Genomic DNA, 69,791 nt, shown 5'->3' on the forward strand with positions numbered 1-69,791 from the left:
TTTATTTATTGAGAGAGTGCACACAAGTGAAGGAGAGGGACAGAGGGAGAGAGAAAGAATCTTAAGAAGGCTGCATGCTGGGGCGCTTACGTGGCACAGTTGGTTGAGCATCCAACTTCAGCTCAGGTCATGATCTCACAGTTTGTGAGTTCTAGCCCCACATTGGGCTCTGTGCTGACAGCTCAGAGTTTGGAGCCTGCTTCAGTTTCTGTGTCTCCCTCTCTCTGCTCCTCCCCTGCTTGCTCTGTGTCTCTCAAAAATAAATAAACCTTAAAAAAAAAATAAGGCTCCATGCTGAGCGGGGCTTGGTCCCATGATCCTGGGATCATGACCTGAGCCAAAATCAAGAGTTGGATACTCAACAGATTGAACCATTCAGGTGCCCTACGTTCTATTTGTTTCTAAGAGTTTGACTACTTTAGATACTTCATATTAGTGGAGTATTTGTCTTTTTAAGACCGGTTACTTAGTATAGTGTCCTCAAGTTACATCCACGTTGTAACATATGACAGGATTTCCTTCCTTTTTAGGGTTAAATGATATTCCATTGTATGTATCTATCACATTTTTTTTAACTTAAAATTTTTTTAATATTTATTTTATTTTTGAGAGAGAGAGAGAGAGAGTGCGAGTGGGGGAGGTGCAGACAGGGAGGGAGACACAGGATCTGAAGCAGGCTCCACACTCTGAGCTTTCAGCATGGAGCCCCACGTGGGGCTCAAACTCACAGACCGTGAGATTATGACTCGAGCCGAAGTTGGTGCTCAACTGACTGAACCACCCAGGCACTCCTTCCTTTTTTTTTTTTTTTAAGTTTTGTTTATTTATTTTGAGAGAGACAGAGAGAGTATGAGTGGGGGAGAGGCAGAGAGAGAGGGAGACAGAGGATCTGAAGCAGGCTCTATGCTGACAGCAGAGAGCCCTATGTGGAACTTGAATTCATGAACCGTGAGATCATGACCTGATCCGAAGTCTGACGCTTAACCTACTGAGCCACCCAGGTGCCCCATAACTTGTATCTTTCATTTAAAATTATGTTTGTGGGATTTGTTCATGTGTCATTGTTTCTGTTGTATGAATACATCATAATTTATATATCCATTTTACAGGTGATGGACACCTTTTTTTTTCTAGTTTTTGATTATTAGGGATAATGCCAGTGAAAACATTCTTAAACACATACCCAGTGCACATTTGCACGAATTTCTTTATGGCTGTAACTAGGAATGTAATCATTAGGTCAAAGCATATGCATTCCTTTAACTCTGATAGGAAATGCCAAACTGTTTCCAGAATCATTTTGCAAATTTGTGCTTTCATCAGCAACTTACAAGACTCCTTTTTGCTCCATATTTGCACTAGCATATAGTATTTTCAGATTTTTTAAAAGTCTGTTTTTATTTATTTTGAGAGAGTGGTAAAGAGCAAGAGGGGAAAGGGGCAGACAGAGAGGGAGACAGAATCCCGAGCAGGTTCCGCACTGTCAGCGCAGAGCCTGATGCAGGGCTTGAACTCGTGAACTGTGAGATCATGACCTGATCTGAAGTCAAGAATCAGCCACCTAGGCACCCCTCAGATATTTTTATTTGAGAGAGAGAGAGAGAGAGAGCGCGAGAGGACGTGGGCCAGCGGGGGAGGGGCAGAAGGAGGCAGGGATAGAGAGAATTGTAAGCAGGCTTCATGCTCAATGTAGAGCCTGACTTGGGGTCCATCCCATGACCCTGGAATCATGATCTGAGCCAAAATCAAGAGTAGGAAAAATCAACCAAAATCAACCAACTGAGCCATCCAGGCACTCCTTCAGATATTTTTTAAGTAAATTTTTTTTTGAAGAATTACACATATCAAAGTATACAAATCTTGTGCTGGAAGTCCTTGCTAGATTAATTTGACAAGAGAAAGACACAAAAGGCATCCAAATTAGAAAGGAAGAAGCACAATTGATATTTGCAGGTGATATGACCTTATATGTAGAAAACCCTAAAGTCTCAATCAAAACTCTATTGGAACTAATCAAGGAATTCAGTAAATTTGTAGGATATAAAATCAACATACATAAATCAGTGACATTTCTAAATACTAACAATAAAATACCTGAAAAAGAAATGAGGAAAGCTATTCTATTCACCAGGAGATCATGGTGCTGTGAATCTGGGTGTTTTCTAACAGTATGATAAAGAAGACTTGCTCGCCTCTCCTGTCAAAGAAAGAATAGTTTTGGCAGGGGAGAAGTGGGGGAAAAAAAAAAGCAATTTGCATTTTTCTTTTTTTTTTTAAAAATTTTTTTTTTTTCAACATTTATTTATTTTGGGGACAGAGAGAGACAGAGCATGAGCGGGGGAGGGGCAGAGAGAGAGGGAGACACAGAATCGGAAACAGGCTCCAGGCTCTGAGCCATCAGCCCAGAGCCTGACGCGGGGCTCGAACTCACGGGCCGCGAGATCGTGACCTGGCTGAAGTCGGACACTTAACCGACTGCGCCACCCAGATGCCCCTGCATTTTTCATTTGTATTGTGAAATGTGAAAATAAAATTGTCAACTGTTTTAGTTAAAAACAACAACAACAACAACAACATCCTCCTGGGGCACCTGAGTGACTCAGTTGGTTAAGTGTCCTACTCTTGATTTCAGCTCAGGTCATGATCTCATGCGGTTCATGGGACTGAGCCCCGTGTCGGGCTCTGGGCTGACAGCGTGGAGCCTGTTTGGGATTCTCTCTCTCTCTCTCTCTCTCTCTCTCTCTGCTCCCTGCCCCCAAAATAAATCAATAAACTTAAAATATATATATATATAGGGGCGCCTGGGTGGCACAGTCGGTTAAGTGTCCGACTTCAGCCAGGTCACGATCTCACGGTCCGTGAGTTCGAGCCCCGCGTAGGGCTCTGGGCTGATGGCTCGGAGCCTGGAGCCTGTTTCCGATTCTGTGTCTCCCTCTCTCTCTGCCCCTCCCCCGTTCATGCTCTGTCTCTCTCTGTCCCAAAAATAAATAAACGTTGAAAAAAAAAATTAAAAAAAAATATATATATGTATCTACATATATATATATAGATACATATATATATATATACATATGTATATATATACACACATGCATATATACTCCCGATAAACTATCATAAAGTGGCACACTCATGAAACTATAGCCTAGATCAGAAAATAGACTATTGCCAGCACCCCAGAAGCTCCTCTCTGCCCTTGCCAGTCAATCTCTTTCTTTTCCCTAAATGTGACCTCTATCCTGACTTTCATCACCATAGATTAATTTTGCCTATTTATTTTTAAACTTTATACATTTAGAATCAATCAGTATGTATTCTTTTGTGTGTGGCTTCTTTTATTCAACATTGTTTTTATTATTTTTTTTAATTTTTTTTTTTAATGTTTACTTATTTTTGAGAGAGAGAGAGACAGAGTGTGAGCAGGGGAGGGGCAGAGAGAGAGGGAGACACAGAATCGGAAGCAGGCTCCAGGCTCTGAGCTGTCAGCACGGAGCCCGATGTGGGGCTCGAACTCACAGTCTGTGAGGTCATGACCTGAGCTGAAGTCGGACGCTTAACCGACTGAGCCACCCAGGCGCCCCAACATTGTTTTTATTTTTTATTACTTTTTTCAACATCATGTTTTTGAAGACTCATCTTTGTGGGTTTGGAATGGTTTTTCTTTCATTCTCATTGATGATTCATGTTCTATTATGATTATTCTACAATTTATATGCCCATTTTACTGGATATTGGAATTTCCAGAGTTTTTGCTATTGGCAATAGAGCTGCTGTGAACACCATGTATCAGTATCTTATTGCAGTTTTTATCTTTTTTGTCTTTAGCCATCTCTGAAGACTAATACTGTTGCAAAATTTTTTACATACTTATGGGCCATTTTGGTATTATTTTGCAAAATGTGTGAGATTTTGCTCATTTAAAATATTACGTTGCTGAGGAGCGCCAGGGTGGCTCAGTCAGTGGAGCGTGTGACTCTCGATCTCGGGGTTGTGAATTTTGAGCCCTGTGTTGGGTGTAAACATCACTTAAAAATAAAATCTTAAAAAAATTACATTGCCTATATTTATCTCAGTGATTTGTGGAAGTTGTGTGGCTTTATATATCCTGGATGTAAGTCCTTTGTCAAATATATGCCTTGCAAAGGTTTTCTCCCACTTTACGGTTTGCCTTTTCACTCTCTCATCTTTTCATAAACAAAAATGCTTTTTAAAAATATTTTTCCTTATGATTAGTGTTTTTTTGTGCCTTATTTAAGAAAATTCTTACCCACCTGGAGGTCATGAAGATAGTCTTCTATATTAACTTCTGAAGTTTTCTTTGGGAGAATATTTTATTTTTATTTTTATTTAGTTTTTATTTTTAAAAGAGATTTTATTCATTTATTTATTTTAAGAGGTCTCCACACCCAGCCTGGGGCTCAGACTCACAACCCAAAGATCAAGAGTTGTGTGCTCTATGGACTGAGCCAGCCAGGCACCCCCTCTGGGGGAAGATTTAAAATCAGATTCTATCTCTTCAACAGACATTGGGCTAGTCATATTTTCAAAGTTTCTTGTGTCAGTTTCGATGAGTTATGTTTTTCTAAGAATCCATGAATTTTCTAATCTAGAATTTCAAATTAGTTATCATCAAGTTTTATTATGTACAATTATAATATCATTTAAAAATATGTTTATTGTCTGCAAAATGTGGAATGATGCCAAACTTAGGAGATAGGAAGAAACTGAAACAACATTAGGGTGGGAAAGTCAGGGTAAGGCAGTAGGGGCATAGCAAGGATTCAGAAACCAGGCCACGGTATTCCAAAAGAGTGCCCAGAATCTGCTGGGGAAGGTGGACAGATGACGACACATGTAAGAAATAGGCAGAGGTCTTACCCTTCAGGGACTCTGAGCATACCAGGGCTCAGGAAAAAGGTCTGCTCAGCCCAAGTTGAGTTGGGATGGGGAGTAACTTCTTTCTTCCTTCTCTCTCTCTCTCTCTCTCTCTCTCTCTCTCTCTCTCTTTTTCTTTTGAGCCCCCAGCAGGAAAATGAAATGCCCCTTAAGCATTTTCTCCTGGGCAGAGTAGCTGGGGGTGGGGTGGGGGTGGGAATGTGAGGTCTGGACATTTTTTAGTGTGAAATTTTAGTGCTGGTCCTGGTGGGGACTGGGGAAGTCCTAAATATGTAATGATTTGCATTTAACAAATTGCAGGGTGGGAGTGACCATCTTTCTCCAGACTGCTTCTTGAATTGGGGGAAATCCTGGGAGTAACAAAATGAAATGAAAACCAGATAAGGATGTTGGTTTTCTTGAGTTCATCACTTTCTCATCACGAGTCTCATCAAGATCATGGCAAGTTCTCACTTGCATGGTGGCATTCTTTTCTCTATCCTGTCCATCACTTTTCAGAAAGCTGATAAATGAAGTCACATTTTTTTTCCCCCAAAGGAAACATAAAAAAGTCTTAAGGGTGTAACCCTAAGCCTGTGCTCCTCATCTACTCTTTCTTCAAAGGTCACTGCCTAAGGAGCTTTACAAAGATGGGTCCCTTGGCTCACTCTTGGACCTGAGGCTTACGGAAGCTTCCCTCTGGGCTTCTTCTCCCATTGAATTTCTTTGCTTTTCCTGTCAGATTGTCTCAGTATTAGCTAGACACAATTCAGGAGAACTTGGTCCTAGGAACATCCCAGCCCTGGGCTCTGAGAGAGTTTTCAGGGAGGGTCTTGTGTGGTGAATGGGCTCCCTGCTATCTCACAGAGCAAATGAAGAACTGAGAGTGAGGGTGTTTAACTCAGAACACAGTGGAATTGCCTGGGTTGGGATGGGGCAGGTGTGTGTGGCAGCTGACTGGAAGCATTATATGGACTGTCATATGGTTTGTGTTTTGTTTGGACCTATGCTTTCATATGTATGGTGGAAAAGGGAAGAGGTTGAATTCCATGTACTTTCTGTCCAGGTTGTTGTCTGAGTAGCCAGATGGGGGAGGTTGGGATGCAGGCTGGTGAGGAAGGAGGTGGCTACGCGAACTGAAGCTCTCTTGCTGCTGAAGTGGTTGCGTCTTGGAGAGTACTGGCCTGGAAGTTGGGATACCAAGGTTCCCATCTGGGGACAGCTCTCTGAATGGCCCCATGTGGTTACTTCCCTTTCTGTGCCTCAGTTTCTTCATATTTCAAAGGAGGAAGTTGTTATACATCAATGGATTTCAAAATTATTAATTTTATAATGCCAGGTATATCTTTTATCAAAGAAAATTTTATACCTATGCCTCTACCTGAAAGAGCTAGAGATAGGCTCTTCTGATAGAATCAGAAGTGAGGGACTGGGACCTGAGATTATTTCATTCATTACCATTCTCTTCCTGTTTAAAAGCCATGGAACAAGATGATAAATTACACAAACAACCTTCTGTTCTAGTGCCAATAGAATGTATGTTTAGGACTAATGAGCAAAGGAACTGAAACCTTGACAATTTTGAGTCTTTCTATCCATGATCATGGAATACCTCTTCATTTATTTAGTTTTTCTGTGACATCACTCATCAGAGTTTTGTTGTTTTCCTTATATAGATCTTGCACACATTTTGTTAAGTTTATACTTAAGTATTCCATTTTTTTTGTGCCAATAATGTAAATAATATTGTGTTTTTAATTTTGAATTCCACTTGTTCATTGCTAGTATATAGAAAAGTGATTGATTTGTGTTTATTAATCTTGCACCCTGCAACCTTGTTATAATGGCTTATTAGTTCCGACTGTGTTTTTGTCAATTCCTTTAGATTTTCTACATAGATAATTATCTCCTCTGTAAATATAGACTTTATTCTTTCTTCCCAATCCATTTACCTCCTTCCCACCCTTTCTTATTTCATTAGCTAGAACTTCCAGTATGATGTTGAAAAGAAGTGGTGAGAGGGGACATCCTTGCCTTGTAGCTGATCTTAATTGGAAACTTTCTCGTTTTTCACCACTAAGTATGATAATAGCTGCAGGTTTTTTGTAGATATTCTTTATCAAGTTGAAGAAGTTCCCCTGCATATCTAGTTTACAGTAAGTTTTTATCATAAATTGGTGTTAGATTTTGTCAAATGTTTTTCTATATCTATTGATATGGTCACGTGAGTTTTATTTTTCAGCTTGTTGATGTGATGGATTACATTAATCGACTTTCAAATGTTGAACCAGCCTTGAACACCTGAGGTGAACCCCACTCATTTGGGGTGTATAATTCTTTAAAAAACATTATTGGATCTGATTTGATCATGTTTTATTGAGGATTTTTGCATCTATGTTTATGAGAGTTAATTGGTCTGTAGTTTCTTTTCTTGTAATGTCTTTGTCTGGTTTTGGTATTTAGGTATAGCTGGCTCCAAAGAATGAGTTAGGAAGTAATCCCTGTACTTCTATCTTCTGAAAGAGATTACAGAGAATTGGCATAATTTCTTCCTTAAATGCTTGGTAGAATTTACTAGTGAATCCATCTGGGCCTGGTGCTTTCTGTTTCAGAAGGCTATTAATTTATTGGTAATCTCTTTAGTAGATATAGACCCATTCAGATTGCCTATTTCTTCTTGGGTGGGGTTTGGCATATTATGCCTTTCAAAAATTGTTCCATTTCATCTAGGTTGTCAAATTTGTGGGCACAGCGTTATTCAAGGAATTCCTTGATTATTCTTTTAATGTCCATGCGATTTGTAGTGATGTCCCTCTTTTATTTCTGATTTTCATGACCTATGTCCTCTCTCTCTTTTTTTCTTAGTTAGCTAGAGGCTAATTGATTTTATTAATCTTTTCAAAGAGTCAGACTTTGGTTTAATTGATTTTCTGTATTGATTTCCTGTTTTCAATTTCATTGATTTTTGCTCTAATTCTTATTATTTCTTTTCTTCTGTTTACTTTGCATTAATTTGGTTGATTTTAGAGATTTCTTCTTTTCTAATAATATAGGCATTGACTGCTATAAATTTCCCGTAAGCATTGCTTTTGCTACATCTCACTAATTAAAACAATTTTTTAATGTTTATTTATTTATTTATTTATTTTTTATTTATTTTTTTTCAACGTTTATTTATTTTTGGGACAGAGAGAGACAGAGCATGGACGGGGGAGGGGCAGAGAGAGAGGGAGACACAGAATCGGAAACAGGCTCCAGGCTCTGAGCCATCAGCCCAGAGCCTGACGCGGGGCTCGAACTCACGGACCGTGAGATCGTGACCTGGTTGAAGTCAGACGCTTAACCGACTGCGCCACCCAGGCGCCCCAATGTTTATTTATTTTTGAAGAAAGAGAGACAGAGCGTGAGTGGGGAAGGCAGAGAGAGAGGGAGACACAGAATCCAAAGCAGGCTCCAGACTCTGAGCTGTCAGCACAGAGCCTGACATGGGGCTCGAACTCACAAACTGCGAGATTATAACCTGAGCCAAAGTCGGACACCTAACTGACTGAGCCACCCAGACACCCCAACATCTCACTAATTTTAGATAAGTCATGTTTTCATTTAGTTCAAAATATTTTAAAATTTTTTGTGAGATTTCTTTTTTGACTATATGCTCTTTAGAAGTTTTTTTTTTTAAATGTTTATTTTTGAGAGAGACAGAGTGAGTGGAAGAGGGGCAGAGAGAGAAGGAGACACAAAATCTGAAGCAGGCTCAAGGTTCTGAGCTGTCAGCACAGAGCCGATGTGGGACTCGAATCCCTGAACTGTGAGATTCTGACCTGGGCTAAAGTCGGCTGCTTAACTGACAGAGCCACCCAGGTGCTCCAGAAGTTTAATCTCCATGTACTTTATGATTTTCTAGTTATCTTTGTGTTATTGATTTTTAGTTAAATTCCATTGTGGTGCAAGAGCAAACATTGTATGATTCCCATGATTTTATTTTATTTTTTTAAAGGGTATGTATATTAAGAAATTTTTTTATGTTTATTTATTTTTAAAGGAGAGAAAGACACAGTGTGAGTGGGGGAGGGGCAGAGAGAGAGAGGGAGATACAATCCAAAGCAGGGTCCAGGCTCCAAGCTGTCAGCACAGAGCCTGACTCAGAGCTCGAACTCGCAAGCCATGAGATCATGACCTGAGCTGAGGTCAGATGCCCAACCGACTGAGTCACCCAGGTGCCCCAGGATATGTATATTTTAAAAGTTTGTTTACTTTGAGAGAGAAAGCGAGCATGCATGTGGAGGAGAGGGGCAGAGAGAGAGAGTGAGAGAGAGAATCCCAAGCATGATCTGCAATGTCAGCGAAGAGCCCAATTATGTGAGATCATGACCAGAGCTGAAATTAAGAGTCAGACACTTTACTGACTGAGCCACCCAGGCGCCCTGATTTCCATTCTTTTAAATTTGTTAAGGTGTGTTTTATGGCCCAGAATGTGGTTTATCTTGGTGAATGTTCCATGTGATCACGAGAAGAATACATATTCTGCTGCTGTTGGATAAAAGAGTCTAGAGATGTCCCTTGTATCAAGTTGATTGATGGTATTGTTGAGTTCAACTATGTCCTTACTGATTTTCTACCCCTGGATCTGTCCACTTCTGAGACAGAGGTGTTGGAAGTCTCCAGTTATGATAGTGGATTCATCTGTTTCTTTTTTCAGTTCTATAGTTTTTGCTTCAAATAGTGTGATGCTCCTGTGGTTAAGCAAATGCATCTTTAGAACTGTTATATCTTCATGGAGAATTAGCCCCTTTATCATTATGTAGTGCCCTTCTTTATCCCTGATAACTTTCCATGCTTTGAAGTCTGGTCTGGTGAAATATAGCTATCCCTGCTTTCTTAAAAAAATTTTTTTAATGCTTCTTTACTTTTGAGAGACGGTGAGAGCCATGGAGAGGCAGAGAAAGAGAGGGAGACACAGAATCCAAAATAGACTCCAGGCTCCGAGCTGTCAGCACAGAGCCCAACGTGGGGCTCAAACCCATGAGCTGTGAGATCATGACCTGAGCTAATCCACCAACTGAGCCACCCAGGCGCCTTTCCCTGCTTTCTTTTGATTAGTGTTACCATAGTATATTATTTTTCTCTATCCATTTACTTTTAATCTATATGTGCTTTTAAGTGTAAAATGGGTTTGTAAACAACATATAGTTGAGTCTTCTTTTTTGATAGACTCTGACAATTTCTGTATTTTAATTTTTTTTTTAACGTTTATTTATTTTTGAGACAGAGAGAGACAGAGCATGAATGGGGGAGGGTCAGAGAGAGAGGGAGACACAGAATCTGAAACAGGCTCCAGGCTCTGAGCAGTCAGCACAGAGCCTGACGCGGGGCTTGAACTCATGGCCCGTGAGATCATGACCTGAGCCGAAGTCGGACGCCTAACCGACTGAGCCACCCAGGCGCCCCAATTTCTGTATTTTAATTGGTGCATTTTGACCACTGACATTCAAAATGATTATTGACCTACCATATTTGTTACTGTTTTCTTTCTTTCTTCTTTGCTTTTTGTAGTGGTTGACCTACAGTTTGCAATATATTTACAACCAATCCCAAGTCCTCTTGCAAATAATACTGTACCATTTCACAGGTAGTGTGCCTCCCTTATAATAACAAAATAATCCTAATTCCTCCCTCCCATCCCTGTATCATTACTGTCATTCATTTCGCTTATGTATAAACTTACATTCCATAATATATATATATATATATATATATATATATATAATATTCTATTATGTCCACTTACACATGTCATATATATATCACATACATATATAACATTTATGTATTAAGTATATATATATAGGATCTCACTACAGACACCATGGACATTGCAAGGATAATCAAGGAACACTATAAACAGTTCTTTGCCCACAAACTTGATAATCTAGATGAAATGGGCCTATTTGAAAGATACTACTTGCCAGCCTGCATGGTTTCTGAGGAGAAGTTGGATGTAATTCTCATCTTTGTTCCTCTATAGGTTAGGTGTTTCTTTCCTCTGGATTTTTTAGGGATTTTTCCCCTTTATCTTTGATTTTCTGTAGTTTGAAGAGGAGATGCTTTGGTGTAGTTTTTTGGGGCAGTTATCCTGCTCCATGTTCTCTGAGCTTCCTGGACCTTTGGTTTGGTGACATGAAATTTGTGGGAAATTCTCAGTCATTATTATTTCAAATATGTCTTCTGTTCCTTTCTCTTTTTTCCTTTTCTGGCATTCTCATTATGCATGTTACATATTTTGTAGTTGTCTCACAGTCCTTGGATGTTCTGTTTGTTTGTTTTTTTTTTCAGTCTTTGTTCTCTTTGTTTTTCAGTTCTGGATGTTTCTGTTGAGATACGCTTAAGCATTGAGATTCTTTCCCCAGTTTCAATCTACGAATAAAACTCATCCAGTTTCAATTTACAAATAAGCTCATCAAAGACATTCTTCATTTCTGAAAAGCATTTTTGATCTCTAGCCTTTCTTTTTGGTTCTTTCTTGGCATTTTCACCTCTCTGCTTACATTGCCCATCTGTTCTTGTGCCCTGCCTTCTTCTCCATAGAGCTCTTGGCATATTAACCATAGTTGTTTAAATTCTTGCTCTGATAATTCCAATATCCCTGCCATATATGGCTTTGATGCTTGCTCTCTCTCTTAAAATTTTATTTTTTGATTTTTGGTATGCCTTGTCATTTTTCTCTTGATAACTAGACATGATGGTAAAAGGAACTGCTATAAATAGGCCTTTAATTATGTGGCAGTAAGATGTGGGGAGAGGGGAAGCATTCTGTAGTCCTTTGATTCCGTCTCAGTCTTTTAGTGAGACTGTGCCTCTGGACTGTGAATTTCACGTGTCTCCCTGGGGGGGACAGGATAGCTAGGGGGGCTGGAGTTGGGTATTTCCTTTCTCCCGGGTCAGTTAGGTCTGACAGTACCCCAGCAAGTTAGGCTTAGGAGAAACTGGTTTCTCCTGAGGGCAAGGCTTTTTAAGAAGAACAGAGTCTTCTGTTTTCTTTCAGAATGGCTCATTTTCCTTCTTTCCCTGCCAGGAGCACGAGGGGATTTTCCTCCAGGATTTTCTGTGAAAATCTGATCGAGCACTAGGAGGTAAATCTCACCAAAGTGTGGGGTCCCTCTGTGGCCAGGTCGTCCTGCAGTTTTTAACTCTCAGCCTTGTCCACACTGAGCCTCCAGCAGTTTGTCAATTACAGCTCAGGTTTTTCTGCACCAGCACTGGTTCCCACAGTGGTTCTTGCTCCGGGAATCTTGACTCCATTGAGCTGTGGCTCCCTGTATTTGCCTGTCAGTTTTTCCAAATCATAGGGGTAGTGGTTTGCCCTCTCCCCCCCACCTCTTATGACCCCAAGAAGGGTTTGCTGATTGTGTAGTCTGTTAGCTTTTTACTTGTTGTTTGGATGGTCTGTCAACTTCCAAGCTCCTTACATTCTTAACTTTAGGCGCTAGCTGATTGTGTCAAGTTGGATTGGATGTTGCCAGATAAGTGCCTTTAGACCTGGGGTTTTGTGGCTGCATATTGAAATCATGTCTAATTTGATCACTTTCATATTATCAAAAACAGTTTTGTATTTTCTAAGATTTTATGATGCTTTTTCAGGTTACTTGTTTTTAATTTGGGGACTTCCTTTTCTTTTTCTTTTTGTGTTATTTATTTACTTATAAAATTTAAATCCAAATTAGTTAACATAGAGTGTAATAATGATTTCAGGAATCGAATTTAGTGATTCATCACTTACATATAACACCTAGTGCTCATCCCAGTAAGTGCCCTCCTTCATGCCCATTTGAGCCATCCCCGTACCCAACACCCCCCAGCAACTCTCAGTTTGCTCTCTGTATTTAAGAGTCTCTTATGATTTGTCTCCCTCTCTGTTTTTATCTTATTTTTCTTTCCCTTCCCTATGTTCATCTATTTTATTCTTAAATTCCACAAAGGACTGAAATCATATGATATTTGTCTTTCTCCAACTGACTTATTTTGCTTAGCATAATACTCTCTAATTCCATCCATGTAGTGGCAAATGGCAAGATTCCATTCTTTTTGATAACCAATATTCCATTTTATATATATACCACATCTTCTTGATCTATTCATCAGTTGATGGACATTTGGGTTATTTCCATACTTTGGCTATTGTCAATAGTACTGCTATAAACATTGGGGTGTGTGTGTAATTTGGGGACTTTCTGACAGTAGCTCCTGGGATAGATAACCACTTTCAGCTTTGGAGAATGAGAAGTTCCAGCCCTCGTTTTCAGCTTTCCTCTGCTGCCAGGATCCTGTGGCATCCTAGTAATGTCACTTTTTGGGTGACAGGGTATGACCCATCTAGGGGAGAGGACACATTATGTCTCTTTGGAAGCAGTTTTCTGTTCTGTAATTTCTGTACGTTGTATATCCAATGACAGACCTGGGGCTCAGAAAATTTATGGGAGTGAGGCAAGAAAGAATCATAGTAATAACCTCCCTGGGATGCTGGGGAAGTGTCACTGCTGGCATAAGCCAGGCCTCTGAGTCTAGGGATTGTTACATAACAAACATTCAGCTGAGGAAAGTTTAAGGATCTAATTGGCTTTATTAAATGATTTATGAGTCAGGCAGCATCGCATCTAGAAAACAGAGGGTCGCTCCGAAGAGATGCACAAAATGGAGGGTTTTTATAGAAGGAGGATGGGGCAAGAAAGCAGAAGGAAACGATTTGTTTCAGGCAAGGTGGCTTTTCCTTAGGGAAAAAACAGATTACCTCATCTTCCTTAGGGGCCTGGAGAGGACCCACAAGGCAGACTCAATGGAAAAATTCCTGACTGACAGGTTTAGACAACATTTCTGAGGGAGGTTGAAACTGCAGTTAGATTAGGTATCAAGCCCTGGTTTGGGGACTGGATCTAAGTGAAGCCATTTGGGGCCTGTGGTTTTCTTTTTAACAGAATGGTCCCTTACCTCCTGGAGGGTAGGAGATCAGCCAAGAAAAACAGGAGTAGAAGTAAATTCTTGAAAGGCATTAATGGGTCTGTTAAGAGGTTTTCTTTTTCCAGGCTTTTCAGTCCTTGAGGGGAAGTAGAAAAAGGGGCTGGCTCAGTGACCACCAATTTTCTCCTGGTTCTGATTCTCAGGCTATGAGCTTTCACTATATCGCCCTTCCCCTCACACGGAAAGATCTTTTCTGTGGTGAGGTTGTTGCAGGAACCACATTTCTAGGCTGTTGATAGTGTTATCAACAATGATAGTATCATTGCTCTGCAGTTCTCTGTACACAGGAGCTTCAGAGCTATCAGCTTTTTTTTTTTTAATTTTATTTTTTAAAATTTACATCCAAGTTAGTTAGCATATAGTGCAACAATGATTTCGGGAGTAGATTCCTTAATGCCCCTTACCCATTTAGCCCATCCCCCCTCCCACAACCCCTCTAGTAACCCTCTGTTTGTTCTCCATATTTATGAGTCTCTTATGCTTTGTCCCCCTCCCTGTTTTTGTATTATTTTTGTTTCCCTTCCCTTATGTTCATCTACTTCGTCTCTTAGAGTCCTCATATGAGTGAAGCCATATGATATTTGTCTTTCCCTGACTAATTTCACTTAGCATAATACTCTCCAGTTCCATCCACGTAGTTGTAAATGGCAAGATTTCATTCTTTTTGATTGCCAAGTAATACTCCATTGTATATATATACTGCATCTTCTTTAGTCATTCCTCCATCGATGGACATTTGGGCTCTTTGCATACTTTGGCTATTGTCGATAGTGCTGCTATAAACATGGGGGTGCATGTGTCCCTTTGAAACAGCACACCTGTTCCTTGGATAAATACCTAGTAGTGCAATTGCTGGGTCATAGGGTAGTTCTATTTTTATTTTTTTGAGGAACCTCCATACTGTTTTCCAGAGTGGTTGTACCAGCTTGCATTCCCAGAGGGCTGTCAGCTTTTGGATAGAATACAATCAACCTGATACTTCCAATGACTTCTTTGTTCATTTATAACTTCATACAGATAAGAGAAGACCTCTGAAATCTTATCTCAGATTGGACATAATGTTGATGCTGCTTTTGTATCTGTTGGATAGGTCATCACTTGGAAGGTGGAACATATAAAGTAACTTCTTGTTTTCATTCTTGGCCCCTAACTCTCACAGAGGGTTAAGTAGCTTGGTAAGTCACACTAATACAGGGATTCCAGAAGATACTCAGGTTAGTCAAACACTGTCACTTGACAGAGCTGTACGGATTGTGGGAAGCCACAGGGAGGCAGGTTTCATTTCGGAGAAGGGAGAGACAGGATGGGTCCACTTGGCCTCAAAATACAGACATGAGAGTGGCAGGCCCACGGCCATGTGGCCAAGGGCCTGGGAGAGGAGAAAGTGTGAGGAACAATATCTTTTCATTGGCAGAACTGGCTGGGAGTTGGGAGCCAGGGTCCAGTGTTGTGCCTGAGAAGAACTCACCCCAGGGCCGTGCTGGTCGCTTTCCTTTCCGGGCTTTCTCTTTTAATGGAGCTGGTTAGTGTCTATCAGTGTCCTTCAAAATTGTGACTTTCTTAAGCCATGAATATTTTCCTTAAGTAAAATTTGGACCTGTGCTAAGTATTTATAATTGATGAGCTGTTCTGATGGGGTGGTATGGGGTGAGGCTGGTCCCTTCGTTCTCCTCCCCTTTCAGGCGGTGCCTCAATTTGAAAACCATGTGACAGGATGGATTCTGACTAATGGCTTGCCCACCAGAGCAGTCCTGCAGGCCCAATGGAGACACAGTTTTGGAGAGCTGGGAACTAACTCCTGCAAATCAAATTGCCTGTTGCTGGTGAGAAGTAAAATCCTCAGTATTGCACACTCAAGCGTTTCTGCTGAGAGGCTGTTTAGCTTGAGGAGACCAGGAACCAGCCAGAACTGCAGGTCAAAGTATATGATGTTTGAATATAATTCACTCTGTTTTTACCAAAAGAAGGAAGGATGTTCTCAAGAGGCAGACAGTTAGATCATCTAGTATCATTGTAAAAGGAAACAAGAAAAATGGTGAGATTCTACTCTATCATAAGACAGAGATAACACAGCGCTGCTATTTTAATCATATGTAGGCATTGTCTACCTAATCCTTATGTATTTATTTTTTCCTTTAGAATATTGATATACATAATGATATACTTTTTTTTGTATATTAAAGCAACACAAGATACAACGAAGTGTAACTCTAAGAAAAGATGAAAAAAAATGCTGTTCAAGTGACAGAAACACAAAATAGCATACTTTACCATACATATTAATGTTTCATTAGTCTTAGTTACTAGTTAGTTACTAGTGGGCATAGTCAATAATCTATTGTTGATTAGTTTAAATTTTTTTTTTTTCAACGTTTATTTATTTTTGGGACAGAGAGAGACAGAGCATGAACGGGGGAGGGGCAGAGAGAGAGGGAGACACAGAATCAGAAACAAGCTCCAGGCTCTGAGCCATCAGCCCAGAGCCCGATGCGGGGCTCGAACTCACAGACCGCGAGATCGTGACCTGGCTGAAGTCGGACGCTTAACCGACTGCGCCACCCAGGCGCCCCCTGTTGATTAGTTTAAAAATAGCACATAAGAGAGAATTAAATAAGAATGAAATAAATTTTTGAAACACCTATGGAAACACTCAATCTTAAATAACTTAGATGTGTATAATTATTTATTACATATTATATTATTATGTTTTACTTTTTGTTGTCTATTTTGGCTAACTCCCCAGGTAGCACTCTAAAAATTAGTCTCCCTAGTACTGGGAGAAATATACTTGGGTAAATTTTGACTTTCTGTGCCTTTTTACAGGGGGCAACATGTTTCTCCTAAGACCATGTTGACAGTGAAGGGTGCAGAACACATTGTCCTGGGAGGGCAGAAGTGCAAGTGCAAATGGCGTGGTTTGGGTTGGCAGAGATGGGGTGACCCTAGTGCCCACGTCTTCAGTGTCCCCTACCTCTCAGCACACCTGTTTTTTTAAAAACAATTTTTTTTTCAACGTTTATTTATTTTTTTTTGGGACAGAGAGAGACAGAGCATGAACGGGGGAGGGGCAGAGAGAGAGGGAGACACAGAATCGGAAACAGGCTCCAGGCTCTGAGCCATCAGCCCAGAGCCTGACGCGGGGCTCGAACTCACAGACCAGATCGTGACCTGGCTGAAGTCAGACGCTTAACCGACTGCGCCACCCAGGCGCCCCAGCACACCTGTTTTTTTGGAGCAACAGTCTGGAGGCAAACTTCACTTTCTGTCAAGGCTGGGGTTCCCAGGTCCTTTGCATTCCGGTTCCATTTCTTCTGTCGCTGTTGACTCACGGTCAGGGCTGTCCTGTGGAGGTGACAGAGCCACGCTCCTTGAAGAACCCCAGCCCTCAATATCCCTATCCTATGTCTAACTTTCCGTACCTGTCCAACTTGCTCTTGGAGCATCCACCTTTCCCCTCTTTTCCTCAGACACCATTATCAAGGTCACCACCCCTCACCTCTGTAGCTCTGCTATAGCTATGATGAACTGCCAGTGTCTAGTTTCTCCTGACTCTGATGCTCTGCCTTGGGGGTGGAGGGGAAGGTGGGGGGGGGGTGAGTGGAGGCACCAAGTCTCTGTAGATAGGAAGTCTGCTGTAGCTATTGGTTTGGGAGAAGTTCCCAGTTGGGTTTCTGTGTACGAGCTTGTCATGGTTGTTTTATGGCTTTTCAGTCAAGTCAGGAGGGCATGTAATACAGAGTTTGCACCTGGAGAAAGAAAGTGGGAGAAACCGAGTCCTTTTGCACTAGTTTTCAGTGTGCAAAAGACTTGCTTCCCAAAGTTTTGCTGCTGCGGTTTACTTAATAGGGAAGAGTGCAGACCTGTGGAGGGGTGGGGATAGGCTTGGCTTCTGAGATGCTCATGATCAGAATTGTCCTCTGGAGGTGAACACTGTGAGGTCTGTGGCAATCTTCCCAGCAGGGCAGCGGGAGAGAGAGAGATGCCTTGGAAGTGCTGACTGGCAGAGAAAGACATGGAGGTGAGATGGGTCGGCCCTGGTGTTTCCTGGGCACTGAGTCCAGAGTGGTGCTCTTGGGCTCTGAGTAAATGTCACGGAGAGGCAGGGCTAAATGGACTCATTCGTCGCTCTGCCTTCCCCTTTCCCCACCAGCAAGTACTCTTTCTGTTTGCCAATGCAAACACTTAATAATGAGACTGTTATCCCCCAGAACATGCAAATAATAGATAATTCCTATGGATAGATGATAACAAATATAGAGAGTGCCTGTGTATTGTCAAAGATGTGATGTTGATTACAATTTGGTTGATAAATGGCTTACACTGAATATTATAGGCAAATGACTTTCTGATAAAAAATAGCCATACGATAATGATTAAATTTACTTCAAAGTATTTTTGTATATAGCCAGTTAGACTTGATAAAATATGAGTTCAGTGACTATTTTATTTAAGATGATGGAAACTGCAAAAAGTCAGATGGTAAATGTCACACTGCAAGGAGTAATTAGCATTTTGATGGATGTAAAAAAAAAACCCTTCCAGCTGATTCTGTGCAGTTATCTTAAGAAGGTGTTTAAAGTATGGTTTAAATTATGCAATTTTTAGTAATCTTTTATTTGAATATAGTATTGGTATACACAGTTATGGGCTAATTTTTAGGATACACATCCTTATTTTAGTCAACATTTTGTGTGGAGTTTTGTGTAATGTTGGAGTATCAACATAAGAAAATGAGAGTGCCTAGGTGGCTCAGTCACTTAAGTGACTCTTGATTTTGGCTCAGGTCACGATCTCACGATTTGGTTCATGGGATGGAGCCCCGAGTGGGGCTCTGTGCTGACAGCGCATAGCTTGCTTAGGATTCTCTTTCTCCCTCTCTCTCTGCCCCTCCCCGACTTGCATGCATGCATGAGTGCACTCTCTCTCTCGAAATAAACATTAAGAAAAGAAAGATATTTAAAAAAAAAAAAAGATGAGAACAGTGGTCTGTAATTCAGTGGGGTTTGGTTGTAGCCTAAGGGTTTAAGAGAAGAATGTTGGCTGTCCATAGGCCCTTGGATTGCTTCCATTTCTTGGCCATCGTGAATAACGGTGCTCTGAACGTGAGTGTTTGGTCGCTATTTTTAAGCAAGCAAATCTTTATTTTTTTCTTCCTTCAAGTACTTGTATGGTTTCATTTTTTTGCTTTTAGATATTTGATTCATTTGAGGTTTATTGTGGCTTACAGTGCAAGGAGTAGGTCCAATTTTATCTTTTTTCCCCCAAATGACTACTATCTCGTTGTTCCAATACCATCTATTGAAAATTCATTGTTTCTCAGTGATTTGAGATGCCACCTTTATCATGTATTAAATCAAGCTTTGTATTGAATTTCAATTCTGTCCCTTTGGTCTCCCTGCCCTACACATAGCACTGGCATACAGTTTTAGAGTCTACTTTAATACCTAGTAGGGGAATCTCTGGTAGGGTGAAGAGTAGAGAGCTTTGCCCTGAGAAGAGATATGTCTTCCCACCCTTCTCCCAGGTGGTGGGGGGAGGAGAAATGAGGGAATGGATGGCCGGGAGGAAGGAAGTAGCTCATCCTGATCTCCAGAGTGGTGTGGGAAGGGTTAATTTGTCCTGGGGAAGAACCCCATTTTCCTGGAGGAGCCCAGACTCTGTCCTGGCATGTGCTTGTTGTGTACCGAATGATGTTTAATGAACCCATGAAAAGTCAGTTAATTCCACTCTAGACATGGACATTTATTAAGGCTCTGGCCACCCCCTCTGGAGCCGCCCCAGAGCAGAATCAGTCACAGCGGCGTCCAGGTCTGGTTCTGCTGCTTGAAGCGTTCCATTGTTCTGGTTATCCAGTTCACGAAGCTGGACACCCTGGTGAAGACTGCGGGAGGAATCCCCCTCCTGTCTCCATAGGAGACAATCCCCTCGGCCACATTGTTACATATCAGGGGGCCTCCGGAGTCCCCCTGTGGACAAGGAGAGGAAAAGACCTTAAACCAGGCCTCTGGGCTCCTGCTGCCCTAAGGCCTGGCTCTCAGAGAAAGCAGGGGCGAGTGGGGGGAGGATGGAAGGGCGGTGGAAGTATGGAAGTCAGCCTTCCGGTCTTTCCATGGTTGGGCTTCAGGCCTGGCTAGAGTTACTGTCTCTAGCTCAACCCAAGTCAAGGTGCCTTTGCCTTCTCCAGGAAAACACTGCACACGTATATGTTGTGTGCCCAGTGCTCCTCCTGTTACCCTAGAGGCCAGATTGATGGGAAAAGACCCTACCTCCCTCTACTCTGACCCCTCCAGACTGACGCCGTGGGGAATAGCCTGTTTCGACTGCCCAGCCTATCAGGCAGTATTGGCAGATGCCCATGGCCTTACCAGGAAGGCGGACTTCCTCGAACTTGGGTTTCCCACACAAATTTGTGTTTGGCTGGTGTAGAAACTGAAGCGATCGCGGCACCTGCTATCCCTCTGCACGGTTAGCTGCACCTCATGGAGTCTGTTTGTACTCCTGCTCAGGCTCACCAGGCCCCAGCCTGCCACGGTGCACACGGCCCCAGGTCTCAGTCTGGCCTGTGCCTGAGGCAGAGACACTGTCCTCACAGCTTCACTCTGTTGGATTCTGTTTTCCAGCTGGCAGGAGAAGGGGAGGGGGCACTCAGGGGCGGTGTGTGCAGCACACCGTCCCCACCCTGCGGCTCTGCCCCTGCCTCCTCCTCGGCCTCCCAGGATGGCCAGGCCCCCCTGCACTGGGAGTGGACTGGCTCAGCAGGAGAACTGGAGGGTCGGGTGGGCCGTACCTGCAGTAACATGATGTCATTCACGTTGCTCTGTTGATTGTATTCAGGGTGGCGGATGGCTCTGAGCACAGACCTGCGCTGCTGGGTTCTTTCCTCCCTCCTGATGTTGTGGGCCCCCAGGATGACGGTGATAGGACTGCAAAGGAGAGGTGGCCTAGGAGTAGGCGTGAGCCTCAGGAGCTCAGCCCGCAGGCTCTGCAGGCCAGGTGGATGGCCCAGGGCGGCAAGACTGCAGCCGAGGGAACTGAGGGGACAGGAGGGTTTCAGGGGCCGAGTCCTCTGTGCTTCTCCTCAGCCCTGAGCTGAGGGTGGTGGGGGACGCAGTGACTGAGCCTTGCTTCCCCTGGAATAAGTTGAGAAATAGCTTGAACTCCTATTTTGAGCCCTACTGTGTGCTTTCATCTCCTCCTCCTGCTCTTTTTGATCATGTCCTCCTTTTTTCTTCATTCACCCTGGCCCGTTCTCCACCCCCAAATCCCACTCATCTCTTTTTCCCCTTTGTTGCTGGAAGCTTGCTTTCACATGGCTGGTCAGGGGCTCTCCTGGGCCTGCAGTACTGGCACACGAGCTGCTCACCTTCCCCAGCAGTGAGCTGCCGTCAGCACAAAGTCTTCTCTCACCAGGAAACCCCCGCAGGTGCTGTACCCCACTGGAGTCTGGATTATAAGAAAAGCCATGTAGGGGCGGGAATGAGGCCTGGCCTCTTGGCCTCCGATGATCTCCCCTGGAAGGAAGCATTGCGCACTTATCTCTGTGCTTGCTGACCCCGTGGTGTGGGCATCAGGGTGGTGGCTCCAGAAAGGCTGGCAGGTGAGGAGGCGGGAGACATGAGAGAGTGGAGGAGTTGCGGGTGAGAATTGGGTTTGCAGGGCACCACACGTTGGGGGAGGACTCCCGGGTTTGGCAGGAACCACTGCTGGCTCCCCATCCCAGACCTGAGCTCCCTCCCAGCTCCCCGGAGGATAGCTCTGGTTCCAGGCAGGGTCAGATTCAGGCTCCCACCATGAGGAGAGGTGGTCTGCTGCTGGGTGGCAAATCTGGAGCCCTCTGGGATGGCCTCTTCCGAAGTTCCCTGATACTTTCTTCCTCAGGGAGCTTCCCAGGTCCCTCTGAGGCCTCCTCAAGGTCAGCGCATGAGCAGCAGGGGACTGGTTTTTCAGATTCTAGACATGAGCTGATGGTATTGTTATTGCTGCATCCTTATTTCCTAGGCTCGGACACACGGACTGCAGAATGAATCTAGAGAGCACATGTATATCACGTGTCCTTTGTGCTGGCGGCAAGTCCAAGGGTTTCATGTACACCAACTAACTTAACTCTCATTGAACTCTAGGAGGTACACACTGGTATTCTTCCTAGTTTATAGATGAGGAATCTGAGGAACTGTGAATTCAAATAACTTGCCCAATGGTACAGAGTTAGGAAGTGTCTAGGCAGTCTGGCTCCAGGGTCTGTGAAAGGGGTCGGGCCTGAGGTTGGGGGTGGTCACTTACCTGCCCCAGCCCCGGGGGGTAGGAGAAAGGCCATCAGGAACAGGAGCAGCTGCATCTTCTTGGGAAGACTGCCCCAGTCAGATGCCGCTGCCGCTCTCACTTGCCAGACTTGTACCCCCCAAGAGAGGAAGGAAGTCTGGGGGTGGGGGCTCAAGAACAGTCCCGTACTCCTGCTGGTGTGACAGGTTTCGTCACCTGTGGCTGCCCAGGAAGCTTGCCCACCAACTGCCGGTGATGTGGGGGGAAGAGAATAGTCCAAGCCAACGCTGTCCTGCACAGCTGCTGAGTCAGTGCTGGCAGCAGAAATGGGCACCTGGGGTGACAGGGAAGGGGGCTTGGGGCCCTGTGTCCCAGAACCCTAAACCCACCAAATTCAGTAATATCCCAACAAGGCAGGAAAACTGGTAGCTGCCTATCTCCTCTGTTTCCTGCCTTTCCAGGATGAGAGCCTCAGTCCTTTGGCACTTGAGTTCTTTAAATGAATGCACATTTCCTAGATTGCTTATTTATTTATTTTAATTTTTTTTTAGGGAGAAAGAGAGTGCATGAGAGTGGGAGAGAGGGGCAGAGAGAGGGGCTGTGTGTGGAGCCTGACGTGGGGCCAGATCCCGTGACCCTGGGATCATGACCTGAGCCAAAATCAAGAGTTGGATGCTCAGCCAACTGAGCCATCTGGGCACCCTCTAGATTTCTTCTTTAAAAAAAATTTTTTTTTCCAACGTTTTTATTTATTTTTGGGACAGAGAGAGACAGAGCATGGACGGGGGAGGGGCAGAGAGAGAGGGAGACACAGAATCGGAAACAGGCTCCAGGCTCCCAGCCATCAGCCCAGAGCCTGACGCTGGGCTCGAACTCACGGACCACGAGATCGTGACCTGGCTGAAGTCGGACGCTTAACTGACTGCGCCACCCAGGCGCCCCTAGATTTCTTCTTTAAGTCATACTTAGTAAGGTGGGGCCATGGGTGAATGAAAGATGGGTGTGGCGTGGTGGGGGGATGTGGTGAGGACACTAGGAATAAGTCAGAAGAGGAGGCCAAAGAGTGAAGAGGAAGCCTGCCTATCTTTACCCTTTGGTCCCTGGACCCCCTGCTGGCACCTTTGCTACTCCCACTTCTTTCTAGAGGTTGTGGAGGCAGATCAAATAGCTCCCTCTCTTGAGTGGGTAGAGTGCACTGCCCGGGAAGGAAAAGGGCAGAACAAGGCTCTGCCACTGATAATTACTTTCTCAGGGCACTTGAGCCCCAACAAACTCTCCGTGAAAATTATCACACAGTTGAGAATTTCTGTGTTCCTGCTTCCTACTTAAGGTGAGGACCTTTTTGTCCCAGAATGCTCCCTGCACACAGAAAAGACCTAGAGACAGTTTTGTTGAGAGCTGTCAGACCCTGGCTGAAAAACAGCGAAGATCCTTTCATCCATGATATGAGTCCAATTAACTTAATCCCCGTTCTTTGCCCCCAGGGGCTTCTAACAAGGGAACGCATGCTTGCTGTGCTCCCTGTAACACATAAAGCACCACCTACAATACATAAAGAACATGCAGTCCACGTTGAGAAGAAGGCAGTACAGAGTAACACAGACACACTTAAAAATACTTAGAAGATTCTGTGGGTGCACAGAAAAACATTGTAATATAGCATAATTTTTGCAAAAATGTCAGAATTAAAAACTAATGCAATTCTCAAACTTTTATGGATATGATGGCCCCATTTGAACATCTTATGAAAATTAAGAATCCTCTCCTTATATACAAATATACATGATTTTCACAGCTGCAAACAACTTCATCCTTCCCTGATACATGCTTAATGATGGCAACCTTGTGAAATTTCTTTCTGCATCTAGAAAGAACTGTGTAGAGAAAAGAGAAACTATTATAAGGGCTTTATTAGTGCCTTAGCTTTTGGGACAATTTTAATTTATTGCTACTTAAATGTTTTCAACACTTTAAAAGCATTAGTCTATGGGAATGCAAGCTGGTGCATCCACTCTGGAAAACAGTATGGAGGTTCCTCAAAAAACTAAAAATAGTTTTTTTTTTTTATGACTATGACTCAGTTTTTTATGACCCAGCAATTGCACTACTGGGCATTTATCCAGGGGATACAGGTGTGCTGTTTCGAAGGGACACATGCGCCCCCATGTTTATAGCAGCACTATCAACAATAGCCAAAGTATGCAAAGAGCTCAACTGTCCACCAATGGATGAATGGATAAAGAAGATGTGGTATATATATTCAATGGAGTATTACTCAGCAATCAAAAAGAATGAAATCTTGCCATTTACAACTACGTGGATGGAACTGGAGGGTATTATGCTAAGTGAAATCAGAGAAAGACAAAAATCATATGATTTCACTCATATGAGGACTTTAAGAGACAAAACAGATGGACATAAGGGAAGGGAAACAAAAATAATATAAAAACAGGGAGGGGGACAAAACCTAAGAGACTCTTAAATATGGAGAACAAACAGAGGGTTACTGGAGGGCTTGTGGGAGGGAGGGATGGGCTAAATGGGTAAAGGGCATTAAGGAATCTACTCCTGAAATCATTGCTTCGCTATATGCTAACTAATTTGGATGTAAATTTTATTTATTTTTTTTATTTTTTAGAAAAATTTTTAACGTTTATTTATTTCTGAGACAGGGAGAGACAGAGCATGAACAGGGGAGGGTCAGAGAGAGGGAGACACAGAATATGAAGCAGGCTCCAAGCTCTGAGCTGTCAGCACAGAGCCCGACGCAGGGCTAGAACTCACGGACCGCAAGATCATGACCTAAACTGAAGTCGGCCGCCCAACCGACTGAGCCACCCAGGCGACCCTGGATGTAAATTTTAAAAAATAAAAAAATAAAGTTAAAAACAAACAAACAAACAAACATTAGTCTAACTCTTTTAAAAAGGGGAAAAGGATAAAGACCAGCCTGAGGGGAAAAGGGGAATAAAATGTATGCTCCCAATGATCTACATAGAAATGTGGACAGAAGAGTTCATGAACAGCGACCTAGGATTTCATGCCAACCTTCCCACGAGAAACAACCCCAAGCAAACCTGTTCAAAATATCCCAAACCTTATAAGCCTCAAAGAACTGCCAATGCAGGAGTGTTTATCACGCTAAAAAGGAAGGAATAATGGGCGTTAGGTGGCTACTATTGTTCTGAGGGAATTTACTGAACCTACAAAATTCAAAGCTCTGCTTTGATGGCCACATAAGGTGAAGGGTGTAGAAATCAAAGACCAAAACCCACACAACCAGGTCCAACCAGAGACACTCCTCACAATGAGCTGGGGCATTAAAAGTCTATACTCTCAAAGTAACAAAGAAGAGGTAATGAGCTCATCCTTGCAAGTGATTTAATGAAAGATTGGAATTACTTGGACCTTTCATGGAATCTCAGACCTTGAACTTGCATTGATGTGGTTATGGACTGTGTCCCAAAGTGCCTGATGGAATCAAATGCAAATCTAGAGGAAATTCACTTAATTCCAGGGTTTGATTTATACCTAAAAATTATTTTTCAAGTAGAATGACAAGCATATAGTCAAGTATAAACAAGAGGATAAGCAAAGAGATAAGACAACAGAAGTAGGAAATGATAGACAATAAGAACAGAGAACAAATTTAATTATTGGGATAAGTGTATTAGAATAATAAAATATAGATAATAAGACAATTATGCCGAAATAAAAACAGGCTTTAAAAAAGCTGCAGGGAATATGAACCTTAAAAAAAGTGACATAACATTTGAAAAAGTGAAAAATGTAATAACCAAAATTAAAGTCACAGTGAAAAATGTAATAACCAAAATTAAAGTCACAGTGGAAAAACTTAATAACAGATTAGACAAAGCTAAAGAGAATTACTAACCTGAAATGGCTCAGAAAAAAGTGTTAAGAATGGAACCTAGACAGACCTAAAGATAAAAATATAGAAAATAATAGAATTAGAAGATTGTACATATATTTACTTGGAATTCTAGAGGAAGAAGAAAAAACAAGAGGTCATATAAAATAGAATAGTGGCTGAGATTTTTAAAAAGTTGATGAAAAATATCCAACTAGAGGTTAAAAAAAAACTTCAAGCAGAATAATACAAAGAAATTAATACCTAGAAATCATTGTCTTAAAGAAATGGCAGAAATCTTAAAAAAAAATTTTTTTTTATTAATTTATTAAGTCAGCTCCATGCCCAATGTGGGGCTTGAACTCTCAACCCTGAGATCAAGTGTTGCATACTCCATTGACTGAGCCAGCCAGGCGCCCCAAGAAATGGCAGAAATCTTTTTTTTTTTAAAATTTGTTTTTTCAACGTTTATTTATTTTTGGGACAGAGAGAGACAGAGCATGAACAGGGGAGGGGCGGAGAGAGAGAGAGACACAGAATCGGAAACAGGCTCCAGGCTCTGAGCCATCAGCCCAGAGCCTGACGCGGGGCTCGAACTCACGGACCGCGAGATCGTGACCTGGCTGAAGTCGGACGCTTAACCGACTGCGCCACCCAGGCGCCCCAAGAAATGGCAGAAATCTTAAGAACAATCAGAGAAAGAAAGATTACTTTCAAATTAATACTGGATTTGAGGCTGACTCCTTAGCAGCAGCAATGAGTGAATACTCTCCAGGAAGAAACAACTTCATAGTCATTTGGGAAGATTTTAAAAACACATCCTTTCTTAAAAAAAATTTTTTTTTAAGGTTTTATTTTACTTTTGAGAGAGAGAGAGAGTGCGAACAGGGGAGGGGCAGAGAGAGAGGGAGACAGAATCTAAAGCAGTCTCCAGGCTCTGAGCTGTCTGCACAGAGCCCAATGTGGGGCTTGAACTCACAAACCATGAGATCATGACCTGAGCTGAAGTCGGAGGCTTAACCGACTGAGCCACCCAGGTGCCCCTAAAAACCTAAACTTTTAGAAGATAAGATAGAAGAATTAATTTTTTTACAAACTTAAGGTAGGGAAAAAAAACTTGAAATAGGACATAAAAAGCCCTAATATAAATTATAATTACAAAGGAAAAAAATAGATAAATTGATTTATATAAAAATTTCAGAAATTCTGACCACTAAAGCCACTATTAGCATAGTGAAAAGTAAAGCTACAGAATGGAAGAAGATATTATCAATAACTGAGAAAGGGTTTGTATTTGGGAGATACATGTGTGCATATTTGTATATAAAAGTCATATTTATATATAAGCCATTGGAAAACCATTATGTAATTTTGAAAATCTACATGAAATTGACAAATCCTCACAAAGTTTAACTTAATGAAACATATTCAAGAAATTTGCATTTTCTTATAAACACTAAATAAATCGTTCAGTTGTCAAAATATTCCATTAAGGGCAGCTATAGACTCATATGGCTTCACTGGAAATCTCTACAAAATATTCAAAGAATACTACACAATTTCTTCTAGAGAGTAGATGGCACCTATCTTCTTTATGAGACTAGCAAAATGTTGAGGCCAAGCCCAATGAAGACAATATGGGAAAGAAACATTACAGGCCGTATCAGTTCAGAATATTGATGCAAACCAAATCAACCAATTAGTAAAAAGATACCATGACCTTCCTAGGAATGGGGAGGGATTTCATTCAAAACTCAGTTGCTGAAACACGTCACATTGATTGATGGAACAAGAAACATATGAATCTTCACTTGAAGCAAACCAAGGAAAACATTTGCCAAAATTCACCCTCATTATTAAAAAAAAATTTTGGTAATCTATGAATAGAAATGATGGCTTTAATCCGGTAAAAATTATCCACAAAAATCTCACAGCTGAAATGTTGAATTCTTTTTGTTCAAGAGCAAAACAATACAAGGACACCTGAGTACCCATAATTATCATTTCTCTTCAACATCAGACTGGAGATTTTAGCGAGTGCAGTTAGGCAGGAAATAGAAGTGAAAGTTATGGGGAACAGGAAAGAAGGAAACAAAACTGTCATTGTTTGAAGATATGATAGTGTACATAGAGAATGCCAAAGAATGGACAGATAGATTACCATAATTAATAAGATAGTTTACTAGATTTGTTAGACACAAAATCAATTTAAAAATTAATCACATTTCTGGGGTGCCTCGGTGGCTCAGTTGGTTAAGTGTCTGACTCTTGATTTCCACTCAGGTCATGGTCTCACGGTTTGTGAATTCGAGCCCTGCATCTGGCTCTTGCTCTGTCTGCCTACCTCTCTCTGCCTCTCCCTCACTCTCTCTCTCAAAATAAATAAATAAATATTAAAAATTAATCACATTTCAATATAGATAGCAATACTGTTAGGAAATGAAATTTTGGAAAAGGTAATATTTAAATGGCATGAAAATGATCAAATAACTAAACACAAATCTAAAACAAGATGTGCAAGATGTCTTTGGTGAAAATTATAACATTGCATTAAGAGACACTTGACAAACCCAAACACAGAGAGATTCTATGTTTGTGGATTGGAAGACTAAATTAAAAAAAAAATTTTTTTTAACGTTTATTTATTTTTGGGACAGAGAGCATGAACGGGGGAGGGGCAGAGAGAGAGGGAGACACAGAATTGGAAGCAGGCTCCAGGCTCTGAGCCATCAGCCCAGAGCCTGACGTGGGGCTCGAACTCACGGACCGCGAGATCGTGACCTGAGCCGAAGTTGGACGCGTAACCGACTGAGCCACCCAGGCACCCCTAGAAGACTAAATTTTATAAAAATATCAATTCTCTAAAAGTGATCTGTAGATTCATTGTACTCAAGAAGTATTTCATACAGCTTAATCAGTTCTAAACATGTGTGGAAAAACAAATGGCTAATAGCCAAGACACTCTTGAAGAATAAGATGGGAGGTCATGCTTTTAGCAAATAAAGCCATAGTAAGGAAGATGGTGTGGTAGCGATATGGGCACAGGAACATAGACTGATGGTCTGGGAATAGAGATCCCATACACATTTGGGCACTGACATACACATATGGACACATGTGATATATGGACACTTGATTTATAATGGAGTTTGAATGCCAAAGCAGTGGGGAAAAGACTATTTTCTTGTTTCTCCCTGATAAACACAGCCAGGACAATAGATGTCTTTATGGTGTCCCATAGACACCCCCCAAAATAAAACATGACCTTTATCACATACCATATCCAAAAATCCATTTTCAGTGGATTATGGATCCGAGCATAAATAAAGATTTGAAAATATAATATAACAATATCTTCACAATAGGTAAAAATTTTAAATCATATGCATAAAAACACTAATCATAAAGAAAAGGATTGATGAACTGATACATTAAAATCAAGAGGAAACAAAGACAATAGGTAGAGGGGGCAAAGATGCTTATAACACATATAGCACTTACATTCCAATTATGTAAAGAACTTCTATAAATCAATAAGAAAAAGACAATTCAATAGAATAATGGGCAAAAAACTTGAACAGCTTCATCTCGAAAAAGAAAACATCCAAGTGGCCAACACACGTATGAAAAGATGTTACTCTCAGTAGATACCAGAGAACCAACCAGTTTAAATCACAGGGAGATACCGGTTACAGTCATCAGGTTGGCTCTTTTCCTAAGTATATATTCTAGAGAAGCATATGAACATTTCCACCAGATACATGTCCAAGAAGGTCATAGCAGCGTTATTCATGAAAGCCTCAGACTGGAAACAGCAGTAAGACTCATCAACAGCAGCACAAACATCAAATCGTGGTATAGTTATATAATGGAATATTGCATATCAATGAAAATAACTAATACCACATGCAGTCCCACAAATAAATCTTACAGACGTAATGTTGAGAGAAAAGTCCCTGAAGAATTACATTCACTGTGAAAATGAAACTATTTTGGATAGAAATGCGTCCATAGGGGGTAAGGGCATGATGCAAAGCAGGGAAGTGGTTATCACAAAAGTCACAACAGTAAGTTAATTCTGGGGTTGGAGGGCAGAGAGGGTATTTTTAGCAGGAAGAGACACATGGGGGCTTTCTGAAATTTGGCCAGCATTCTTAAGTGTATATATATTTCATGTGTGTATATTTTGCAATAAAAATTTCTTTTTTTATTAAAATTTTTTTTAACATTTATTTATTTTTGAGAGAGACAGAGACAGAATGCGAGTGGGTTATGGGCAGAGAGAGAGGGAGACACAGAATCCGAAGCAGGCTCCAGGCTCTGAACTGTCAGCACAGAGCCCGACGCGGGGCTCAAACTCACCAGCTGTGAGATCATGACCTGAGCCGAAGTCGGATGCTCAACCGACTGAGCCACCCAGGCGCCCCTGCAATAAAAATTTCTTAAAAGTCGGTTTTCCAGTGGTTGGGGATTAGAGAGACCATTTGGACAGAGAATGGAATGTCAGAGAATAAATGGGGGCACATATTTTTTTTAATGTTTTGATTTTCCCTTTTAATAAAAATTGTGATATTTGAACAAACATGACTCTGGTACATTTCACAATATTCCTAGCTGGTTACATCTACATTTGACTGTTTTATTACATTTCCGTCAGTTACAATTGTTTTCTCCTCTGGGATATTGGGACATTAAAGTAGGATGTCTCCCACCTCCTCCCTGGGCCCCATATACCGCCAAAATGCAAAGCTCTGGGCAGGCAGTTGCCTGCTGAGGCTGGGACACTTCCTCTCCCTCCCTTTGATGCTGCTCTGGTCAGAAACCAATCTGGTTGCCCTTGGCATTGTAGGAGACCAGTGTACTACTGAGAAGTTCCGGACATTCTTAGGGCTGCCCTAATATCACAGTTAGAAGGACAGACTAGAAGCTCCTTGGGAAGTTTCTACTGATGAGCTGGTGATTGTTTTATGGAGTGCCAGCCCTGGGAGAAGTCTGTTTCTTCACTATTGTCTTCCCACCACACATGTCTGCTGGGAGTGAGGCACTTTCTTGCAAAGAACTGGCCCTTGTTTTGGTCTAGTAGGAAAGAGCAGGTGACAAAAGAAAGTCAATGGGATCTGCATACAATTTCCCCATCAGCGTAGTTTGAGGGAAAGAAGAACCCAGAAACCCTGGATGTGGCAGAGGAAGACTTGAAAAGAGGCTCAAGGACCTCAGTGTCTCCTGGAAGAAAGGACACTAGTGAGATGGAGTGACTGGCCCTGGGGCCTTGGGTAAATGTGAGAAAGAGGTGGAGGTGGACATATACCTTGAGACTGTCTTCCCAATTGCTCAGGGCATCCAACTATTCAACAATAGGGGCTCAGTAATATTAATTCTGATATATTCATGGAATGAAATACTATCTGGCCATTAAATAGCATGTTTTGGAAGACTACTTAGTGGCATGGAGCACTTTGCACCACCTAATAGTAAGTGGAAAAAGTAGAATATGATGTGGTGTATGCAATTTGATACTAATTCTGTTTAAAAAGAGCAACAGCCAGAATAATCATTTTATGACTCTTTTTTTTCACCTTTATATCATCCATTTTTTTCTGTCATCAGTGTGTATTAGTTTTATAGGCAGAACAAAATTTAGGGCCCATGATCCTTATAAACAGCAAACACTATAACGAATTGTGGTAGAGGCGAGCTAGCAGTTTAGCAAAACAATTTCCTTTTCTTGCAGAGGACCTGGGTGAACCCAGTCATCCAGCCTCACTTGAGGTGAGGTGTGACTGTGTGATTACTGTAGCAAATGGGGTGTGAATGGAGATGGTGTTGTACCTTTCAGACCGGCCTATAACGAACCTCTACCTGGGTTCCACTTGGATGAACAAGAGGGACTTGGAAGACATCGTTAGGAACTTGAGCCTGGTTTCCTTAATCATGGGCACACATGTAACTTTTGTCCCAGCTGGGATACTTGAGAGTAAAAAGGGGCATTACCCAGCAGGAACACTCATTTTGGACTGTGGGTGAGTGAGAAACAGGTTTCCATTGTGTGAGTCACTGAAATGCTAAAGTTTATCTGGTAGAGTAGTTAGGGTTGTCTTAACTAACACATGTATCAACTTTTTTTTTTAATAACTTGCCTATTAATGTTTTTGGCTTAGTTTTCTTTCTTTTGTTTCCTTAGCCTAGTTTTCTAGAGCGGTGGACAATGTAGATGTCAATGGCTGCATAATACATAATATAAATGTGCCATATTTTACCATTTCTCCATTTTGGACATTAATAGTGATTCCAATCTGAGGTCCATTATTAAATAATGGTGTGATTAATGAACACCTTTTGAATAACTTTCCTACACACGTGCAGGCACACACACACACACACACACACACACACACACACTTTAAACCTTATATAGGATTAAGTTCTAGAAATAAAAATCACAAAAGCAAGAGAGAGAAATAGGTGTGAACTGACTTCAAAATTTTAAGGGAACGTCAACAGCAGCCCAGTCTTCATGATGCTACCGTCATTGTAAGGTAATAGTTTTTCTTCCTAACGTATGTCATACTGTGTCAAGTGCTTCTATCAGGTGTAAGGGAAAAACTGACCCATCAGGCTCTGTCTTTCAAGGTCACACACCTCTGCCCCTGGTGGTGGATGTCTTTGGTTACGCTGCCCTTGGCTCAACCTTGCATCCTGGGGCTCCATGGAGCTCTTCATGGCTGACTTTCTGAGGTCTCTACATTTCTTAGGTGTGATGGCTTCTCCTCAGAGGGTTGTTTTTTACTGCTGTGCCCAGAGCTGTCCCCTGGTCATCACCTTCTACTGTTCTCTTGCTCACCTCCATACATGCATTCAGCTTTAATCTCACCTGTGCTATTGCTTTGTGCTGTGAGCTCCAGGGAAGACTTGGCAGACGGACATAGGGACAGTCTTGTGTGAAACATTGGCTTTTATTTGCTTTTCACTTTTTTTTCAGTGTACTGGATTTTGTTTTTCACATCTATGTGGTTTGTTTCCTTTTTAGTGAAGTTCTTTCTTTCTCTCTCTCTTTTTTTGAGAGAAAGAGAGAGAGAGTGCATGTGTGGGGGAGAGGGACAGATGAGAGAGAGAGAGAGAGAGAATCTTTTTTTAATTTTTATTAAAAAAATTTTTTTTAACATTTATTTATTTTTGAGACAGAGAGAGACAGAGCATGAATGGGGGAGGGTCAGAGAGAGAGGGAGACACAGAATCCGAAAGAGGCTCCAGGCTCTGAGCGGTCAGTACAGAGCCCGATGCGGGGCTTGAACTCACGGACTGCGAGATCATGACCTGAGCTGAAGTCGGACGCTTAACCGACTGAGCCACCCAGGCGCCCCGAGAGAGAGAGAGAGAGAGAGAGAGAAAGAGAGAGAGAGAGAGAGAGAATCTTAAGCAGGCTCCATGCCCAGTGCTGAACCCAACCCAGGGCCTTATCTCACCACCGAGAGATCGTGACTTGAGCCCAAATCAAGAGTCGGACACTTAACTGACTGAGCCACCCAGGTGCCCCAGTTCTTTCTCCTTTTGATATGGGTCCTACTTGATTCAGTGTTTGTCTAGTTGTTCAGCTATCGTGAATTTGTTCTGTCACATTCAACTCACTAGTTGTGGTGTTTGAAGGATATGGGACCCTAAAATAAGGTTATCTGGTCACAATGAACTATCTTCCACCTGAAATGTGGCATTTCATGGGTCTGTGGACTAAAGTTCATGTCTTCTACGTGTGAAATAAAAATAAGCCTGCCTCTTCTCCCTCTCTCCCTCCCTCACTTCTGGGCATGGCCTCTATCGTGCATAGATTACAAACCTGAGGACCTGTGAGTCTCCCACTTTCTTCCAACTTCACATTGCCCTTCTGGAACCAAACAAAGTCATGCCTGTGAAACTGTGATGTGCGATACAGATAAAGTTTAGGGATGTCAATTATTTTCAAGGCAAGTTTTCTTGGGGCACCTAGGTGACTCAGCCGGTTGAATGTCAGGCTTCGGCTCAGGTCATGATCTCATGGTTCATGAGTTCAAGCCCCATATCGGACTCTGGGCTGATGGCACAGAGCCTGCTATGGATCCTCTGTCCCCCTATCTCTGCTCCTCGCCAGCTCATCTCTGTCTCTTAAAAGTAAAATAAACATTAAAAAAAAAAAAAAAGAGAGAGAGAGACAAGCTTTCTTGTGGATTCTAAAAACAGATCCATTTATGCCAAACTGAACTGCTTGGTGGGAGGAGAGAAACCAGGGGAATTTAGGAGAAATGTCTTATCACTGTATGTTTCCCAATGGCAGGAACAGAGCCCCTTATATGCTTGGCACAAAGAGATCAATTTTGATCTGGTGGATGGCAATGTGGTACTTTACAGTCCAGCAGCCTGGAGCCGTCTGCCTCACAAAGCTGCCATAACCCAGGGTACCAGCAGGGGGAGTCTGGGTCCTGAGACTAGGCCAGGCTTAAAGGGGCTGAACTACTGAGTGAATGACTCCATAGGCTATAGTAGCTAAGCTCCTGGGGGATGCTGGTTTGGACTGAGGGACTCAGCAGGTCCTACTCCTTGGGAGGTGGGTACTGGCTCCTCTGACAGGCATTGGGTGGGTTGGCAGCTCCAGGTGTGGCAGGATGGAAAACAGAGGCTGTTGTGGGATGGTCAGCCAGGGAGGAAGGTTAACTGAATTTAGTCCTGGGCCCTGGGCAGTGCAGAAAAGTGAAACCTGGGTGGGGCTGGGGCTGCATCTCAGCCTCCTAAGCTGCAGAAAGTCTTGGCTGCAGGAGAAACCTGCCCCCATTGCCCCAGAAAGACCCCCCCCCCCCGGAAACAGGAAATGGAATGCTTGTGGCATGGTCCCCTGGAGTTATTCCCTTTCTACTGACCAAATTGTGGGGTTGGTGATGGTGGTTGGCTTAGAGAAGTTATGGCATTTTTATGGCCCAGAAAAGATAATTTTTGGGGAGAGAGGATTGTCCTTTTAGAATAGAGTTTAGGCTGAACCCTTGCAGAGGGCTAAGCCCCAAAGAGGTGTTATTGAGAAACTGATGAGAAACTATGCAGCAAAGGGTTTAGGGAGGACCAAGGGCTGGGGGAGATAGGAGAAAGCAAAACCTGGAATTGACAGCAGAAAACTTCCTGGGACAGTGTTGCTGCATATTGAAAGTGGTTCAGTGAATAAGACCGCAGCCATACTCGCTCTAGAGATCTATTTATTATGACCCTGCAATGCCCACTCCCCATCCCCCGAGCCCCAGGGGGTTCTTGCCTCTGCCCCAGAAAAGGTGGCCAAGCACAGAGGACAATTAGCCTCACGCCTGCTGAGAGAAGTGCTTCATTATTCTCTTTATCCAGGGCAGGAAGTGTGAGACCTTGTCGAAGACCCCTGGAGGTGTCCCATTCCCGTTTCCATAAGAGAAAGTCCCTTGGGCCACGTTGTTACACACGAGGGGTCCCCCAGAGTCCCCCTGTGGGCAGAGAGAGGAAGGACTGGGCTGGTGACCGCACTCCTGGTGGTCCTGCCCTCCCCACTGCCCTGGGGCTGGGGGTCTGTGTCAGGGGGCTGCATGGGAGATTGGGCCCTGGGCAGACCTTGTCCCCTCTCTCGGTCCCTGCACTCCATCCAGGCACTGACTGTTCTTTCCAGCACCACCCAGGCCAAACATTTCTCTCCAAACCTCAGGGAAACACAGGTGACAAGGTTGCTGTGAGGAGACTAAGCCTTCTTCCCCCAACAGGGGACCACTGGAAGGGGTGGGGAACTGAAGACTGGATTTGTAGACCCAGCTGCCCAGGCTCTCAGGCTGAGGCATGAAGGCACAGCCACTCCCATACCCTGGACATCCCTAGGTTCCTCAGCCCTGGGGCCTGTCTAGGTAGATGCTGGAAGCCTGACCTTGAAGCTGGTCTTCATCTTCTTCGGGTCTCCTACACAGATCTGGGTGGCCCCCATGTAATAGCCACGGAAGCGGGATCTGCACTCCCGATCCTCCTGCACGATCAGCTCTACCTCCTGCAGAGTGGTTGCTAGAGTGCCCATGGCCATGCGTCCCCAGCCGGCCACACTGCACACCTGTCCCGGCCTCACCCGGTCCTTGCCTTTGGGCAGGCCCAGGGGCCTCACAGCTGCAGTCAGCTTGGCCTTTTTCACCAGCTGATGGAAAGAAACAAGAGGGGCCAGCTCAGTCAGTGGTCTCTGGGCCCAGGTACTCTATGCGGCTGCCCTGTCTTCCTTCTCCCCTGAGCCACTGAGACTGGTCAGGTGGCCAGGCCAGGTATGAAGGAGGGGACAGGTCCCAGTGGGAGAGGAGACAATGTGGACCCAGGAGAGCGAGGGCAGTGGGGAGGTCTCCTTACCTGCAGTAACATGATGTCGTTGGAGTAGTTCTTTGGATTATAGTCTGGGTGGGGGATGGCTCTTCTCACGGGGATGATCTGCTGGGTCTTCTCCTGCTTCTTGATGTTGTGGGCCCCCAGGGTGATGTTGATGGAGCTGTGCGGAGAGCAGAGTGGGCAAGGGGGTGTGGGGTCACAGGACACAGCTCTGCCCAGGAACCAGGAAGGGCAGGTGACAACCGGGGTGGGCAGGACTGGAGCCGAGGGGCACATAGATGTGACAGATGGCTCCGGGATTCTCTTTTTTTCAATGACACTGAGGGTAGGAGCTCTGGGAGCTCTCTTTTGCTCTCAAGTAATATCATAAAATTACTGTGAGTTTGCATTTTGGTGCTAGGGCATGCTTCCGTCCTCCACTGCTGCTTTATTTGCCTGGTGGGGTCCATCTCTTCTCTACTGTGCCACTTACTCTCACATCTGATCCACTGACTCCAAAGCTCACCTGTCCTATGTGTCAGCCTTTCTCTGCCCCAGCCACACTCTCAGCTGGCTCCTTTGATGAGCTCTCATAGGCTTGAGTGACCAGGAGCCTTGGATGGCCCCCTGGGCTTCAGCCCTGGGGAGGAAGGACAGGGGTCCCCCTAGGGGTCTTTGCCCCTCACCTTCCCAAGCAGTGAGCAGCCGTCAGAACAAAGTCCTCGTTCACAAGGGCACCGCCGCACCTCTTCTTGCTGTTCCCGACGAGAAACTGAACAAATACCATGTAGGGCCGAGAGTGGGGCTTGGCCTCATGGCCCCCGATGATCTCCTCTGAAAGAAAAGGCTGGTGGATGGGGTGACTGGGGGCAGCTGTGGTCAGGAGGGAAAGAGTAAGAAGGCGGTGACTGATGGTCTTCTCAGGTTCTCCTTGTAGCCAGAGGACCTTTCCTGAACCTCATGCCTCAGAACCCCCCTGAGAAGGGACAGTGCTTGTTCTCCACATCCTATTTCAGACAAGTGTGTGGGGGAGGTAAGATCTACCTTCAAGATGGTAGAATCTCAGAGGATCGTGGACAGGACTCCCCTGATGCCTTCTTTCTCAGTGAGTCCCCCCGGGCCCGTCTGAGCCTCTGCTAACATCCTGATGGGTGCCATTTTCTAATAAGCTACCTATGGCCTTAGGGAGTTGGATTCTCTAATATCCTCATGTTCCAGGGCCTCGCACATCCTAAGGTGTCAGTAGACGTTTTTAAGTTGCATGAATGCACAGCTTTCAATTAGCATTTGGCTGAGGTTGGATGGAGAGATAGGGCTGATGGGATTCAAGGCCGCAGGAATCAGGGAGGATATCGGCAAAGACAGTGGAGCAGCCGAGGGCCTAGGAAGGCAGGGGTGGGTGACACTGACAATGGGTTACACGGGCCTGGGACTGAGGTTGGGGTACAGTCATCTAGCTGCTGCTGAGATCACCTTCTGTGGGCAGGATGGAGCAGGTGGAGAGCACTGAGAAATTTAATTGGCTTTTAAAGCTGAGTCCAGGGACAACACCCTCTACTGCAGCTGGTTGGTCTGAGCTTACCTTTCCTGGGTTGGAGCGAGCAATTTCAATGCCTGTCTTTTGTAGTTTCATATCTCCTACCAAATGTCTTTCTACAAACAACCCACTTTCCAAGCCATAAGAGAGAGGCTAACCCCTACCAAACCTTCTAGGGAGTACCCTTCCTGCTGGCCATCCTTGTTGAGTGTGTCTGTCGAGCATCAGACCTATCAGTCTTGGTTTGAGATAGGAGCTGGGGCTCAGAAAATTCCTGGGCTCAAAGGAGGACAATCCAGGGCCGCACTGGGCAGAAGGGTCAGGACTTACAGGGGGCTTTGTGGGATGGGCTCAGGCCTCTGGAATGGGGCTGGTCACTCACCTGTCCTGGCCTCAAGGGGCAGCAGAAGGGCCAGCAAAAGCAGAAGTGGTTGCATCTTCCCTGAAGTTCTGCCCAGGTCAGAGCAGCCTGTCTTTCTTCCTTCCAGAAGTGAAGCCCCGAGGGGAATGAAGGACAGGTGGCTCACTGACCGTCTAGGCCTCCTCGACTTGTGTTCCTGTAGAGCTGGGCGTCGTCATACAAAGTGGTTTTCTTGGGCTGGGTGACAACGGTACTGCCTCCACACTTGCACTCCCACTGCTGAGTCACGAGGTGAACGTGAGAAGAAATAACAAGAAAGTGACGGCTGGGACTGCAGCCCGCAGAAGGGCTGGTACCTCAGAAGCCACTCGGTGACTAAATCGAGACAAAAATGTCTTTATTTCTCGGCTCTTGGCTCTTTTTCCATTCTGAGGAAACCGTGAATAATAACTGAGCTAGCTGGGTGCGGGGACATGAGAGGCATGGCTCCTGAGCTTGAGATGCTGATGGTCACCAGGGGCAGACCAAGAATCTGCGCTGAGTGTACCTTTCCTCTCAGTCTAAGCATACTCATCAATGGCAGACATTCAGCAAACCGCTTCTTTTCAGGCTGCCTTCACTTAGGTGGGGGTTTTATTTTATTTTTTTGTTACTGTTTGCTTAAATGTTAATTTCTTTTGAGAGGGAGAGAGAATGAGTGGAGGAGGGGCAGAGAGTGAGGGGGAGAAAGAGAGAGAGAGAGAGAGAGAGAGAGAGAGAGAGAGAGAGATCCAGGCAGGCTTTGGGCTGTCAGCAAGGATCAGGACTGTGAGATCCTGACCTGAGCCGTAATGAAGGGTCAGATGCTTAACCACCTCAGCCACCCAGGTACCCCTGAGGTGGGTGTTTTTAATTTTTTTTAATGTTTATTTATTTTTGATGGAGAGAGACAGCCTGAGTGGGGAAGGGGCAGAAAGAGAGGGAGACACATTATCCACAGCAGGCTGTCAGCACAGAGCCTGATGTGGGGCTCAAACTCATGAGCAATGATATCATGACCTGAGCCCAAGTCGCCCACTTAACTGACTGAGCCACCCAGGAGCCCCTAAGGTGGGTGTTTTTATATAAGAGACTTAGTGATGGTTGAAAAATGGGAGAAAAAATTTACTCGATAAGCTGTAAGCTATAGGACACCTTTGAAATAATAGGATACCTTTGAAACACAACTTTTTATTATAATTTTCCTTTGGAGACACACTCACACGTACACACACACACACACACGCACGCACGCATGCGCACACATGCGAATCAGTGTGAGGTGGGAAGAGGCTGGATTAGACCAAGATGGAAGAGCACCTGAAGGTCATTCAAGCCCATGGAAGATGGGTTGCAGCACACCAGAGGGTGCGACCATGGCAAGGCTGTGACAGGCACTCGGGCTAGGCTGGGAGTACTGAAGGGTCCTCTTGAAACTTCTCAGGCTCCAAGCTGCCACCCTGATTTGGGGAGGGAGTGCTGCATGGGGAGAGCTACAGTTCTCCAGAATCTTCTCGCCCATTTCTCTTAGGGTGGAGAAGTGGCCCCCTATCTCAGAGCTTCTGAGGTGGTCCTCCTTCCAAATGGATTTCTTTATGTTGCCATATTGAGGTAGGATGGGGTGGGAGTGTAGGTGTGGGAGGAGGTAGAGGGCAATATGGATGAGACAGAAGGGTGCTCTAGAAGAGGGTCATTTTTCCTGGGACAGTGTCTCCCTTTTCCCGATGGAGCTAACAGTCAGCCTGGCAGGGGGCTGTGGCGCTGGGAGGTGTATTTGGAAGGAGCCGGCTCTCAGTGCAGCAAAACTTTTTATTCTAGAGAATGTGAACCAATGGTCGCCATAACGAATGAATGTTGTTTTGGTGAATAAGGGAGGAATCTAATTTCCACTAGAGATGGAAGTTTATTAAGTCCCTGGCGGCCTCCTCTCCACCCCCTTTGCCCAGTGCAGTTCTGGCCTCTGCCCCAGAGAAGGTGGTTGCACTGATCCTGGAGGCGTCTGAGTCTGGTCCTGGTGGGCTGAAGTGTCTCATTATTTTTTCTATCCAGTGCATAAAGCCTGAAATCCTGGTGTAGACAAGTGGAGGTGTCCCACAGTGTTTTACACAGGAGACAATGCCCTGGGCCACGTTGTTGCACACAAGGGGGCCTCCGGAGTCTCCCTGTAGGCAGAGGGAGGAAAGGCTGAGCCAACCCTTCTTTGGTCCTGCCTCCCTGCTGTCCCTGGGGATAGGTGGTCTCTGTTAGGGGGCTGTGGGTGAGATCAGGGCCAGGGTAGGCCTGTGGCCTCACCTGGTCCTGGGGTTCCAGCCTGGTCCTTACACTCCCTTCCCTCTTCTCCCTCAGAAAACCTCTGCCCATAAGGAGCTGTGGGACAGTCTCTCACCCCTGCTACAGACACAGGGCCAGAGATGGGTTTGGATGGAAAGGCTGAAGACAGGGATATGGCTAGTTCTCACTGCCTCTTCTCAAAGCGCGGCTGTCCCAGGGCTGGGCATGGACAGTACTGGGGATCTCACCTGAAGGGCAGACTTCTTCCTTCTTGGGTTCCCCACACACATCTGGGTGGCGGGGTTATACAGGTGATTGTAGTGTGACATGCATTGCTCATCCTTCTGGATTTCAAGCTCTACCTCATGCAGTTTCTCTGCCCCAGAGGAGCTGTCCATTCTGAATTGTCCCCAGCCGGCCACACTGCACACCATCCCTGGCCTCACCCTCACGTTCCTTTTGGGCAGCTTGATGGGCCTCACGCTGGCATCCAGGCGGGCCTTTCTTGACAGCTGAGTGCCAGAGGAAAGGCATTGTAATCTACCGATAGTCACAAAGAGCCCCGGGACAGTCATGGCATTGCCATCTTCACAGCCCCGGGTCAAGTGGAAGGTCATACTGGGAAGGAGGGAGAAGAATGAGGTCCCAGGGAATGCAAAGCCCCCAGGAATAAAGTGCACAAGAACCAGTGGAGCGAGGGCCCTACCTGCAGTAACATGATGTCATTGAGGAAGGTTTCAGAAGTGTAGCCTGAGGGGCGGATGATATCTCTCACGGGGATGCTCTGCTGGGTCCTCTCCTTCTTCTTGATGTTGTGGGCCCCCAGCGTCACAGTCATGAGGCTGCACACAGAGCAGGGTGGGGGGTGGGGTGACAGGAGGTACAGCCTCAAAGCCGTGGAAGGAACAGGACAGGACAGGAATTGGAGAGTAATTATAGGCAATGGGGCCCTGGGGCTGAGCATCTCTGTGCCCTCTGCTTCTTGGCAGCCCAGGCTGGGTGGAAGTTAACTTCACAGTTAACACCTGAGAGGTGTCACAGAAGGGCGGGGTTCCAGGTGTCCCTTCTTACCTTCCCCAGCAGTGAGCTGCTGTTAGCACAAAGTCCTCACGTACAAGGAAACCCCCGCACTGTTTCCAGGTTTTGTCTGGTTTGTAGATCCGGAGAAATGCCATGTAGGGACGAGAATGAGGGTTGGCTTCATGGCCCCCGATTATTTTCCCTGAAAGAAAAATTCTACCCTGCCTGCTGTGCTCATGAAGCCAAAGGCTGGATGCAGAGAAACTGCGGCAGGTGGGAGTCGGGGTGGTGGAGAGCGCAGTCCCTAGTAGCCAGCAGCAACCCAGAAGGCTTCCTTGGGCAGCCTTCCTGGCTTGCTACATGACCCGTGAGACTCACATCTTCCCTCTGACAAAGAGCAGAGGAGCCCTTGTTCCTTATTTCCTGCTGCAGACACATAGGGTGGCAGACAGAATTTGCATTTGGAGCAAGCAGTGAAATCCCCATGGATCCTGGAAAATCCTTTCCCTGAATGTACCTACGTCCTCTCTCCCCTTTTGTTTCCCAGACCTTAATGAACTGCTCCTTGTTTGTCATGTTTGGAACGTGAGCTCAAAATGCTCATGTTGTATTGTGGGTTGCGTTTGATCTTTGCCAGAGCCCTGCACGTAGTAGGTGCTCAGTAAATGTCTTGGCCGCCTGAAACAATGGTTCTCGATGAGCCTCTCGATGAAGGCTGGTCATGGTTCTAAGTAGCAGGGAATATGGGGCCTGCCAAAGCCATTGTGCCCGTTGTGACTGACAAATTACCAGAGGGAACTTGAAACAAAAATGGTCCAACGTAAGTGTTATGGGGACCAGGATGCCACCAACTGTGAGATCAACTGGGTCCTCGACTTCTTTCGTGGACAGCATAAGAATGCCAAAGCTTGGAGAAATGAGTGAAGGTTGAGGGTAGATTTTAACACCTTGGGTTAGAAAGTTAGTGGGCGTTACTTTGACTACAGAAGCCGGTCCCCTTCTCCAAGCTGCCCTTTCCTGAGGCATTACTCATTTCTCATTCCTACCTTCCAACCTTCTTTCAGATGCCTTTGTAAAAGAACCCAAATTCCAGATGACTAGGTTAGGACCTGGGAAGGGAATGGTACCCACGGGCCCTCCTGGGGATCAGCCTCCTGCCCTGCCATTCCTGCTGAGGGTTCATCCCGCTTCAGATCTGCCCATCTCTGAGTGAGGTGGGCAGATCTGATGCGGGATGAACACTCAGCAGGGCTTGGATGTGCCTGAGTGTAGCATGTAGGCAGGGCTGAGCCACGGTGGGATGGGGCTGGGCCTCTGCTGGTGGGGACAGTCACTCACCCGCTTCAGCCTTGGAGGCCAGAAGAAAGGTCAGCAAGAGCAGGAGCGGCTGCATCTTCTCAAGAAGGCTGCCCAGGTCGGAGCTGCTGGTGCCTCGTCCTAGTGTCCTCTCCCTGGTGTTCTTCTCTGGTGTTGTGGTATTCATCACATAAGGCTCCTCCCTCTGAGTGCCTCCTACTGCTGTCTGATCAAGTCCTGGACTGAGTGAAATAACTTATCAGTCACCATATTGGTATCCGTAGCTCTTGACCACACCAGCTGAAAACAGGAACCACAGGCTAGAGATGGGGTGGTTAAAAATGTCCCATCAGAGAGCAGCAAGTCCCTGAGCTGCAGAAATCTGAGCTTCATGATGATAGATCCAAGATGTTTCCTCTTCCTTGGCTCTCTTTAGCCCGTCAGGACGATCTTTTACGGAGGCCCCTTTCGAGTGAGACTCAGGGGTATTGGGGGTGAGATTCCTTGCTTCTGGTGGAGGAGACAAAATCATCGGTGACCTGATAAGGATGATAAAGGCCATGGCTAGAGAGATGGACAGAATGAATGGTGTGGGAGTCATGTTGAAGAGGGCTTGGTCCAGTTACTAAAGAACTGAGTGGTTTATTATTTAAAAAAAAAATTTTTTTTTCAACGTTTATTTATTTGTGGGACAGAGAGAGACAGAGCATGAACGGGGGAGGGGCAGAGAAAGAGGGAGACACAGAATCGGAAACAGGCTCCAGGGTCTGAGCCATCAGCCCAGAGCCTGATGCGGGGCTCGAACTCACGGACCGCAAGATCGTGACCTGGCTGAAGTCGGAAGCTTAACCGACTGCGCCACCCAGGCGCCCCAAGAACTGAGTGGTTTAAAACAACAGCAGTGACACCACCAACACGACCACAACCACCACCACCATTTATTTTTTCCATGAATCTGCAAGTTGGTCAGGGTTTAGCATGGAGAGCTTCCCTTTGTTCCCCTTGGTGTCAGGAGAGGCTTGAAGGTTGGAGGCTGGGATCACCTGAAGGCTCAGTTACCAGTGCCAGTGGTTGGTGCTGGTTGTCTACTGGTATGTCAGCTCCTCTCCATGAGGTCCTCTCATGTCATCTTTGCATGGGCTTGTTTAGTCTTCCTTGCAACGTGATGGTTGGCTTTCCCAGAGGGAGGATGTCTCCCAAATCAAGCCAGGGAGAAGCTGTGTTCTTTCTTTACCAGACTTCGAAGTCATATGGCATCCATTCTACTAAGTTCAGCTTCTTGGGGCAATCAAAAGCCTCCACCCATATTAAAAAGGAAGGGGCACAGAACCCACTTCTGAGGGGGAGGAGTGTTTCAGTCATGTCAGAAGAGCCTGCAGGATGGGGGACATACAATGTCAGTCATAGTAAAGGACAATCTGCCACACGACTTTAGGGGCAGGTGGAGTTGGTCAGAGGACTTGAAACCACTGATTGGTTTCAGGTTATAAGTCGAGGTTATAGCCTTTGGACAGATTGGGGCCTGCTCTGTTGAAACCAAGTGTATTGAGGATGGAAGAGAGTTGGGTCTCTGAAACGAATTCCTGATAGTGTGTGAAGTGGCAATGAGTGCCAGGGAGCTAGAACAGGATCCTCACAACACTGTCTGGAGACCTATATTCTCATATCCTTGTAGTATTTGCTCAATAAGTTCTTCTGATGGTCTCTCCATAATGGATAACAAGAAGGGAGTCACGGAATTGAAAATATTGTTGCTTCTAAACATGTTGATCCCAGTTCTCTTGAGAAGCAATGAAGTCAACAATGACTCTGGCTGGTGGGGAGCCAGAGTGAACCAAAAGATGGCTTTCAAGCCCCTGCGAGGTGGGGAAGGTGGTCACACCAGGCTTCCTATGCGGACACCCTCCCCCTTATCCCGCATGGGCTTGGACGCCCTGCACTGGGCAGTCCAGCTTGGGATGGCAGAATAAACGTGAGGTGAGGAGGGCAGCCCAGCTCGGAAAGTAGACGCCTAAGTGCTGTGAGGGGGACATTCACATCAGGGACTGGCCTAGTAGGTGGTATCAGAGCTCAAGGAAGCAGACAGGGGCCTCCACTGAGGGGGCAGTCTGGTGCAATTCATCAGAGCAGTTGGGTATAGTGAAGTTTGCATTGGCACGAAGGGACTGCCTTTAAAAGGGAAACAGCATATGCCAAGGGCAAGGCTTTTTTTTTTTTTAATTTGTGTAGCAAGGTGTATATTTTTTTGTCTATAATTTTACTTTCATCTTATCTATGCCTGTATATTTAAAATGTATCTCTTGTAACTAGTACAAAATTCGGTCTGGCATTTCTTAGCTAGACTAACAATCTCTGCCCTTTAATTAGAGTATTCAATCTCTTTTTATGTTTAATGGAGCTGCTGATAGGGTTGGTTGAAGAATATCTTATTGATACTGATTTGTATTGGTGTGACTTAGTCTTTGTTTTTTTGTTCTTCTTTTTCTGCCCTCTTTTGTTGTGTTCCATTTTGTCCTCTTTGTTGGCTTTTATTTATACCTGTATATTTTATCTTATTTACCCTAGGATTACAATACGACTCCTCACGTATCACAGTCTCTACTTTGAATTGATGTTATGCCACTGCACATAAGAACGATGTCTCTCCGTTTAACTGCCCTCCCACCATTTGAGTTATTTCTGTCATACATTTTACAATATTCCATAATTCCTAAAGCATTCTCGCCTAAAGTAATCAATAATCTTTAAAAGAAATTTACATAAAAGCTTTTATATTAAGTCACATTTCACACTTTTATTTCTCTTTTTCCCTTCCTGCTTTCAATGGGATCATTTCCCTTTAGCCTAAAGAACTTCTTTTAGTGCTCTTTGCAAAGCAGTTCTGATGGCAACAGTTCTCTTACCATTGTTTTCCTGAAAATGTCTTCATTTTGCCTTTACTTAATTTTTAAAAAAATTTTTAAAATTTAATTTATTTTTTTAATTTACATCCAAGTTAGTTAGCGTGTAGTGCAACAATGATTTCAGGAGTAGACTCTTTAATGCCCCTAACCCACTTAGTCCCTCCCCCCTCCCACAACCCCTCTAGCAACGCTCTGTTTGTTTTCCATATTTAAGACTCTCTCATGTTTTTTCCCACTCCCTCTTTTTATATTATTTTTGCTTCCCTTCCCTTATTTTCATCTGTTTTGTGTCTTAAAGTCCTCATATGAGTGAAGTCATATGATGTTCGTCTTTCTCTGACTGACTACTTTCGCTTGGCATAATACCCTCTAGTTCCATCCGTGTAGTTGCAAATGGCAAGATTTCATTCTTTTTGATTGCCGAGTAATACTCCGTTGTGTATATGTACCACATCTTCTTTATCCATTCCTCCGTCGGTGGACATTTGGGCTCCTTCCATACCTTGGCTATTGTTGATAGTGCTGCTATAAACATTGGGATGCATGTGCCTCTTTGAAACAACATACCTGTATCCCTTGGATAAATACCTAGTAGTTCAATTGCTAGGTTGTAGGGTGGTTCTATATTTAACTTTTTGGGGAATCTCCATACTGTTTTCCAGAGTGGCTGCACCAGCTTGCATTCCCACCAGCAGTACAAAAGAGATCCTCTTTCTCCACATCCTCGCCAACGTCTGTCGTTGCCTGAGTTGTTAATGTTAGCCATTCTGACAGGTGTGAGGTGGTATCTCATTGTGGTTTTGATTTGTATTTCCCTGATGATGAGTGATGTTGAGCATTTTTTTATGTGTCAGTTGGCCGTCTGGATGTCTTCTTTGGAGAAGTGTCTATTCATGTCTTTTCCCCATTTCTTCACTGGATTGTTTGTTTTTGTTTCATTGTTTGTTTCACTGGATTGGTGTTGAGTTTGATAAGTTCTTCATGGGTATTGGATACTGACCCTTTATCTGATATGTCGTTTGCAAATATCTTCTCCCATTCTGTTGGTTGCCTTTTAGTTTTGCTGATCGTTTCCTTCACTGTGCAGAAGCTTTTTATTTTGATGAGGTCCCAATAGTTCATTTTTGCTTTTGTTTCCCTTGCCCCCGGAGACGTGTTGATTAAGAAGTTGCTGTGGCCAAGGTCAGAGAGGTTTTTGCCTGCTTTCTCCTCGAGGATTTTGATGGCTTCCTGTCTTACATTGAGGTCTTTCATCCATTTTGAGTTTATTTTTGTGTCTGGTGTAAGAAAGTGGTCCAGGTTCATTGTTCTGCATGTCGCTGTCCAGTTTTCCCAGCACCACTTGCTAAAGAGACTGTCTTTATTCCATTGGGTATTCTTTCCTGCTCTGTCAAAGATGAGTTGGCCATACGTTTGTGGGTCCATTTCTGGGATCTCTATTCTGTTCCATCGATCTGAATGTCGGTTCTTGTGCCAGTACCATACTGTCTTGATGATTACGGCTTCGGAATACAGCTTGAAGCCCAGGACTGTGAAGCCTCCCACTTTGGTTCTTTTTCAAGATTGCTTTGACTATTCGGGGTCTTTTCTGGTTCCACACAAAGTTTAGGATTGTTTGTTCTAGCTCTGTAAAGAATGCTGGTGTTATTTTGATAGGGATTGCATTGAATATGTAGATTGCTTTGGGTAGTATCGACATTTTAACAATATTTGTTCTTCCTATCCAGGAGCATGGAATCTTTTTCCATTTCTTTGTGTCTTCTTCAATTTCTTTCATAAGCTTTCTGTAGTTTTCAGTGTATAGATTTTTCACCTCTTTGGTTAGATTTATTCCTAGGTACTTCATGGTTTTTGGTGCAGTTGTAATTGGGATGGATTCCTTGATTTCTCTTTCTGTTGCTTCATTGTTGGTGTATAAGAATGCAAGTGATTTCTGTGCATTGGTTTTATTTCCTGCGACTTTGCTGAACTCATGGATCAGTTCTAGCAGTTTTTTGGTGGAATCTTTAGGGTTTTCCATATACAGTACCATGTCATCTGCAAAGAGTGAAAGCTTGACCTCCTCCTGGCCGATTTGGGTGCCTTTTATTTCTTTGTGTTGTCTGATTTCTGAGGCTAAGCCTTCCAATATTATGTTGAATAACAGTCATTTTGCCTGCACTTTTAACAATATTTTCACTGGATCTAGAATTCCAGGTTGAATTCTAGAAATACGTTGCCTGTTTCTTTTTTTTCCCTTCAACTGTTTAAAAAATGTTATTTGACTGTCTTCTGACTTCTATTATTATCTGGAAGAAGCTCGTTGTTATGCTTCTTGTTTCCTGTAAAGTAGTGTATCTTCTTTTCCCCTCTACTTTCATTTTTTGATCTTTATCAGATACCAATTTGACTATTATGTGCTTAGATGTGGCTTTCCTTGTCCTACCTGAGACTCACTGAAGTTCCTGACTCTGGGGATGAGAAATGCCATCCAGCAATAGGCCTGTGATGAAAAGGAACCCATGGCTGCCCTTCTCTCGTGGTGAAATATGTTGGTTGGTCAAAAGCAGTGTCGTGTGCGATACAGATTGGTAATAAAGCTGTAAGTTCTCTAAGTCCACAAGTGTGGTAATGGAAGGCCGAGCCATCCCAATGCCCGTCCCTGAAACAAATGAGCAAGATTTGGCATTCCTCAGGCCTATCCCCCACCAGAAGCTGGCTTTGCATTTCTCTCTCCAGTCACACTGGGGCCTGACTCTTCTGGTGGGTGTGTGGGGAAAGAAGGTAGTGAAAGGAGATCTTGGGGATGAGGGGCACTTCCTTGAGGTCTTTACAGAGTTAATTTATTTTGTTTTATTTCTTAATTTTCATCACAGAGATTTTTAAGCAAGGAAAGAATTGTTTCCTCTGAGTTGGGGGTTGAGGGATATTTCCCCAGACAAAGGAGATTTGAAGGAATTGGCATGTTAAGGTGCTCACCTACTTGCATGCGAATGTGCCCATGAATAGACTGCAGCTTTACCAAGGCAGATGTTTTGAATACTTGTCAAGGAATGGCTGCCACAGGAGCCTACAGGCTTTTTCTCCAGGGAGGTGTCTGAGCAGAAGCTCATCTTTTGTTCAGGGTTGCTGATAATTCATCACAGACTGGGCATTAGAAAACATGTCAGGCTTCTTTTTAGAAAAATTAAAAAAGATGTTTATTTATTTTGAGACAGAGAGAGAGAGAGAGATAGAGAGAGAGAATCCCAAGCAGACTCCATGCTGTCAGTGCAGAGCCCAACTTGGGGCTCAATCTCATGAACCTGAAGTCATGACCCGAGCCAGAATCAAGAACTGGACTCTTAACCAACTGAGCCACCCAGGCACTCCCGTCATGTAAGGCTTCTTCCTGGCCTGGCTGTCAGGAGGCCTGGGTTCAGTCCAGGTTCTGTCCTAACTCTGGTCCCTTCAGTCAGTTATGATCTGTTTCTGGTACTTTGTCTCTCCCTCATCTCTTGAGGGAGGATAAGAGACTACAGCAAGTGTTCTCAAGCTTGTTTTAAACCACAGAACCATTTCCTCAAAGCAGCTGTACTATGTGAACTGAATATGCAGGTGGCTGGGCAACTTTAAAGAATACTATTTTTAATTTTGCTTTCTGCATTTTCCTTTTTGTCTTTTCCTTTTTTTTCTTTAACTTTATTTATTTTGAGAGAGAGAGAGAGAGAGAGAGAGAGAGAGAACAAGTGGGGGAGGGGCATAGAGAAGGAGAAACAATCCCGAGCTGGCTCTGTACCATCCGTGCAGAGCACGATGTGGGGCTCAAACTCATGAACCCACGAATCGTGAGGTCATGACCTGCGCAGAGATCAAGAGTCAGACACTTAACTGATAGTGCCACCCAGGCGCCCCTCCTTTTGTCTCTGTTAATCAAGGAACCAGGTCCTTAGTATGCGTTCGATGCAGGGATTTTTTTTTAGCTCCAAATCAGAAGTTGTATGATCTCATCGCTCTTCCCTTGCAAAAGTACTCGAGGTCGTTAAAAGATTGTGTTGCTTCAGGCTTTGTGCATAAGATGTGAAAGGGCATGCCTTTGAGGGTTACATGATCCCAGAGTGTTTACCCCATGTCACAAAAGAGGATGGTGTTGTGTATTTTTGGTGCAGGTTTTTTGGTGCAGGCTAAACCATCAGCCCAGAGCTGGGACCTTAGGCCCAGCTCCCAGGCAGTGCCCACACTAGTGGTAAGACCTTGGTGGTATGGCTCTTGCTGGTGTCTGGTGGGGTAAGCCCAGCATAGGGAGATCCTCGTTCAGCAAAAAATCACATCTAAGCCTCTGTATCGTGGCCTCCAAGCCACAAACTACCAAATGTGGAAAAGTCTAGGCAGTCTTGGGGTCTGTGGATGCAACTACGTAACCATGGGCCTAAAGGGCAGTGGTGGTTCTCCATTTTTCCACACCACGTGAGCCTCCCTGATTCTAGTTTGAGTCTGCACAGAAAGGGTCTTGCAGTCATGACTGGGATCGTTACTGGCCCGTCCAACTGGATGGGTGTTTAACTTAAGCTTAAATTGCCTTTGGGCAAATATATAATGTGGTTTTTTTCTACCATTTGAATCTATGCAATGACATTCATACCTGCTGCTTTTGAAGCAAATGTCCCCTAGGTATAGAGGGTGTTACAGTAAACAGAGTTTGGTAACTTCATGTCTAGACGCTAAATGACTAAAGTCATTTCCAAATCTATGCACTGCTGTTCTAGAGTCACATGTGATAATATTTATACAGACTGTGACCAGCAATAATAAATAAGTACAAATTCTTGATTCAGGTGGACTTCCCATAGAGATGTAGGCCGTGTGGACAGGTGTGAAGGAGGGAGAAGGGGTTAGATGATTCAGGTGAAATTCAACAGTGTCGGATTCACCTGGGCTCAAATGATAGAGCCTGCATTATGTTTCCTTCGTGTCTCCAATCAATGCCTGACACTTAATAAGTGCTCAATCAGCATTTGTTTATTGGTTGATGGAAAATATTGTGCTTTCCAGTCCTACTGCAGCGAAGAACCCTTTCAAACTCAAAAGACTGATATAGCCCAGGGTGGTCAGCAGGGAGTGTCAGCCTAGAGGCTGGCAGTGACGAGAGGGACAGGTGGAGAGGGACTTAGGCTATGGAGTGACTAGACAGCCAGTGGACCCTGAGCACATGGGGTGACATTGGGCTGGATGTGAGGAGTTGAGCTGGCCCTTCCCAGGTGATCGATGGGGCCAAGGGTTCTGGAGAGCCACCCGCCAGCCCTGTCCTCCATAGACCCTGTCTGGTGCCCTCACAGGGCAGGGGCCTCTGATGCCCCTCTCTGTGAGGGCATGGACTGGGCTGACATCTCCGTGGCGAGGCCCTGTTGGAACTCTGGGTGTTCTAGGTGGAAGGGATATGAGGAAGGGGCCGGCTCAGATCAGTGTTGTCTGGAGGGGGCAGGAGTTGTGGCCACTGAACACTCCCAGGGGTTTGGAACACTCTGAGGTATGGAGAAGAAGGGGCAGCCAGGAGACTAGAGGCTGAGCTGGCCCCTGAGCTCAGAAGAGGTCAGGGAAGGGAACTCAGTCGAGATGAGAATCAAGAGCTACTCAAGAGACCCAGCCCCACTCTGTGCCAGCATCCTTGTTTGTGGGAAAGAAATGTCCTTCCACTTCCCAATGGGGGACTATGTCCTTGGGCCACAGCCCAAGACTGGGCAAGCGTGGTTTCTAGGACCCATGTTGTTATCCTTCCTCCCTGCCAGAGAACACAGGGGAAAGAGGTAAGAACTTCACCCTGAGCTCCAGGACCAGAGAGGTTCATGCTTTCTCCTGATGGTGCCCAGCTTCAGCCCTGGCAGAAGAGCAGGCTCTGGGGAGACAGGTGTGGGTGAGAGGGAGCTGGAAGGAACTTTTCATGGGGTTGAGGGGGGAGGTGGGGGAAGGAGGAAGAAGAGGAAGCAGAAAACAGCAGAATTGTGTCACTGGCCTTCTAAGCACAGAGTGGATGCCAGGGAAAGAGGGTCGGTAAACACACACAAGAAACCAGCCCTTCACACTCAGTTGAGAGACATTTATTTGACAGCTGGCACCTTCCCTCCCACCCTCCCTAGTGTGATTCTAGATCAGCTTCAGAGCAAATAGTCTGGTTCCTGCAGGAAGAGGCCTCTCATCGTTTTCTTTATCCAGGGCAGGAAACTTGTGACTTTAGTGTAGACCCGTGGAGATGCCCTATCTTTTAGTCCATAGGAGACGATGCCCTGAGCCACATTGTTACACAGGAGAGGGCCCCCAGAGTCCCCCTGTGGACGGAGATGGGGAAGGAGTGAGCCAGCTCTCCTGCTGTCCCTGCCCTCCCTGTGCCCACTCCCCAACCTCACCCCCCACACCGCCCTCCCCAGCCCCTTTGAGAAGGGTGCTTTGCGTGGCCTTCATGGGAAGTCAGGAAGTCTGAGGGCAGGGCAGGCCTGGACATGGTCCCTGCTTCACTTCACCCCAGGTGGCAGCTTCCTCTCCTCCCCTGGTCCCAGATCCTCTGCTGGGGACTGCTGGCTTCACTCTCCTCTTTAGGCCCCCCTCCCCCAAAGCAGGTGGGCAGGGCTGCTCCTCAGCATGGAGGAGGAGCCCAGTACCCCAGGCGGGTGCCAGCTATGAGGAGCCCCCTGTTTTTCTCACCACTGCACGCCCAGGGCGCACAATTTTCTAACACCGGTGCCCTGGCACGGGGCAGAGTGCTGCCAATCCCTCCTTCTGGAGGAGCACTGTGTTTGGATCCATCGCTCACCTGAAAGGAAGACTTCTTTTCCTTTGGGTCTCCCACGCAGAGCTGAGTTTTGTGGTTGTAATAATTGGGGAAGCGGGATTTGCACTCCTGATCCTCCTGCATGATCAGCTCTACCTCCTGCAGTGTGTCTGGGTATCTTCCCGTGGCCACCCGTCCCCAGCCGGCCACACTGCACACCTGTCCCGGCCTCACCCGGTCCTTGCCTTTGGGCAGGCCCAGGGGCCTCACAGCTGCAGTCAGCTTGGCCTTTTTCACCAGCTGATGGAAAGAAACAAGAGGGGCCAGCTCAGTCAGTGGTCTCTGGGCCCAGGTACTCTATGCGGCTGCCCTGTCTTCCTTCTCCCCTGAGCCACTGAGACTGGTCAGGTGGCCAGGCCAGGTATGAAGGAGGGGACAGGTCCCAGTGGGAGAGGAGACAATGTGGACCCAGGAGAGCGAGGGCAGTGGGGAGGTCTCCTTACCTGCAGTAACATGATGTCGTTGGAGTAGTTCTTTGGATTATAGTCTGGGTGGGGGATGGCTCTTCTCACGGGGATGATCTGCTGGGTCTTCTCCTGCTTCTTGATGTTGTGGGCCCCCAGGGTGACGTTGATGGAGCTGCAAGAGAGCAGAGTGGGGTGTGGGGATGTGGGGTCACAGGACCTAGCCCAGGATCCATGAGGGCAGGTGGCAGCTGGGGTGGGCAGGATTGGAGCCGAGGGGAAACTGAGGCAACAGAAGGGCCCAGGTTTGAGCTGTCTGTGCCTTCTGCTTCTCAGTAGCTGAGGTAGGATTCTGGAGCCGTTGCTGACCATGCCGGTGGTTCTCAGGGGACAGTTCCCCAGAGAAACGTGAAATTGCATGACTTTGCATTCAGAGGTCAATGCAGGCCCCAGCTCTTCAGCAATGCCCCTAGCTCTGGCCTCCCCTCTCCCCACAATGTACGGCCCTCCCTCACTCCCTTTAAGGAGCCCTCCTGACTCCTGTCTTCCTTGGAGCCCTGGGAGCTCCCATTGCAGAAGGCAGGGCTCCCCGCTGGGCTTTTCAGGGCTGTGCTGGCTGCTGCTCCTCACCTTCCCCAGCAGTGAGCGGCTGTCAGCACGAACTTCTCTTGTATCAGGAACCCACCACACTTACTGCACACCTCCCTATTCTGGATCCACAGATGTGCCATGTAGGGCCGGGAGTGGGGCTTGGCCTCATGTCCCCCGATGATCTCCCCTGAAGGAAAAATCTGTTCTGCTCCCGTGCACCCACTGAATCCACAGAGCAGCGTGGCCTGGATCTGGGAGGGCCATGGAGGGGGCCTCAACTTCCTCCTCTGGGAAGGGGATGGGTAGTAGTCTTGGTCTGTGAATCTATCTTCTACATATAATTGGAGGTGAGCATACCTGTCTTTGGGATAGCCAAGTTCTAGAGGCTCCTGAAAACTCCTTTCCTGACTTTGTTTTGTTTCAACTGAGTTTCTAAGGCCCCTGTCATCCTGTGAAGTCTAGGATGTTGCTGCTTTTCCAGTGGCTAGGACTTAAGTTTAGGGATCTAGATGTTGTCTGACATAGTCTATTTGCTAGGGCATGACATGGAGCAGGTGCCTAGTAAGTGTTGGTTGGCTGCCTGAAGGCGTGGCTCCCCAGTGAGCCTCTTGGAGGAGGGTCGGTAGGGCTACTGCTGGTAGGATTCTGGAAAGCAGGGAAGTTTAGGTCTTCCAAGCTCATCTTTGAAAAAGGAGAGCCACAGCCTTCAACAAGTACAAAAAGATTGAGATCATACCGTGCATATTTTCAGAACACAATGCTATGAAACTTGAAATCAACCACAAGAAAAAATTTGGAAAGGTAACAAATACTTGGAGACTGAAGAACATCCTACTAAAGAATGAATGCGTTAACCAAGAAGTTAAAGAGGAAATTAAAAAGCTCATGGAAGCCAATGAAAATGATAACAACACAACCCAAAACCTCTGGGATGCAGCAAAGGCGGTCATAAGAGGAAAGTATATAGCAACCCAGGCCTTCTTAAAGAAGGAAGAAAGATCTCAGATACACAACCTAACCTTACGCCTTAAAGAGCTGGAAAAAGAACAACAAATAAAACCCCAAACCAGCAGAAGACAGGAAATAATAAAGATCAGAACAGAAATCAATGCTATTGAAACCAAAAAAAAAACCCCAGTAGAACTGATCAATGAAACCAGAAGCTGGTTCTTTGAAAGAATTAACAAAATTGATAAACCACTAGCCAGTTTGATAAAAAAGAAAAAGGAAAGGACCCAAATAAATGAAAGAGGAGAGCCACTAACACGCTGGGAAGAAAAGCAGAGTTGGAGAAAGGGGACAGACTTGGGACAGAGCAAAGGCCACAGCAATCTTGTGGGGACAGTGATCCCACGAACTCTGGATGCAGCTGAGCCCCGGGCTTCTCTCCCAAGCAGATGCTTCAGGAAGCACCTGGCTCATCTCACTCGGAAGCCAGGCCTACTCTTCCCTTTGCAGGGGGATTTATTATGTTCTCTTCCAGTTCTCATCCTCTGCTAGGAAAGTTCCATTTCCAGATGGCAAAGGTAGAGCCTGGGGAGGGGACAGTTTTCCCTGGCTCTTCTGGAGACCAGCCTTCTGCCCTGGCCATTCCTGCTGGTAGCTAATTCAGCATCATACTTGAGAGTGTGAGGCAGGATGAAGCCTGGGGTTCCGAATGTTCCTGGTGGATAGATGGATCAGGGGTGTGCAGAAGGGGCAGGAGAGCTCTACCCACGGTGGGATGGGGTCGGGCCTCTGAGGGTTGTGGTGGTCACTCACCTGCCTTTGCCCTAGAAGGCAGGAAAAAGACCAGTAGGAGCAGGAGAGGCTGCATCTTCCCAGGATGGCTGCTCAGGTCGGAGATGCTGGTGCTTTCTCTGTGCTCTCTTTTAGCTCCCACCAGAGGAAGCGGGTAGAGATGGGCTCATTGACCTTGAACTCCCCTCTGGTTTTGTGGTGCTTCATCTTCGATGGCTTTCTACGAAAGCTTCCCTGCCCCCACTCCCTCTGTCTGATGGTGTTCCCTGGGTGGTTGTGTGAGAATCGTGCTGTGACCACATCAGAACCCACACCAGTTGACTCAGACCTGACCACTTGTTCCTCCCAGAATAGGAAACCAAAGGTACCAGGTTGGGGCTGAAGGTTGTGGTATCAACCTGTAGAGGTACTAGAGTCCAGAACCTGAATCCCCAGTGATAAGACCACCAATGCCTCATTTCCATGCTGCTGCTAAGTTCATGAGGATAATTTCTTTAGTAGAAGTGTATGTAGACCCTTGTCTGTATGCTCAAACGTATTAGAGATGTGTCTCCTTCCCTCAGAGGGCTGATGGTCTGGTGGAGGAGACAGAAACAGCAGTGATCAGGATCCAGTCTGGTAAGCGCCATGGTAGAGGGATACACAAGACGGTAAGAGAGCATGACTACTACCTACTAAATCCATACAGTAACCCATTCATCATTGCACCTTCTTTCCTAGGGATTTTTAGCATCTGTTTTTAAATTACAAAAATGCTCAGTGTGATAAAGCTCATCTCTCCTGTCAACGTTTGTTTTAAAATTATTTTTAAATGTTTATTTATTATTGAGAGACAGAGACACAGAGCATGAGCAGGGGAGGGTTAGAGAGGGGGGGAGACACAGAATCCGAAACAGGCCTCAGGCTCTGAGCTGTCAGCACAGAGCCCGATGTGGGGCTCAAACTCACAAACTGCAAGATCATGACCTGAGCCGAAGTTGGTTGCCCAAACGACTGAGCCACCAAGGCGCCCCTCTCCTGTCAATGTTTTTAACAAAAGTCCTGCACCTAATACGTATTGGTTTAAATTAATGAACCACTGTGACCTAGATGTTGAATCACTGATTAAGCCTAGGTCATTCCTACTTTGGGTGGACTGGGGTCAGTCCTACCCAAATCACAAGAAGTCCAGGTTGGTTCAAAGAAGTCCAGGTTACTAGATTGCCAATACCATATGAAGTGGGAAAGCGTGCTGGGCAATCAAAGACCAATAGTTGTCCTTTCAGTATTCTCTGTCCTCTGTCCAGAGAGCCACACTCCTGATATAGCAGGCTTGGCACATAATAGATTCACATTTGCTAACCAAACTCTGTTGCTGATCTCACTATAATGGATGGGAGGGACCAATTTTTTGTAAACAGCCAAGCCCAGGTCTGTTTAAAGAACAACTAAGTAGGGGCATCTGGGTGGCTCAGTCAGTTGAGTGTCTGACTCTAGATTTTGGTTCAGGTCATGATCCCAGGGTTGTTGGATAAAGCCCCATGTTAGGCACTATGCTGAGCGTGGAACCTACATGGGATTCTTTCTCCCTCTGCCCATCCCCCCTACATGTGCACTCTCACAGCACTCTCTCTCTCTCTTTCTTAAAAAAAAAGAACAACTAAGTATCTCTGAGTGGTTAGAATCTCGTGATTTATGTTTCCATATCTACATTTTCTGTATTTTACGATTTTTCTATGAGGAATATTATGTATAAAAATATATAATTCCAGTGTTAATATCCTCCTTATCAAATCAAGTATATTTTTCAAAGCTACTTTTTTTGAACTTAGCTTGCCCAGTAGTGGACATTTAAAAAATAAAAGTATCTTTCTGATTATAGTGGTAATATATGTTCATTAAGAAAATTTGGAAAGTAGAAAGAAAAAATGTCACTCATTTGTCTGTCTCTTACTGATAGACTGTTACCATAAGCAGTGCATTTTAAATACCTGGAATCCAAGTACATATACAATGTAGTTTTTTTTTAATCCTCACTTAACCCTTTAGCTTAGGTATTTTCTTTATGCTCTTAAGAATCTACTAGCAATATCACTATAGTCTCTCTTTCCTAGTTGTTAAAAAATTTAGCACGCAATTATTTTCTAAAATTGTTGGAAAATTTGAAAAATAACTTAAGCAAAGAGCAGACAATTAAAATTATATGATTTCTCATCATTCATTGATAATCATCTTTAATGTCTTGAAGTATGATCTAATATATTTTTCTTTCATGTATATCTACATTTAAATTTTTTATTTTTAGGGGCGCCTGGGTGGCGCAGTCGGTTAAGCGTCCGACTTCAGCCAGGTCATGATCTCGCGGTCTGTGAGTTTGAGCCCCGCGTCGGGCTCTGGGCTAATGGCTCAGAGCCTGGAGCCTGTTTCCGATTCTGTGTCTCCCTCTCTCTCTGCCCCTCCCCCGTTCATGCTCTGTCTCTCTCTGTCCCCAAAAATAAATAAATGTTGAAAAAAAAAATTAAAAAAAATTTTTTATTTTTATTTTTTTTAGATTTTTTCAATTTTATTCATTTATTTTGAGAGAGAGAGAGAGAGAGAGAGAGACAGAGAGAGAGAGAGAGGAGAGAATCTCAAGCAGGCTCCACACTGATAGTGCAGAGCCCAGTATGGGGCTTGATCTCTCTCATGAACTGTGAGATCATGACCTGAGCTGAGATCAAGAGTTGGACTCTTCACTGACTGAGCCACCAGGCACCCCACCTGCATTTTTTAAAATTAAAAAAGGATTATGCTAAACATGAGGCTATGACTCAATTAAAAATTGAGGTGCTATGTGAAATTCACATAACATAATTCATTAAAGTGTACAATTCAGTGGGATTTAGTGCATTCAAAATGTCGTGTGACTACCACCGTTTCTAGTTTCAAAATTTTTCATCACCCCAGAACATCCGTCCATCCCATTCATAACTTAATGGGTACTTAATAACTTTCCATTCTCCCTTCCCCACCCCTGCCTGGTCTACTAGCGACCACTAATCTTTCTGTTTCCATGGATTTGCATATTCTGGATATTTCATATAAAAATTATCATGTAATATATGACCTGGCTTATTTTTTTTAATGTTTTTTATTTTTGAGAGAGAGAGAGAGAGAGAAACAGCATGAGCAGGGGAGGGGCAGAAAGAGAGGGGGACAGAAGATCTAAAGTGGGCTCTGCCCTGACAGCAGAGAGCCTGAAATGGGGCTCAGGACCATGAGTCATGAGATCATGACCTGAGCTGAAGTCGGATGCTTAACTGACTGAGCTACCCAGGTGGCCCAATGTCTGGCTTTTTTGTAAGCATTACTATTTATCCACATCTTCATCAATACTTGTTATTTTTCATTTTTTTATTATAGCTATCCTAGTGTGAATGGGGTGGTAGCTTGTGGTTTTGATTTAAATTTCCTTATGACTAATTATGTTTAGCATCTTTACTTATGCTTGCTGGTCATTTGTACATCTTCCTTGGAGGAATGTCAGTTCAAGTCCTTTGCCCATTTCTCAATGGAGTTGTTTGTCCTTTTGTTGTTGAGTTATAAGAGTTCTTTATATATCCTAGATACTAAACTTCTATCAGATGTAATTTGCAAATATTTCCTTCCATTCTGTAGACTGTATTTTTATTTTTTAATTTTCACTTTCTTGATACTATTCTTTTGTGTGAAAAATTTAAAATTTTTTAATGAAATCCAATTAATCTATTTTATCTTTTGTTGTTTGTGCTTTTGGTATCAAATCTAAGAATCCAGTATCAAGTCAGAGGTCATGAAGATTTAGCCTATGTTTTCTTCTAAGAGGTTTATGGTTTGACTCTTATATTTAGGCTGTTGACCCATTTTGAATTGATTATTGTGTATGGAGTGAGGTAGGGGTTCAACTACATTCTTTCCATGTAGTTATCTGTTTGTCTCAGCAACATTCATTGAAGGCACTATTCTTCCTCCACTGAATAGTCTTGGCACCATTGTCAAAATCAATTGGCCATAGATGTTTGAGTTTATTTCTGGACCCTCAGTTCTAGTCCAGTCATCTATATGTCTATCTTAATGCTGCTACCACACTATTTTTGATTGCTATATCTTTGTAATATGTTTTGAAACCAAGAAGTGTGAGTCCTCCAACTTAGTTTTTCTTTTTAAATATTTTAGCTTTAAATATTTTAAATATTTGGGGCTCCTTGCAATTCCATTTGAGTTTTAGAATTGGCTCTCCCATTTCAGCAGAAAAGATCATTGGAATTTTGACAAAGATTGCTTTGACTCTGTAGATCACTTTGGGGAGTATTACCATCTTAACAATATATGCCTTCCAATCCATGAACATGGGATGCCATTACATTTAATTAGTTCTTCTTTAATTACTTTCAGCAATGTTGTAATTTTCAGTGTATAATTTGTTCACCTCCTTGGCTAAATTAAATTTAGTCCTAGGTATTTTATTCTTTTGAATGGTATTGTAAGTGGAACTGTTTTTAAAATTTCCTTATTGATTGTTCATTGCTGGTGTATAGAAACAACTGATCTTATATTTTACTTGCAATTTGTTGAATTCATTTTACTAACTTGTATTCAGCTCCCTCCCATGTTCTTATTGTCAGAAATTACACTTTTATACATGTGTACACATTAATATAGCTGGGATCTGGCTCCAAATCTGTGATCTTATCCACAGCTCTATAAATGTCATCATATATGTATATATATAGACATATATATTTATGTGTGCTTACAGTTCTTTCATGGTCTAGTGGCTAGGATATACTTATATGTGCTGTGTGTATAGTTGTATGTTTTTATTTGTTTTGATCCCTTCAGTTTTTCTTTCTGACCATGATTTTGGTACATTGTTGTTTCAGGAGGATTTTTAGTGTTCAAACAGAAACTGTGTGAAGTCAACTATTTTCCCCTCATTATGAAGTAGTCAAGATCTTTAAGATATTCTGCTACAGAGGTCTTTGTGGGTAACCACATGTGAGAAGACATGACTTCAAGGGTAATGGGAACCCAGAGGGAGTTATTTCCTTTGTGTGAGGATGAGTATCATGTTAGTGGTGTATGTTATTTGGTTGGGGAATATTCATCCACAACTGTGACTAAATTTAAATACAAAGTAGCACCCCAGATTGGCATCAAGACCTGGGAGGGGGTGACTGCTGGGCATGCCTGGCTAGACTGCGCCAGGCACAGAGTCAAAAAAGAGTCTCATACCACATGTGTGGTCTCTAAGCTAAGAGCTGAATGAATTTTAAGGGTCATCATGGGCTTGAAAACTCAGTGTGTTGCAGTAACCATGATGCTCTGAAATTTAGAAGTTGTTCTCCATTTTTCTGTCACCATGAAAGCCTCCCTACTCTGGTATGATTTAAGGAAGATAAGGAAATGTGGTATCTCCTCCATGTCAGAGTTTATATTGAACTTTATACCCCATAGGATACCCTAAGTGTAAACCATAAATAAATGGCTGCCCCGGTTATATATTTTCCTTCCTGCATCTCTCCTGCATCCAGAAGTAGGTCTCCAGTGACATCAGAATTATTAACTCTAATCCTAGGGTCAAATGTGACAACATACATGAAAACTGGACGTTGTAAGACAAATATTAACCTTGAATAAGATGACTTTCATTTGTGTGGATTTCCCACACAGATTCAGTCTAATCCAACCAACCTGATCAAGGAAGGAGATTTAGGGAAATTCTGATGATTGTCCTTTGGCCTTAAGTTTCATGAGGGCATGGAAAGTGCCTGCCATGCTCACTTCTGAGCCTCTCGTTTATTATGAGCACATAATAGGTGCTCAGTATCTCTTGTTTGCTGATTGATAGCAAAAGTAATGCTGTTAAGTTCCAGTGCAAAGTTGCTTTTCCTTGCTCAACAGATGGCTATAGCCATCTTAGATGGATCTTAGACCAGAAGCCATGTTACCATGGGTGATCAAAAGACTGGCCGAAAGGGGCCAAAGCTGTGAGTGAATGGTCTATGAGTGAACTCTGAGCCTATGGAGGATGTGGGACTGGGTGTGAGGGGCTCAGCCACACAGGAGGTGTGGAAAAGAGTCAGGCTGGGTCATAACATGGCAAGGAGTTATGAGGAGGTGGTGAGAGGTAGAAGAGAGAAAGAAGCAGAAGGCAGAGGAGCAATGTGAGCAGAGGGAACAGAGGCAGACTTGGCCCATAGGTGCTACCCAGTGATTATTGAATAAATAAAGGATAAATCATTTCATTCTAGAAATGGATATTTACTAAGGCTGTGGCAGCCTCCATGCAGGGAGATCTGGACTCTTCCCCAGAGACAATGGTCAGTCACAGAGGGCACTTTGCTTGGTCCCTGGTTTTATTGATCTCTTTTTCCAGGCTAGGAAGCTCAGGATCTTGAAGACCTGGAGGTGTTCCATTTTTCATCCAAAGGAGATGTGTTCTGTCTTCACAGAGGGGTACTTCATGGTACAGGGGGGTACTTCATGTTCTAGGATTTTCTCAGTGGTGTCTTGTCATGAATAGTTATTGATTCTTCTTCTTGTGGAGAGCATAAGCAGGGGAGGAACAGAAAGAGAGGGAGAGAGAGAATTCCAAGCAGGCTCTGCACAACTAGCACAGAGCCCGTTGAGAGGCTAGATCTCACAAACCATGAGAAAATCATGACCTGCACTGAAAACAAGAGTCAGGAGCTCAACCGACCGAGCCACCCAGATGTCCATTAATGCTTTTGTTTTTTGGGAGTGAGAGCCTGCAAATAACCAGTTAATGTTTTTAGCCTGGTTTTCTATAGGGTTCCTAAAAATCCTATTTATGTTTATACCATACTCTATTTTGTGGATATACCATATTAATGATTCCCTACTTTGTTATATAGGCCATTTCTAATTTTTGACAATATTAAATAAAATTGAGAGTAATATCTTTATGCTCAAAGTTTATTGTTTATTGTAGCCTCTGCGTGTGTGTGTGTGTGTGTGTGTGTGTGTGTGCGCGTGCTTTGGGTTCTGCTTTTTACTCCCAGTGGTAGAATGGTTGTGTCATATCATATAAACATTCTAAAAAATGATATTGGAACACTGAACTGTTTCTCTTTTTTCTTGGGAAACCCACAAAGAAAGACAAAGACACCTAGGATCCTGGCTCATCAAGCACTCTCTGGTTCTTGCCTGGCCATGGTCATTACCACAGTGTGGTACTGTTTCTTCCTTGTGCCTCTCATCCCTAGGATCTTGCCTTTACACCATTAGACAGGGCCAGGGTTCCCACCAGGTGCTAGCAATTTAGGAGGATGAACATGAGGGTAAACCCACCTTGTGAGGATCAGGGGATGGTTGGGGGGACTTTCATCCCTTCTCTTGCTCCAGCCTCAGTCCCTTATCTGCTGGGTCAGAACATCTCCCTTAGCTGGTTTCTCAGGTCTTTCCCTTTCTTTTTCCATTATTCTCTAGCCTATCAAATAACAATTTGAAGTGGAGAAGCCCCATTGGATATTTATAGTTTCCTCTAAGTGGTACAGGATTCCCCTAAATGTAGCAAAGGGGATTTTTAAAATTCAGGAAGAGGCTATTAGGAAAGAGTTTACACACCAGATTGGATTAACTGCTTATAGGAGTCATCACGCAAAGAAAACCAACCTATGACAAATTTGGGTATTTCTCACTGAGATTAAATGGTTTTTCTACATGTTACCAGGAGAGGAGTCCACTAAAATGTAGTCGTTGAATGATTTTCTGTGATTTTGTCAGGTAAAGAATAACTGCCAAAAAGATAGGGCAATGGCTTGGGAAAATAATTATAATTATGGCCCTCACAGGAGAAAATGAATCAGGTTACTTGAATAAATACAAAAGTAATATGCCGACTTCTATCTTTAGCTTTAGTGGGCCAGGTTAGTTAGTCTAACCCTCTGAACGAAAAAGAGGGGAGAAAAATTTTTTAAAGCACTGGTGAAACTGACAAGACAGCGGAGAACTGTCAGGTTAAATTTTGGATTTAATTCTGAAACCCAGAAAGGCAAGCAGAAGTCAAAGCAACACAAAGCATTTTTTGCCCTGAAGGTATTTGCCATCTGAACAATTTGGCCCTAGTTTTGGTGATTTCTTGTGGCAAGAAGGATAAAAGTCAAAGCCCTGGGCTTAAGCAATATGGAGAATCAAGTAGAAAACTCCCTCACTCAAGTCTGATGTCCCATGGGCTCTCCTTTAGCATAAAGGTAAAGTGGAATGAAATCTATCCCCACCAGAGAAGACAGCCTTGGTACTGAATAAAGTAGAGAAACAGCTAAAAGGGAAAAACAACCAAACCCTGAGAAGAAGTTGTGACCAAGGGCCAACCTTCCTGAAGATTTACAGCCTAGGTTCTCATTGACTGGACAGACAGTGTCGAAAGCAGTGGTCTTGATTTTCTGGTGGTTTTGAAGGGAAATGCCCCCAGGTACCATGCAGAAGCAATCGCAAATCCTCTCCAAAGGAGACTTTTTTTTTTTTTTTTTTTTTAATGTTTAGTTTTGAGAGAGAGAGAGAGAGAGAGAGAGACAGAATGTGAGCTGGGGAGGGGAAGAGAGAGGAGACACACAATCCGAAGCAGGATCCAGTCTCTGAGCTGTCAGCACAGAGCCCGATGAGGGGCTTGAACCCATTAAGGGTGAGATCATGAACTGAGCTGAACTCGGATGCTTAACTGCCTGAGCACCCAGGCGCCGAAGGAGACATTTTTATTCTAGGCCTTGGAAATCCTTCCATCCTCTACTCTCCCCCAATATCTTTTTAAAAGTGGCGAGCTGCACATAATCAAAATGCCAAAGAACACAAGAAAACATGACACCATGAAGAAGAGTCAACAGAAATAACACTTAGCAGGAACAGGTCAGCAAGTACTTGAGATGTTGGAATTATCTGGCACATATCATGTGCAAACTTAAAAATAATTGTAGAGAACAGGAAAATATGAAATGTCATAACAGGTTTGATAAACGGGACTTGCAAAAATAATAAATGCAATAACAAAATTAAAAATTAAATGGATGGTTTGGCTTACAGACAGAAGACAATAGAAAAAAGCATTACTAGCTGGAAGAAATATCAGAAGAAGTTATTAGAGTACAATACGGAAAAAAAAAAACTAAACTAATCTAGTTACCAGGAACTATTAAAAGAAAATGAACATTGTCTATACAAAATGATCACAATTTCTAATAGTGCTTAAAAAATAGGCTGGAATTAAAATGCAAAAATGTTGGGAGAGGGTAATTGAGATTAAAGTTCCTAATTTCTTTTATTTTCAGGGAGGAGGGTAAGCCTGATTAAATTTAGTCTTTGATAAGTTAAGGAAACATAATGTACTTTTATGTAATCACTAAAATAATATAATATGTATATATATATATTAAAAAAATTTTTTTTCAACGTTTATTTATTTTTGGGACAGAGAGAGATAGAGCATGAACGGGGGAGGGGCAGAGAGAGAGGGAGACACAGAATCGGAAACAGGCTCCAGGCTCTGAGCCATCAGCCCAGAGCCTGACGCGGGGCTCGAACTCACAGACCGCGAGATCGTGACCTGGCTGAAGTCGGAAGCTTAACCGACTGCGCCACTCAGGCGCCCCTATAATATGTATATTTTGAATAAAAATGTATACATATTTTGAAATATGTATCTCTTTCAAATTAGTAGAAGAGAAAAAAGGAAAGGTAAAAAGTAATCTATCCTAGAAAAGGTAAAAAAGAAGAGGGAAAAAACATAGAATAGTTGGGGACAAATAAACAGCATATTAAAAGAGTACACCAATGACTATATTAAAGGTAAACATATAGAATGCTCCAGTCAAAACTCAAAGAATGTCAGATCAACTATGAAAACAAAACATAAATATGTTTTCTGTGCAATAAACAGGTTTAAAAAGTTGAAAGGAAAAGAAAGGAAATGAATACACCATTGATAGTAACCATAGAAAACCATTATAGGTGTATTCATACCAGACAAAATCGCCTTTAATATAAAGCATCTGTAAAAATAAATAGGGCTGTTTCACCAACAGGTTCATCAATAAATAGGTTAAGTTCATCAGGAAGACATAATGATTTAAAATTTTAATGTGCCTAATTTTATGGCAAGAAAATACATAAAACAAAAACACAAAGAACTTCAGGGGAGATAAATAGTCTCAGGAATTGATAGCATAAGTAGACATCCCCCCCCCAAATCAGTAAGAATGATTTAAACAAAACAAAGAACAAATTGGACCTAATATACATATTTGGAACATTGCACCCACCCCAGTGCAGAATATATTGTCTTTATAAGTATGCAGAAAACATTTTCCAAAATTGGTCATATACTGACCATAAAGCAAATTTTGAAAAATTCCAAAAACATAAATCTTGGGACTTTTTTCTGGCCACAACATAATTAATCTAGAAATCAATAAAATGGCAGCTAGAAAAATCCTTATAATATTAGAAAAAAACCCCATACTCTTAAATAACCCACAAGCCAAAATTCAAAAAGAAATTAAAAATTGTGTTGAATTGAATAATAACAATAGCAGTTCTTTTTTTCCCCAATATATGAAATTTATAGTCAAATTGGTTTCCATACAACACCCAGTGCTCATCCCAAAAGGTCCCCTCCTCAGAACCCATCACCCACCCTCCCTTCCCTCCCACCCCCCATCAACCCTCAGTTTAACAATAGCAGTTCCTAATAAAAGTTGGGGAATGCAGCTACAGCAAGTGGAGGAAAAGTTTATAGTCTTAAAACTCACATATTAAAAAAACCTGAAATTGTATATCTGAAGAAGTTAGAAATTAAAAGTGAAAAAAATCAATGAAGCATGAGGAAGAAAGCAGAAGTTAATGAAATCACAGGCAAACATACAATAGAGAGGTTTAATAAAGCAAAGATTAATTATTTGAAAAGGTTAATAAAATTGACAAACCTTGGGAGAAACTAATCAAGGATAAAAGAGAGACAGAGCAAATATTTAATATTATGAACTAAAAAGGGAGTATTTTTACAAATGCTGCAGGCCATTAAAAGATAAGCCAAGAATATTATAAAAAATCTTTGTGCTAACAAATTTAAATTTCAGACAAAATAGAAATATCACTGCCTAGCCCCTATTCAAGAAGAAATTGCAAATTTAGGTAATCCTGGAACTGGTAAAGAAATTGCATTAGCAATCAGCAATTTTCCACATAGAGAACTGATCTAGATGGCTTTATTATTAATTTTTACTAAAATTCAAGGAAGGAAAACTTTTAATCTATACAAACTCTTCCAGAAAAGAGGTAAAGAAGGAACATTACCCATCTCACTTTATAAGGCTGGCACAGCCTCGATACAAATAACAGAATAAGAAAGAAAATTTACAGGTCAATCTCCTTCATGATTCATAGACACAAAAACTCTGCCCCAAGTATGAGCTCTTGAAATTCGTCCAACAATATATAAAAAGGTCAATATACCACAGGCAGGTTAGGTTTACACAAAGAATACAGATCTCATTGAACCATAAGAAAGATCAATGAATGTAATTTGCCACAAAACAGATCTAAGAGAAAAGTCATAGAGTTATTTCAATAAACAGAAGAGCAGTTAATGTAACTCAACATCCACTCATGATGACAAAGATATCCTTTTACCAGACCAAAATGGAAAGACATTTCCTTAATCTAATGAACGGTGTTCATAAATCCTCAGAAACCCTTTACTCAGCTCCTCATCTAGTAAGAAAATTGCTGCTTCCGCCTTTCCCACAAGAATGCAGGAAAGTCCTTCTCTCTAGGCTTCATAGCATACAGACTGTGTGATACTGGTATTCTCCTCCCGGCTATTTTCCTCGGGAAGCCTGAATTTGGAAAAGATCTCAAGTGGGAAGTCTGTAGAGATTGAAGTCTATGGAGACTGAAGGGGGAGAATGTGAGAGTACATCTGAGAGAGAAAGTGGGATTGGACCAGAGTAGGGCAAGGTTTGTAGCCCTACAGATTCTGTTTCTAACCTCTCATCCAAGTTCTCTGGACCTGGTGTATGCTCCTGTGTTTGGGGCCCTGGGGTTCTCTTGTTCAGGGAAGATCATCAGGGCACAGAGATCAAGCTCCACTCCTGCCTAAAAGTAATTTGCAAGTGAAAATTACTACTAGGTAGTGGGTCCAGGTGTGGTAAGTTAGTTTGTTTGTTTATTTATTTATTCATTCATTCATTCATTCATTCATTCATTTATCTTTATTTTTATTTATTTTGAGAGAGAGGGAGAGAGAGAGACGGAGACACACACACACACACACACACACACAGAGAGAGAGAGAGAGAGAGACAGTGAATGAATGAGAATCCCTTATGGGGCTGGTCAGAGGAAAAGTTTTGGCTTCTCCATGTGTTGGACAACCAGAATAAAAAATGTATGGAGATAGCATGGGGGTAGTAGTTTGGGCTCAAGGAATCTATTTATTTTTGAAGAAAAACTGAGAAGGAAGCACCGATATTCCCACTTATTCTGGGATATTAATCCCTGTGGATAACTCCTTCTTGGGCCTGTCTCTAGGAAATTTTGTGCCTTAGTTCTTACTGTCCAGGGCCAGTAAGCAATTGTTGTGGAGAAGCCCCTGGGTGACGGAGCTTGCTGAGCAACTTCCCTTAGCAACTTGTGACGTATGGCTGGCCGTGGTAACACCACGTATCATGTGGCATTGTAGCTTTCCTTGACTCCTTGTGTTTTTCTCAATGTGATCGACCTGGGTTTGGACCTCCTAAATAAATTGTTCCTACCATAATCCTTGCTTCAGGCTCTATTTCCTATAGGAGTCAGAATAGGACAAAGTGGGAAAGCACAATTTTTAGCATTTCTTCCTTGTATCTCAGATTGGAAGTTGAAACTCAAAAGGAGTCTTTTCATAAATTACAAACCAGATAATCTCCTGGGATAGGCTTCCCTTAAAATCTTTCCTCCTTATGGCATCCCGTCCTGGCAGTCTCTGGATCTTTCTCCCCTCTTTATAACCAAGTTTTAGGATGGAAGGTCTTTTCTTATCCCCTTTCACAGTGAGTTTCTGGGGACCAGGAATGTCACCCACATACTTTCTATTGGTAGCATAAAGCCAGTGTTGTAGCCTTAAAAAGAGCAGCCTGAGATTCTCAGCCCCACCGAAGGAAGGAAGCTTATCCTGTGCCTACTGAAGGCAGAACATCTCATAGGGAAAATGAGATGTTTATACTGGTAAATACTTTAGTAATCGAGAAAGAGTTGGGGCTCAATCCTACAAAGTCACCAAAAAACCCTGCTGGCCTCAAAATTGGTTGTATCTTCCCTTACTCTTCCACTACTTCATTCTTCCTGTTTTACAGTTGTGTGATTGGCAGGATGACAAAAAAATAGCCAAAGAGTAACCGAATGTGCACTGTGAACACAACGCACCTGTAGAACTTTATTTAATGCAGTCAGGAATGGTGGGGATGATAAGAAATGATGCGAAACACAGAGATGTGGGCTTTAAGGCATGGGATGAATGTGGAGTCATAAGGAAAAGGGTAATGAGAAATAAAGTGATAGTTCATAAATTACTTAGTAGATAGTCAAAAGTTTGCTGAAGAATCAGTGATAGAAAAGAGAATGACTTTCCAGGAGCTTGTTGAGATTTCCAGGAAATCGGGCGTGGAGGAATCTTTTAGAATGGATTAGTTGTCTTCAATTGCATTTTGGCGTTTTTCTTAATCCATGCGACAAAGACTTCATCTCTTACTTTCTCGGTGTCTCTATAGGTTTTTTCATTTCTGGCATTTGACCTGGTCCTCTTTGCCTTTTGTGGATTACTTTCACATGGCGTGACATGTAGCCTTTTTCCTGCATGTCATTACCTTTCCACTATGCAGTGTCCTTTCTGGGAACGTGACATTCTAAAAGTGGAGACCAACTGTATAACTTCAGTGTTGCATTTTTGTAGGAAGAATAAATAAAAATGTTTCAAATTTTTTATCTAAATTCCAGGTAATGTCCAGTGTAATATTAGTTTCAGGTGTACAATATAGTATGTTATTAGATTCAACACTTCCATAAATCATCTGGTGCTCATCACAGCAAATGCCCTCCTTAATCCCCATCACCTATTTAACCCATCGCCCCAACAACTTGCCCTCTGGTAACCATCAGTTTGTTCCTTATAGTTAAGAGTCGCTTTCTTGGTTTGTTTCTCTCTTTTTTCCCCCTGTGCTTGTTTTGTTTTTTTGTTTTGTTTCTTTCTTTAAAAAAAAGTGTATTTAGGGGCGCCTGGGTGGCTCAGTCGGTTGGGCGTCTGACTTCAGCTCAGGTCACGATCTCGCGGTCCATGAGTTCGAGCCCCGCGTCAGGCACTGGGCTGATGGCTCAGAGCCTGGAGCCTGCTTCTGATTCTGTGTCTCCCTCTCTCTCTGCCCCTCCCCCGTTCATGCTCTGTCTCTCTCTGTCTCAATAATAAATAAATGTTAAAAAAACTTTAAAAATAAATAAAAAAAATTAAAAAAGTGTATTTATTTTGAGAGAGAGAGGGATAGCATGATTGGGGGAGGA

The 69,791-nt window shown here is 43.8% G+C and overlaps 4 protein-coding genes across 6 annotated transcripts; all 4 read right to left on the reverse strand.

Moving 5' to 3' along the window:
* Positions 1-19,608: 19,608 nt before the first annotated feature.
* Positions 19,609-22,297, reverse strand: LOC122468964 (cathepsin G-like). The gene is made up of 5 exons (XM_043555939.1): positions 22,168-22,297; positions 21,251-21,398; positions 20,675-20,810; positions 20,253-20,507; positions 19,609-19,853 (listed from the first exon to the last, which is right to left on the reverse strand). The coding sequence occupies exons 1-5, from the start codon at positions 22,220-22,222 to the stop codon at positions 19,680-19,682; spliced, it is 768 nt and encodes a 255-aa protein (XP_043411874.1). The 5' UTR covers positions 22,223-22,297; the 3' UTR covers positions 19,609-19,679.
* A 12,915-nt stretch (positions 22,298-35,212) lies between these two features.
* On the reverse strand, positions 35,213-38,919 carry LOC122468965 (granzyme H-like). Of its 2 annotated transcripts, none has more exons than XM_043555940.1 (5): positions 38,248-38,919; positions 37,015-37,201; positions 36,374-36,509; positions 35,913-36,170; positions 35,213-35,484 (listed from the first exon to the last, which is right to left on the reverse strand). In XM_043555940.1, the coding sequence occupies exons 1-5, from the start codon at positions 38,300-38,302 to the stop codon at positions 35,329-35,331; spliced, it is 792 nt and encodes a 263-aa protein (XP_043411875.1). In that variant the 5' UTR covers positions 38,303-38,919; the 3' UTR covers positions 35,213-35,328. The 2 variants fall into 2 exon arrangements, with proteins under 2 accessions (XP_043411875.1, XP_043411876.1); XM_043555941.1 differs by having other exon boundaries at positions 37,015-37,162; positions 38,248-38,916.
* A 1,116-nt stretch (positions 38,920-40,035) lies between these two features.
* Positions 40,036-43,084, reverse strand: LOC122468966 (mast cell protease 1A-like). Of its 2 annotated transcripts, none has more exons than XM_043555943.1 (5): positions 42,874-43,084; positions 41,587-41,662; positions 41,222-41,357; positions 40,764-41,027; positions 40,036-40,406 (listed from the first exon to the last, which is right to left on the reverse strand). In XM_043555943.1, the coding sequence occupies exons 1-5, from the start codon at positions 43,016-43,018 to the stop codon at positions 40,134-40,136; spliced, it is 894 nt and encodes a 297-aa protein (XP_043411878.1). In that variant the 5' UTR covers positions 43,019-43,084; the 3' UTR covers positions 40,036-40,133. The 2 variants fall into 2 exon arrangements, with proteins under 2 accessions (XP_043411878.1, XP_043411877.1); XM_043555942.1 differs by having other exon boundaries at positions 41,587-41,737; positions 42,874-43,079.
* Positions 43,085-51,831: 8,747 nt separating this feature from the next.
* LOC122468967 (granzyme B(G,H)-like) lies at positions 51,832-55,423 on the reverse strand. Its single transcript, XM_043555944.1, has 5 exons — positions 55,272-55,423; positions 53,550-53,697; positions 52,959-53,094; positions 52,498-52,755; positions 51,832-52,015 (listed from the first exon to the last, which is right to left on the reverse strand). The coding sequence occupies exons 1-5, from the start codon at positions 55,324-55,326 to the stop codon at positions 51,845-51,847; spliced, it is 768 nt and encodes a 255-aa protein (XP_043411879.1). The 5' UTR covers positions 55,327-55,423; the 3' UTR covers positions 51,832-51,844.
* Positions 55,424-69,791: the final 14,368 nt, after the last annotated feature.

The sequence above is a fragment of the Prionailurus bengalensis genome, chromosome B3, assembly GCF_016509475.1.
Source record: "Prionailurus bengalensis isolate Pbe53 chromosome B3, Fcat_Pben_1.1_paternal_pri, whole genome shotgun sequence".
In the NCBI taxonomy this organism is placed as follows: domain Eukaryota; kingdom Metazoa; phylum Chordata; class Mammalia; order Carnivora; family Felidae; genus Prionailurus; species Prionailurus bengalensis.

What these genes read in the sequence shown, in the direction of transcription:
- LOC122468964 (XM_043555939.1), bottom strand. Translation starts at nt 22,222, where the DNA reads ATGCAGCTGCTCCTGTTCCTGATGGCCTTTCTCCTACCCCCCGGGGCT. An exon ending in ACCCCCCGGGGCTGGGGCAG is followed by an intron (nt 21,399 to 22,167) that starts GTAAGTGACCAC and finishes GCTTCCTTCCAG; the next exon opens with GGGAGATCATCGGAGGCCAA. An exon ending in CGAGGAAGTCCGCCTTCCTG is followed by an intron (nt 19,854 to 20,252) that starts GTAAGGCCATGG and finishes CCTTGTCCACAG; the next exon opens with GGGGACTCCGGAGGCCCCCT.
- LOC122468965 (XM_043555940.1), bottom strand. Translation starts at nt 38,302, where the DNA reads ATGCAACCACTTCTGCTTTTGCTGGCCCTTCTGCTGCCCCTTGAGGCC. An exon ending in GCTGCTCACTGCTTGGGAAG is followed by an intron (nt 36,510 to 37,014) that starts GTGAGGGGCAAA and finishes CTCTCCGCACAG; the next exon opens with CTCCATCAACATCACCCTGG. An exon ending in ACGACATCATGTTACTGCAG is followed by an intron (nt 36,171 to 36,373) that starts GTAAGGAGACCT and finishes TCTTTCCATCAG; the next exon opens with CTGGTGAAAAAGGCCAAGCT.
- LOC122468966 (XM_043555942.1), bottom strand. Translation starts at nt 43,018, where the DNA reads ATGAATACCACAACACCAGAGAAGAACACCAGGGAGAGGACACTAGGA. An exon ending in GGCCTCCAAGGCTGAAGCGG is followed by an intron (nt 41,738 to 42,873) that starts GTGAGTGACTGT and finishes TTTTTCTTTCAG; the next exon opens with GGAAAATAATCGGGGGCCAT. An exon ending in GGAAGAAGTCTGCCCTTCAG is followed by an intron (nt 40,407 to 40,763) that starts GTGAGATCCCCA and finishes CTCTGCCTACAG; the next exon opens with GGAGACTCCGGAGGCCCCCT.
- LOC122468967 (XM_043555944.1), bottom strand. Translation starts at nt 55,326, where the DNA reads ATGCAGCCTCTCCTGCTCCTACTGGTCTTTTTCCTGCCTTCTAGGGCA. An exon ending in GCCTTCTAGGGCAAAGGCAG is followed by an intron (nt 53,698 to 55,271) that starts GTGAGTGACCAC and finishes TTTTTCCTTCAG; the next exon opens with GGGAGATCATCGGGGGACAT. An exon ending in ACGACATCATGTTACTGCAG is followed by an intron (nt 52,756 to 52,958) that starts GTAAGGAGACCT and finishes TCTTTCCATCAG; the next exon opens with CTGGTGAAAAAGGCCAAGCT.